Source organism: Haemaphysalis longicornis, unplaced genomic scaffold (assembly GCF_048455015.1).
Source record: "Haemaphysalis longicornis isolate Haplotype H1 unplaced genomic scaffold, Haemaphysalis longicornis Haplotype H1 scaffold_1, whole genome shotgun sequence".
Lineage (NCBI taxonomy): Eukaryota > Metazoa > Arthropoda > Arachnida > Ixodida > Ixodidae > Haemaphysalis > Haemaphysalis longicornis.
Window position 1 is genome coordinate 178,803,378 of NW_027526203.1, and position 72,089 is coordinate 178,875,466.

General features: G+C 47.6%; 1 long non-coding RNA gene and 1 pseudogene across 1 annotated transcript; one reads left to right on the plus strand and one right to left on the minus strand.

The window, feature by feature from the left end:
• Positions 1–29,182: 29,182 nt before the first annotated feature.
• LOC144155836 (uncharacterized) lies at positions 29,183–29,801 on the minus strand (annotated as a pseudogene).
• A 3,019-nt stretch (positions 29,802–32,820) lies between these two features.
• On the plus strand, positions 32,821–34,621 carry LOC144139774 (uncharacterized). Its single transcript, XR_013316302.1, has 2 exons — positions 32,821–33,094; positions 33,585–34,621. It is a non-coding gene; the product is annotated as an uncharacterized LOC144139774 (long non-coding RNA).
• The last annotated feature ends 37,468 nt before the right edge of the window (positions 34,622–72,089 follow it).

The window sequence follows — 72,089 nt, forward strand, 5'->3', positions numbered from 1 at the left end:
CACAGGAGAACAGAGTGCAAGAGAACACGCGGTAAACCATCTTTGTGAAATGTACCATGCTTACTGGATATATCTTCTTATAAAACATCATAACCTCCTTATCGTTAAAATAATTACCCATTTACCGTCGATGTCCCGCTTTAATATCTAATCTCGCTCTTTGCTCGGAGAATTGTGTTTCGAATAGATTTACCAGGTCGTCAAAACGGCCTTAAAACATGAGAGTGTGACCTTTTGTTTGGTGTCCTCCTGTCCGTGGTAAGTTCTGTGTTTCACAAATAGGGATTTGCTCAGCAGCATTGTCCGGGAACTCCGGGAAAGATTCTTATGATGTGTGGAGTCATTATTATTTTCAAATAAACTAGCGCACATAAGACGAGCATGTTATTTTGCAGGATTTTCTCTTATTGAGGTTGATCTTTGCCACAAAAAAACGACTTCTTGCAAAAAATAATCTGGACGCACCTAACCGAGTATCATAGAAACGCATTTTAAAACCTGCATATACAACACTTATTGTTTCTTGGTGTCGCAAAGTCTGGGGTGGGCTATGCACAAGCCCTTCAACATTGAGTGGCTAAATGAATATTTTACGGCCACTTTCTAGTACATTTACAAACTTCTGAGTCGTCAATGAACGTTTGCAGGACTGGAACCAGCGTATAGTGAGCCGCGCGGTCGCCTTACCGCGCTACTTATCCGCTTGTACGATATGCGCGTAGTTTTGACGTGATAGCATATTAATCCGGGTTGCATGCACGTCATTTACCCGACTGGAACAGTTCCAAATCCATTTATGCTTGGTGTTTAATGCTAAGAATGCTAGCACATTCACAACGCCGGCCGTGTGAGTGGGGCCATCCCGTTCTCTCCTCCCGTACACTCAATCAATCAATCAATCAATCAATCAATCAATCAATCAATCAATCAATCAATCAATCAATCAATCAATCAATCAATCAATCAATCAATCAATCAGTAAATCAATCAATCAATCACTCAAACAAACAAACAATCAATCAATCAATCAATCAATTCACCAATCAATCAATCAATTATTAATCAATTAATTATTAATAATTTAATTATTAATTAATAATTAAAGAGCTTTGTTTCCTTTGAAACGAAGGAGCACGAAACTAAAAGCTCGAGCATCTTGAGGAGGTCCCGACCCCGTTACAAGTTAGCAAACAGCAGCATGATGGTCAGACATGAACAATGAGTGCGAAATAAATTGACAAGTGTTACATAGCATTGCGTAATACAAAAGTTTGTAACATAACGATAAAACAGTGCAGAAAAGTTCATAGTCATACTCATGAAGTGACATGAACATTAAAAGCAACAATCTAAAAGAAAAACGAAAATCTCTCACCTCCCCTCGCGGGAACCCTTGTGTAGATGCGACGCATAGGGGGTTCACGTTGCAGCGTTGGACGGCGGAGGAACGGCGCTGGAACGATGGAGCGGAGCGGCGCAGGCACCGCGTTTTATAGCGCGCATAACGGTGAGGGGACGCGCCGGCGCCAGTGCGTCTGCCGCGGCTATGACGCAACACAATCCAACACAATCCACTTTAATCCAATCCAATCCAATCCAAGCCAAGCCAAGCCAAGCCAAGCCAAGCCAAGCCAATCCATTCCAGTCCAATCTAATGCCCCTCGCGAGAGAGTGTTCGCTATCGGAGAGGAGAGGGGGTGAGTGGCGGAGAGCGCAGCTCACGCGGCGAGGAGAATGGGGGAGGGGCGGACGCCGACAACAACGCCGACGCCGGATGCAGGGACAAGGCGAGTGAATGAGATGCAGTCGCATCTAATAAAGTTCGAGGCATGTGCTATTCCCAAGATGAAATGAGCTGTGCGAAGCGTTTGATGATATAGTTTGAATTATACGACGGATCGAAATCTTCTTGGTTTAATAAATTTAGCACGGAAGGTACTTTGTAAGACAGAGATTGTTCATCATAAGTTGTTCTAGGGGTGCGTACAGTCCAAATTTCTTTGTGCCTGGTTAGACGAACACTTGAGTTTCCTTTTAACTTAGCAAGTTTTATTATGAGTTCGGTACCATAGTTAACAAAAGCTTTGTAGCACAACATCAACCGATAATCGCACAAACAAAATACTGGAAGAATTTTGTGCAGTGGAAACAGATTTTTTGTAGAAGTATAATGCACGGCAGCAATATGACGTATGGCTCTTTTCTACAGTAAATACAGCTTCCGCAAATTAGTGACACCAGTATACAGTACACCACACTATGCTGCAGTACTGCAACAGAGATGACACTGATGCATTGTAGATCACGATTTTTCCTTTGTAGCAGAATGCGTGGCATACGTGCAAGGACACCAATTGCTGATGACAACTATGAATGCTAGTTATCAACATGTTCATTCCATGCAAGGTGCTTCGAGAAATGTACGCCAACAGTACTAACTGAATCCGCCATCTCTAACTGCTGAGAGGCTAGAAATGAATTCAGCTTCTTTTCCGGGGTGCTTCCTTTAGTCGTGTACAAAATAACCTGTGTTTTTAGATGCGAACGCATCTCATTCACCCGCCTTGTCCCTGCATCCATCCGGCGTTGTCGGCGTTGTCGGCGTCCACCCCTCCCCCATTCTCCTCGCCGCGCCAGCTGCGCTCTCCGCCGCTCACCCCCTCTCCTCTCCGATAGCGAACACTCTCTCGCGAGGGGCAGTGGATTGGATTGGATTGGATTGGATTGGCTTGGCTTGGCTTGGCTTGGCTTGGCTTGGATTGGATTGGATTGGATTGGATTGGATTGGATTGGCTTGGCTTGGCTTGGCTTGGCTTGGATTTGGATTGGATTGGATTAAAGTGGATTGTGTTGGATTGTGTTGCGTCATAGCCGCGGCAGACGCACTGGAGCCGGTGCATGTGCAGTACTCTCTCTCCCGCGGTCTCCTCTCCTTCGGGGGCGCTGCGAAGCGGTGTGCCGCTCTCCGGCGGCCTTTCGGTCGACGGTTGCTCTCCGCTTGCGCTTGAACCCCCCTCAGCGTGGCATCACACCAGGGTTCCCGCGAGAGGAGGTGGGCGTAATTTTTTTACGTAACCTGCGGTTGAGCCGCTGCGTCTTCCACTTACTAAGTATGGACTGCTTGGCCTCAATGAGGTGAGCCAGTCGGTTGTCGACCCCCCGGATCTCCGCCTCCAATTCTATTATTTTCGTTGCCTCCTTCACCCTCGCCTCGATTTTCGCAGTCCACTCCTCGATGTCCTCGATCTCGCTCTCGTCTTGCGATCGGTCGTGGAACGCCACCCAGTCCGTCCATCTAAATTCCTTCATTTTTTCGTCGTTCCCCGGTATTATGACCTCCACGATGGCGTGGTCGCTACCCAGATCGTCTCCCGTGTTGCACCAAGTAGTCGCGCCCTTCTCGTCGATCTTCACGAACGTTAGGGCCGGAGTCGTATCCCTGGACACCGAGTTGCCGAGTCTCGTCGGATGCGCTGGGTCCATTATCAGTGTAAAGTCGAGGTCCGTCGCGTCTTGGAACAGATCTCGCCCTTTGGCCGTGTGCTTGCTGTAGCCCCACGCCGAGTGCATTGCATTGTAGTCGCCGCACGCTAACAGCGTGTGGCTTCCTGCCGCGGTGCACGCCTTGCGCAGGAGCGTCTTGAACTTCTGCTTCCGTTGCGACGGGTTGCTATAGATGTTGAGCACGTACACACTACCCTTGCGTTTCTTCCCCGGGATTATCTCGACGAACGCGTTTTCTATGCTGCATGCCGCGATCTCGAGCTCCACGAGCGTGAGTCCCATCCGGACCTTCCTGCAGATCCCCCTGCTCCCGTTGTCCGCCACCGGGGCCTTCGCATAGACTCGGTATCCGGGGAGCGATGGAGCGTCGAGGAGCGTCTCCTGTAGCATTATGACGTCTGGTTTCCTCGTTGACTGTGCGATGTGCTGCTGAATCACAGCCCTCTTCCTCGCGAGCCCGCGGCAATTCCACTGACACACGGTAAGTCCCTCTACTGTTGCTGGGGCGGGCGTGATTGCATCAGCGTGAATTGCTGCGATGTTGAACAACAGCGCAAACGACAAAACAAAGGACGATAGCAAGAGGACACCCGAGGCGCTGACTTCCAACTGGAATTTATTTGCTCCAAAGGCCCGAAATATAAACAAAATTGAAGCGAACAAAATATGAAAAAACCACACGAAAAAAAATACGCGCCAATCCATCCTATGAATGTGGTTAAAAAGCAAAGCTGTAAACGGCACCCGCAACGATTACCCATGCAAAGTCACTTAAATTCACTCACTTCGCTCTAGAAATAGTGAAACCAGAGAGAAGGGAAATGCACTTAGCCACACCATTTATTACTTCAAAGAGACATTCTTGGTCAGGTTATCAACGCATGATGTATGAACGGTGTTTCGTTGAGTTGTATTGGTGTAGCACATAAGTGGAAACTCTGTTTTAATAAAATTAAAGGAAGCACAAACACGATGTTAGACGACCTTTTCCGTCTCTGGCAGTCACCTCGTATTCGGAGGTACCGGGATCGAATCCGCTTACCACCGGGCACCCACCGGTTTCTTTAATGGGTACAGGCGTCCCTGGTCGAGTGCGGACCCTTGAAAGGGGAATTCAAGTCTGTAAAGCTGCCTTTACCATTGCGAGGGGCCCCTCGCAAGGGTAAAGTGGACGGAGGCGACGAGATCGGCGGTGGTGACGGACGAGTAGCAGGAGGAGGAGGAGGAGGAGGAGGTAGAGAAGGTAGAAATACTTCTATTCAGATTTTTGAACGGCCCAGAGTGCGGCCCAGGGGACTGGTTGCTTCTTCACTGGAGCCCATATGCAGCCCGCACCGCTTGTGCTCTATCCACCAGCTGAACCTGGGTAGGCAGAGAGGGCCTGGATAGCAGCATCTCCCATTTCTCTTGTTGGGTAGTTAACGGATGGTGCTTAGAGGAAGAGGCTGCGCAAGGCTAAATTCGCACACCCCCTTATGCGGCGGAGTGTTCCTATTTCTGAGCAAAATTTACATTCAGTGTCGAAGCGATTCAGGTGCATTAAGTGAAGACGCGTCGGGTGTGCGAGGAAGACGGGTTGCATTAGCCGTAGGGTAGTTTGTTGTTCTCTGGAAAGGTCAGGGTAAGGCGAAGGTAGGGTCTGTCTCTGAAGGCGTTTATGCTGGGTTATCACCCTGAACGTGAGAAGCGGGTGGCTGTCCTCGTGCAGCTCCATAGCACGGGAGGTAAAAGTGCAGGCTTGTTTGTGGGCGTATTCGTTGCCATCCATGGAAGCGTGAGCGGATGTCCAGATGACCTGAATGGAACCGCTTGGGGAGTAGTTTTTTAGCAGATGCAGTGCAGGTCGGGGCACCCAACCGACTGGTAATTCCGGTAGGATTGTTGAGAATCGCTGACTCCCTTCCGAACCCCTGGCCAAGACGATGGCTGCCACTTCTGCGGCCGTCATGTCTTGGGTTTTGAGTGAGGCACACGGAAGGAGGTTGGTTCTGGAGGTAGCCACAATGACGGCGTATTACTGCCCTCGATGTTGGGAGGCGTCTGTGTAGATAACTGCATGCCCCCACCGAGGGTGGTGTTGAGCGCTTGAGCCCGTGCCTGTCGGCGATCCTAGTCGTGTGAGGGGTTCATATTTCTAAGCAAAGGGAGCATCTTTAGTTCTTGTTGCCAAGAGTCCGAGAGTACATCAAGCGTAGTGACATTCTGTGCTGTTCAGCCAATTTGTTAAAGAATGCGCCTACCCGCCGCAGTTCTGCCCAGTCGGAGCTTCTGGTTAGAAAGATGGCCCTCTATCAGCTCTTCCACCGTGTTGTGGAGCCCCGTGCTAAGCAGCCTGTCTGTATCCTTGCAGAGAATACAGGGGGTTGACGTAAGTGATTCTCGAGAGGACAAAAGCTTGCATTAATTTAAAGGTATCTGAATCTTTGAGGCCTCGCTTCTTGGTGGCAACTCGCCCGATTATGTGTATGATTTGATTGATGCTGTGTTTGAGGCGCTGCAAGGGTACGGCACTGTTGGTATTGGCCTGGCGATGTAGGCCCAGGATCTTGATGCTGGGCCTTGGAGTGATTGTATTCCTTGATGTGTCGTTTGGCGTGAGGGCGGACGACAAGGAGCTGTGATTTTTTACGTGAACACTGGAGGCCACACGCTTTAGCACATTTGCGTACTAGCAGTGAGATGCCATGCGTTGGTGTGAGCTTCCTTTAATTTTTGTAACTCTTAGCACATGCGCAAGGCGCGCACAGGGCCGCTAGACGGGCTGTGGCCGGACCGCACTGCGGAGCGAGAGGTCACGTGAAGCTATCACGTGGCATTCAGCGGGAATGCAGGGGGTAATTCCGTAGATGTGCTTGGTGTGTCCGCCATTTTTCTTCCATGTTCCCGCGTAGGCTCGTAGCTAAATCAGTAAGACAACGGGGTCTCGCTTTGGTAGTTTATTAGTTCCAGGTTCGATTCCTGGCAGTGCCAGTTAATTCTTTTATTCGTTCCCTAAAGTTTTCTGTTAGCACCAACGATCGCGAAAGAACCCTTGGGGGTGGAGGTAAAAAGCTTTGCTTTAAAGCAGGCATGCAAAAGCACAGAGCCAACCACACAGTTAACCATTATCGGCACGTGTCCTGTTAAGATAGTCTACCTCCTTCTTCGTGATTGCAATTGAGGCTATAGTGACGCAAAAGTCTCACCCAGGCGTTCAATCTGAGTGGCCTCTATAATTTCCCGAGTTAGCGTGTTTATGTTTCTGTCGATAACGCGGCAATCTTCAAACAGCGGCTCGCAGCCGCATGTGTCGCAGTGAGTAGCGAGATGACCAGCCACTTTACTTTTTAACATTATTATGCTGCTCCCGCAGGTGGTCATTGGGGCATCTTCCGGTTTGACCGATATACCTGTTTCCACAATTTAAAGGCAGGTCGTAAACGACGCCTTCAACGTAATCAACAAAGGGCGTTCTGTGTTTTATGTGACACGAGGATTTTACCCTCCGCAAACCGTGGTTCATGCTGCAGAGGACCGGCAGTTTCTTTGGGGCCGAAAAGCACACTTGTATGCCTGCTCTGTTAGCTATCCTTCTTAGGTTGTGCGACAAGCCATGAAGGTACGGGATCACAGCCACTTTTCCCTTAGGCCTTTGTTGTTGGCCTTGTGGTTGCGAGCCCCGCAACTCCTGCTTTTTGGCCTGAAGCGTACCTTCTACAACAGAGGCTAACCCGTTCCCAGGGTAGCCTGAACCTAAAAGGCGCGTCGTCTGCACTCTGAAGCTGGCTTCAGCATTTTGGCTACAAGATTTTCCAAGAGCATTTGAAAAACAGAGTCGGACAATGCCTCTCTCCACCACTTTTAAATGCGCTGACGAAATCGGCAGCAGCGCTTTGGAACCTCTCGGCTCGTACGCCCAGCATACATGACCAAGGGGAAAAACACAGCCTAAGATCTAGAAACCTGACTAATTGCAAACAGGTGTTTCATGCATGAGTGTCAAAGATTTTATGCGAGCTTGAAAAACCGACAAGACAATCTTCAAACAACGGCTGCGAGCCGCTGTTTGCAGATTGCCGTGTTATCGACAGAACCGCGGATACGCTAACTCGGGAAATTATAGAGGCCGCTGAGGTTGAACGCCTGGGTTACAAGGGGGTCAGTATAGCCTCGATTGCACTCACGAAGAAGGAAATAGACTATCTTAACCGGACACGTGCCGGTAATGGTTAACTGTGTCGTTGGCTCTATGCTTTTTCATGCCGGTTTTTTCATGTGTTTTTTCATGTTTTGTTTTCTTCAATTTGGTTTATATTTGGCGCCGTTCGAGAAAATAAAATCTAGTTGTAAGTCAGCGCTTCATGTGTCCTCTTTCTATCGTCATTTGTCTGGTTGTTTGCGCTGTGGTTCAACATGCATCACCAATTCACCCAAGTTTTCACTTTGCTAAGGTATAGAGGAAGATCAGGTGCCCACGACGTAGATTGAAAGCCTGAGAGGGAGTTTTTAGAAAAGTCGCAAACAGTACTTGTGCTCCTTTCAGGATAACGAGATCGCCAATAGTACGGCGAAGAAACGCCGGCAGCGCAGTAGCGGGCACTGTAACTTGCGTTTTTCTTTTTGTGCAACTACATCCTTGATTTCTTGACAGATCGCAAGGCTTTCATTCAGATTGGTGATTTTACATCAAGTCTCATATCTCTTTCGTCCAAGGGAACACCGCTAGGTGCGGTGCTATCACCATTTCTTTTCAATCTTGCCATAATAAACATTCAGAGAAAGCTCGAACAGGTCCCCCACCTGCAATTAAGTCTATACACGGACGATATTACCCTCTGGGTCGCAGGAGGTAATGATGCTCTCATTGAAGAAACCCTCCAACTTGGAGGCCAGACAGTCGTCGACGAAGCCAAACTTGCTGGACTGACCTGTTCACCTACCCAATCGAAACTACTTCTCATGTCACAAAAACGGAGCACTAAAACACCACCCAATATTAGAATCTCCATTGAAAATCACCCGATCCCAAAGGTACACACTCTAAAGATACTTGAACTGCTCATACTACAAATATTCCGACACAGACAGGAAATTCTCCATTCCACATACCACTCACACTCAACTCATAGTTCGGCCGCTACCCCGCAATATGCATTCAACATACAACGTGGGCCAAAGAGCACAGAGGGCAGGAGCACTGGAGAGGCGCCTTCCACTCCGCCCAGATATCCACTACGCGTACGCTGCTGATGAATACCGCCACCATGACGCATATGCGACAGCAGTGATCAATAGGCCCGACACCCCTCCCATAAACTCCCTCACGGTGAACACCCCTCTTCCCGGAGAGGCGCAGGAGGCGGCAATAGCGCCAGCGCTGTCACCAAGGCCGACCCCTGCGATTATAATCTCAAATTCTAAAACGGCAATTCGAAATTTAGCTCGTGGCCTTATTTCGCCACTCGTCCTCAAAATTCTGGCTCAAAAATCCCCAACCTGCCCGGTAGAACTAATTTAGACCCCTGCTCATGCCGGCCTCGGGGGAAATGAGGCAGCCTACGTCGTCGTTCGAGGACTTACAATCCGAGCGGGCGCCAGCCTCGTTCCCTACTATGGGGCCAGACCTGCCAAGAACAGACTGACAACTTACCACGACATTGTCTGTCATTACCGCCTCGCCCGCCGCAAATATCCCCCTGCCCATTCTCGGCTCACCCACTCGCAGGAACGCACATGGCGACTCCTCCAGACTCACACTCTGCCTTGCCGAGCGGTACTTCACCACATCCACCCCTACTTTACCCCTCCCCCTATTTTCCTGCCTGTGGCACATGCTCCACTCTACCCCACTCCATGTGGGGCTGCCCTAATGACCCTTTTCCTCTAACTTCCTCCGACGAACAGTGGGAGGGGGCGCTGGATAGCTCTGACCTAGGGACACAACTCTTCCTCGTGGACAGGGCTACGTTTGTGCCGCCAGGGTGGAGCCTGCGGCCACCCCGACTCCTTAACCCTACCGCAAATAATCTTTTTTTCTCTCTCTCTCTCTCTCTCTCTCTCTCTCTCTCTCTCTCTCTCTCTCTCTCTCTCTCTCTCTCTCTCTCTCTCTTTGCACTGTAATGCGATGCTAGAAATCGGTCGGGAATAGGTACTAGCGTACAACCGCTTTGTTTCACGAAGGTGCGTGCAGGCCATTGTACAACACGAACTAGCTCCATCCCGCAGAGACCATTCTTAGCTTGATCTCACGCAAAAATATAAAATAATTATACTAAAGGAACGTTAGCTATGCCCCATTTGAGTGACAATGCACCAGCTGTTGTGCATGGTGTTGTGAGGCAACACCATGAAGTAGAGGCGAAACAACATGGTGACAATAGAAATCACCTCCGGTTTCGAGGAGTGCAGCTGGGAGTGCTCTCAAACTCAAACTTCTTTGCTGGCGAGAAAGAAATGCATGTCTGAGCTATTTTATGGGGTGAACAAGAGTACGATGAAGGCCGCATCATAAATTTTTCATGAACACAGCTGATCATCACAAACTTGGCTACGCTGCTTTTCAAGGCAGTGCGGACAAGTTAGGTTTGGAGGGGAGGCCAGAGAAATCTCCCCCCCTGAAGGTTTCCAAAATGTACTACTGTGGCAGTGCTAGAAAAGAAAATCAAAAGCCGATATTATTACACTGAAGGGTGCACTGGCCGTAATTTAAAATAAACGGTGGACTGCTAATTAATTTAGGCAACCTGGTATTCTTTAACGCGCGACAAAATCTTAAGCACACGAGCGTTTTTTTTTTTAGTTTTGCCGCAGCTAAATACAGCCTCCGCAAACGCAAATCAAACACGGGACCTAATTCGTACAGCAGCAAATTCCCCTTGCGTCTACGCCATGACGGCACGTACAAGAAGTGAGTTACGAAGCTAAAAAATATAAATGAGGCCGTGCCGAAAAGGTCAACAACACATCCAAGAAAGAAAAATGAATAAGACAGTTACACATTCGCACACTATGAAACAGACGAAAGCAAGAGAAACCTTTTTTTTCTGTGTATATTTCTTCCATGCATGCTTTGAAGACTACTACTTTCATGAGAGCGTTTTCTCGTTTCAACGCGGCTTTGGGGCAAAGCTGGGCCTGAGTAATCATGTCAGTTTATTGTCCGATAAAGGATTTAAGGATCGTGACTCAATCGCATAGGAGGCTCACAGAGCTAACTTTGAGCCCCGTCTTACTTGCATATGAGGCGTCGCGTCGGCTTGGAGCTCTCGCGTGGACCGAGGTTGCGCAACCCGCTGAGTGAACGCCCTGTATAGTGGCCGTAAATACCCCCTGCTCATGCCGGACGAACGCTACGAAAAACCAATAATTCTTAATGTGGCGTGGAATCGGTAATCGTGCGTTTCACCCAGTAGGTGCACGCGGCTCGGAAAGTTCGTAGTCGGACCTGAGATGTATACGAATAGAACCCGCTTATGTAGCCGACCAGCCGAAGCACGTGATTTGCTCGCAAGCAGTATGCGTCGTCCGCTGTGCCCGCACAGGCCACTTCGGGGCTACGGCAAGCTCCGTGGATGACGGGGGACACATGCTCCACTGAAACCTGCATAATACTTGCTGCGGGGTACAAAACATTGCGAATACGGTATTACCGTAAAATTAGGGCTTTACCCAGCCTCCAGCCTCAAACGTCGTTGATTCTACCGAGAAATGCCAGCTACGCTACCCCGACCGTGCATTAAGTGGGTTTTTAACTCAATGTAAAGTAAATTACCTCGGCCGGTACCACTGGGGGATCGCAGGCTTGATCCAATAGTGCCATGAATCTAATGGCCAAACGGCAAATTGAATATGAACCACTGGTGAGTGGAGAGAAATGAAAGGGGAAAGCTACTCAGCGACCTACAGCCAGGAGTACGGGCCCGGGGAGACTCCCCCATCTCCCCTGGGAAGTATCAAGAGGGGTTGGGTTGTGAGGGAAAGGGAAAGAGGAGAATCGAAGGGGTTGCGGGAATTTCTTAGCGAATGGGGACAGCGAGTTTTCGATCTGATCTGATCTGATCTCATCCACGGATCTCTGACTCCTTTTCAGGCCTAATGTATCACCTCAGGGAGGGCATCAGACTGTGCCAATTTAGAAATTTTGCGGCCCCTGCAACGGGGTTGGCGCAGACCTACAGGTACTGCTTGCTGGTCTCCGACCGTAGGATACAAAGAAGATCTAACAAGAGGGGGGGGGGGGCAGAACTAGTCCTTCCCCCAGCACTGGGATCCTCAGCCCGTGCCTCCGGCTGGCCCCGACCAGCGGTACTAACGACTCGTCGAGGGAGTTTTCCACTAATCCGTGTACTTGGCTACTCCTGCCTTTCGCGGTCTCCGGGTAACGGTAGTTTGGCGAGCTCCGTATCTATGTAACGGATCACCTTTGTCTTTATACGACCTGTATTTGTGTCCTCCTCCAGCCAACTGTTTCGCTCACAGGAACAAGAGTCTTCAGGCTGCTTGCTAGAAAACCAGCAGAGGAGATCCTTACGAGCCGTTACTCAGCAAGGAGAGGTTCGCATGCCACTGTACTAATTCCCTCTTTCGTCGTTATCCCGAAAGACCTGCACCACGCTTTCAACCCCAACCACTGCTACCTCGAGTGTCAGTTCAAGGCCTGGCTACCATGATCCCCCTGTGTAGGAACTGATTCTCCGGACCAGGAACCTCCGCGTCGGCCGGCAGGCGCACGTTCCAAGGACAGTAGAGTTGCGGCTTCCTGGTATATTAGGAGGAATTTTTCACCACAGTTCGGTCTGATTACCATTCTAAGATCAAACCTCGCTAGCCACCCAGGCTGTCCGGGCCTGTGTCCGCATCACGCATCGTTTCTTAAGAGGAACTTATCCTCAAAGTTCCTGGGATCTGCTTCAAACTCCCCTGGGGCGTTGAGTACCCCCAGCGTTAAATACCTGGTCACCCACTCATCGGATAGCGTCCCACCCACCTAATTAATAAACTGGAACTGTGCTTACGTGACCCTCCGCCGTCTACCAACCCTTTAGGTGGACTTACAGCCATTCGGGCCGGTCACCAGGCATTTGTCTCGGCATTTACTTTTGAGGTGAAGATTTACTTGTGCACATACTGGACGACAGCGGTGGCGAGGCTTACGTTGCTTTGCGACAAACAGCGGCCTGTGTACGAATATATGTACTACTCTTTACTCCCCCTCGCACCCATATCCATTCCGTATATTGCGTATTCCTGGTTTTCTTTCCGGCTCACATGGCGGCGTATAGAACCTGCCACCTTATAAATCTCACGCAGCCACTCCAACTTCATCTCGTGTCAACACTAGAACTGCTGCTTGGCGTCTCAGAAGTCCTTTTGACTTCTGACACGCCAGGCATGCCACATACTTCCACCGCGTAGTATTGATCTCCCTGATAGGCTATCTTACTGACAGCACGTTTGCTGTAGAGGCTGTTGAGGTTCGGGCATATCCGCAGCAGTGACACACACTTGGAAATCCCAGTTCCGTTCGCCATTTGCTGTCATGTGCCCGTTTTGTAACACATTCTCCAGAAATTGACCCAGTTCATCTACTCAGTACTTGAACTGAACTTCGACCCGCACATGATGCAATATCTCCGAGCCGCAGGTCTTCATCCTGGGAGCCCCCGAAATTTTTCCGTGGTTGACGTGGGATCTCAAGCACGGGTCACTTCTAGCATTTCTCCAGGAACGGGCGGAGGGCTGTAGCTGAGACAACCATTACACCGTAGAAAAGACTATTCCAAGAAAGACGAAACGAACGAAAAAAGGGCGTGTTCTGTGTCTACATGGTGCATTTTGTTTCTTCCTTCGCCTTTTGCAGCAATCAGTCGCGAGTTTTCCAGATCAGTTTTCCCATAGTGTACCAAAATTTATTACATAGCTGTATCAAACTATATTTGAATTCTTAGTGGCTGCAGTTTTTAACCGCGGAACTCTTCTTGCTGGCCGTAATGTTTGCGGAGTCATAAAAGAACCGGGGTCATAGCTACTGCCACTGTTTACCGCGCATGTGAGAACGCACCTTACGAGGAGCGCCCGGTGTAGCCCAGGACTGCACGTGGCACTCGCAAAATCTAACCAGAAAACAGTTCACGTGCGTCCGTACCTCAAAGGGGAAGCACAACACAGCTATCTCCCGCTACAGACGCACCGTTCGTTAAACCCGTTGCCGCCGCTTCTAGCGCGTGCTGTTGAGTTCGACGTGAGCATAAATGCGTAAGCCTGCTGACAAAACGATCCGGGCCCGCCAGTCATGCATGAGGAAGATGACGACATAAATGGATATGACGATTACTACTACTACCACCGTGAAAAGCGTCGACGTAACTTGTAAATAAATAATTTAAATCCTAATGCAAAGCGTGGTAGTGTGCCCTTCAGTGCTTACATAGAAATAAATCCTCCAACTTCGATGTGGTGCAAGCTTTCGCAACTTAATGGAAGCTTCACCGTTTTTTTTTTTTTTCAAAACTTGGAAGCTTATACAGTGTGTGACTCGTTCCGTTCGCATGACATGTTTGCAAAAATCATTCCGCAGTGTATGGAAATTTACTCCACTGGCAACCACAAAAATATTTCTGCTGATTCCCCGCTGAAAAGTAGCATCAATTTTTTACTGGAGGCAGGGACAGAAATTAGAAATCAAAGCTCCTTTTATTAAGAGATTGTTAAGACGGGAAGCTTTCTCCTATGCTACCTGAGTCAAATTCACAGTTCAAAATCCAAACTTCTTCCACCGTGTCGGGATGCCGTAAGATCATTGGTGGATTTAGCATAAATGGAGCAAGTGGTATCAATGCCCATAATATAAACATCCCGTTGGTGAAAGCTCCTATCACGCAAATAACTTTAAAAAAAGGTGAAGGAAATATTTTCAGGTGTCAGCGGCGTTCCCCTCGTATCTCCGTTAAGAACAGCTATTTCTGTTGCGCATTCTTCTCGCCGATTAAAATCTTTTACCTTAATGAGGAGCATTTTTTTCCGAGTGCCCCCCAGCCATGAATATTCAACGGTCTGCATTTGCACCAAAACGCAGCATTTGCGGAATTGACGAATTCAATAGCTACAATAGCGTAAATGGGCGTATTTGATCGGACATAATTTCTAAAAACCCAAAAAAGTAGAAAATTAGAAAAAAAAAACATTTACAAAAATCAACTGGCGAAATCAGAAATATGCATCCTAAAGTCTTCTAAAAAACTGTGACTAAGATGGGAAATCCCGAAAAGAACGTTGGAAATGCGATTAAGAAAACGAAAATGGCCGCACCGTATCACGCTCTGACAGTGTAACGCCCTCAGTTTCCACGAAAAGGCATAGGTGGCGGATGTAGTACATTTAATTGTTATGATAGCCTAAACGGAGATTATTGGTTGAATACAACATCGAAAAAGCAAAAGTAACATTAAAAAAATTACACCATCTTCCCGTGCGGAACCCTGATGAGGATGCGAAGCATCGTGGGGATTCCGTGTGGTTCCATTGTGTTGCCGTTATGTTGAGTGATCTGGTGTTTAGTAGCGCCAGAGGGAATTCCGCGTCCGGGTCCACACCGGTGGCAAAGGCATGCAAGTACTGTTGTGTTACAGTGAGTAGGCGGTGGTTCTCGAGGCGCCGAAACTCGTCCATCATGTTCTTGTCGATGTTGTCGTCTCTGTGGTAGAATCGGTAGTCTTCGTCCGCATTGGTGAGGTAAAGGGGGTTGACATTGGTGCACCGGCGAGAGCAACGTACACGCCCTCCTCTTCGCAGCTTTGTCTTCTTCTCCTTCTTCTTCTTCAGCGGTTCCCCTACGGGAGGATGACGACGGTGGTTGAACGCGAAGCTATCTCGTGATGGATTCTTTGCGGCAGGAGGCCCTAGGGGTCTCCTGCCGCAATCATCATCAGAGGCGCTGCGGACGGGGCACGGACGCGAGACATCCCCCTGAGCAAGAGATGCTTCGCATCTAAAATTCAAAAATGAACTGACAAAATGTTTCTGGTGACATCTACGTTTGGGTCTTAAGGTGCAAAACGCGATAGTGTTGCTTCGACTCCCAGGCAGCATTTTCGAATCCAGTTCCTGTATTTAAAATCTATGCTTCATGAGCAGTGAAAGTAAGCCAAGAGGGAAAGACTAGCAGGGAAGGTTTTTCATTGCTGTGGCCCAGGAGAGACAAAGGCTCTCTGCGCTCCTGTGGCTTAGGATGCGGTCGTGAAAGGTTGCGGCGGGGTGTTGCTCAGTTTGAGCGTGAAGGTGTCAGTGTCAGTGTTCAAAAGTGTTTATTCTATGATCTCTGAGCCGGACTGAACATCTTTGCTTTTTGCGAAGAGAGACAGTGTGTGAAGATCTTTGTTACTGAATGAATAGTTGGTGTTTAGGGGAAATGGGGTAAAGAGATAGTAGAGAGCCCATGGATGGAACCTGAAGTCTAGGGCGCCGGATGCAGCAGCTATTTGGCTTGCCTTCTCATCAGCTCGCGCTTATCTTGGGGTAACAAGCTGGTCAAAGCTGTCTCCCATGTCTCGAGAAAAGTAGAATATGTAATTTTTGAGTCGTTCTCCCGAGTCGTTCTCCCGAACGGAAAAAATGTGTTCCTAGCCGTAGGAGGAGGAGACGTTCTTAGAGTTTTTGTTTTGTGGAGTGCGGTAGTCGTGCCCGCAAGGAGCATGGTATGTGAGTTTGCGTGCCTCTTGGTTTGTGCGCGTTCTCAATCAGACCCTTGTGTCCGGGTGTCCAGGCTACGTTATTGCTTTCTGAATTGTGGAAGGGACTAGCCTGCCAAAGCGTTTATGTATTCTGCCTGCAGAAAACAGTCTAGGGTCCTTTGAGCGTCTGGAATGATGTTTACGGTTCTATTCGATACTTGGGCTTGTCGAATTGCCAAGAGAATGTCTCCAACTCCCGTTTCTTTGTTGCGGTGTGTAGAAGGGCCATGCAGTCACAAACATTGCCTAACTAGTCAAATACGACAATACTGCCATGTACTTTCGTACATGCCGGAGTCTGGGCATACTGTGGTCTCATGAGTTTGGAACTTCTTTCAGATGGACTTGATCCTGCCATATCGCCTGTTATTGTGTAGGTTTCGACCCATGTTTTTGGTAGAGGAGAGTTGTTATGCGGAGTCACTGGATCGGTGACATGTATATCATGGCGCGCAGTTTCGTTTCAGAGGAGTAGCCTGCCTTCGATACGACAGCCCGTCACGATTTTGTTTTCCCAGCCCCTTCATTGTTTCTAGGAGTGTCGTTTCTCTGATATCTTCAAAAGCGCTATGAAGACACAATTCGAGGGCCTATTCATCGCCGTCCTTATCAAGATCATATTTATATAGGTCGGCTGCAGGACGAAGGCCTCTCTTATTGACCTTCACAGCCCTCGTTCTGCGCTGCTGGAGTCCACTCTTTGCCTCCGAATGTTGTTATTTCATCCCTCCATTAAAGTAATGAATGACCTTCCCCTTCGTCTAGACCCGTCTCTGGCCGTCCATTTTGTTACCCTGCTGGTCCACAGGTTCTCAGCTCATCTCACGGTCAAAATTGCAAGAGGACTGGCTTGTATGCTGTATTTGCTGTATGCTGTATGCTGTAAGGTGTTTCTTTGGTTTTCTTTAGTGCGCGAACAGTGAACGTGAATATTGTAACAGTGGCAAAAGCGGCACCAGCAAGCTGAAGCCAAAAATCCGGAAATCCGCTAGGGCCGTTGCTGCTGTATACTACAGGACACGTAGTATAGTGAATACAGTGTCTGCCTCCCAGCTGGCATTCGTGGGTTCGAATCCCGGCGTAGGACAAGTTTTTTTGCTTATGCACGAAATGCATGTAAGGTTAGTTTTAAAGGAGTCTTGTGGTCAGCATAATTTGAATGGATGTATTACGCTAAGATTTCATACATGTTTCAATTCCCTCACATCAATACGCTTTCAGGCAAAGCCAACTTTATCTGCGTCTTTTTAAAGCGCAAGGTGCCAAATACAGGGAGGTGTGTGTTCGTAGCTGTGCGTTTATTTCTTGTTTGAGTGCGTGTTTATAGCGGACCAGAGGCCCCAAATGCGTTTGAATCGCGGAGCGTTCCAAAACACCTGCTTTAGCCTGGCAGTTTAAGGAAACAAGCAGCGGTGTAACGCGTGGGAGACTGTTCGAATGCATTTGTAAGCGTAATGCGAAAGGGGATCTCGAAGCGAATTTCTAGAACTCGGGGCGGAAGAAAGGTGTCCCATATAAAAGATGATTTAGAATTTGAGAAAAAATAACAAACAGAAATAGATAAAAAATGAACAGCAAATCAATGCAAAGCTTAAAAAACTTCGGTAAGGCGTGGTGCAGCTGAGCCCAAGAACGCGGGTTGGATTCGGAGTCGTGGAGGCCGTTTTCCTGATGGAAGCAGAAAACTGCACGCGCGTGGGTCGAGATCTCGGTGCACGTTAAATATCTCCAGGTGGTCGAAATTATTCCGGAGCCTTCCACCATGGCGCGCCTCGCAGCGCGGGGGTATCTTCTGGACGTAAATTGCCGAACATGTCTTTTTGCATCTTCCGGTGGAAAGGCGCTTTGATGTGATGACGCCAGTGGCGGGTACTTCTGGCGACCATGCCTATCGAGTATGCTATTGCCGACAAAGCATTGAACTTACTTGAACGGGCAGCCGCGGAGCCTGATAAAAAATCGCGCAAATCCACCCTGTGAATGTGGTTTGAAAGCAAAGCTGTAAACGGCACCCAAAACGATTACCCATGCGACTTCACTTAAATTCACTCACGTCGCTCTACATTACGGAAACCAGAGAGAAGAGAAATGCACTTAATCACACCCTTTATTAGTTCAAAGAGATATTCTTGGTAAGGTGAAATCATTGCATGATGCATGAACGGGGGTTTGTTGAGTTGTATTGGTGAAGGGCATGACTGGAAACTTTTTTTTATGAAATCAAAGGCAGCTCAAACCAGGTGTTAGACGATCTCACTTCTCCGTCGCTGCCGCCGGAGGCGGAGGCGACGAGTTCGGCTGCAGAACGAAGGAGGTGGAGGAGGACGAGAAGGAGAAAATACTTATATTCGCATTTCGGAATGGGCGAGAGCGCTGCCCAGGGGAGTGGTTCCTTTTTCACAGGAGCCCATATGCAGTCCGCGCCGCCTGTGCTCTGCCCACCAGCTGAAGCTGGGTAGGCAGAGAGGGGCTGGGCAGCAGCATCTGCCATTGCTCTTGTTAGGTAGTTTATGGAAAGAGAGGAGGGTTCTTAGGGCTAAAGTTGCACACCCCGATTATGTAGCGGAGTGTTTATTCTTCAGAGAAAATTTTACATTCAGCGTTGTAGTGATTCTTGTGAATTAAGCGAAGACGCGTCGGGTGTGGGAAGGAGCTGAATTGTATAAGCCGTAGGGCAGTCTGTTGTTCCCTGCAAAGGTCAGGGTAAGGTGAAGGAGGTTGGGAGGCGTCTGTATAGATAACTGTATGATCCCCACCGAGGGTGGTGTTGATTGCGTGAGCCCGTGTTTGTCGGCGACCCTCGTCGTGTGAGGGGTTCATATTTCTAAGCAAAGGGAGCATCTTTAGTTCTTGTCGCCAAGAGTCCGGCGGTTCATCAAGCGGAGTGAAATTATGTGCTGCCCGGCCAATATAGTGAAGGATGCGGCGACCCGACGCAGTTATGCTTAGTCGTAACTTCTGGTTAGAAAGATTGCCCTCTATCAGCTCTTCCACTGTATTGCGGAGCCCCGTGCTAAGCAGGCTCTCTGTGGACGCACTCATGGGAAGACGAACGGCCTGCTCAACCGCCTTTCTAATCATTATATAAAGCATCTTTACGTCCTCCTCGCCGAGAATAAGACAAGGTTTGACGTAAGTGATTCTCGAGAGGATAAAAGCTTGAATTTAATCGAAAGGTATCGGACTCCTTGAGGCCTCGCTTCTTGGTGGCAACTCGCCTGATAATGTGCATGATTTGATTGATGCTGTGTTTGAGGCGCTGCAAGGATACGCCACGCTTGGTGTTGGCCTGGAGATGTAGGTACAGGATCTTGATGCTGGTGCTTGGAGTAATGGCACGGCCCTCAAAGGGTATTCTAATGTGTTCCTTGGTTTGTCGTTTGGCGCGAGGGCGTACGACAAGGAGCTGCGATTTTTTACGTGAACAGTGGAGGCCTCAGGCTTAGAAACATTGGCGTACTAGAAGAGAGATGCCATGCGTTCGCGTGAGCTTCCATTAATTTTTGAAACTCCTAGCACACGCGCAATCCGCGTGCAGGGCCGCTAGACGTGCCGTGGGTGGAGCGCACAGCAGCGCGAGGTGTCGCGAGAAGCTATCACGTTGCATTCACCGAGAATGCAGGGGGTAAACCCGTTGGTGTGCTTGGTGAGTGCTCTTCCTTTCTTCCCCCGTCTCTGCGTAGGCTCGTAGCTAAATCGGTAAGACAACGGGCTCTCGCTTTGCTATACCAGTAGCTCCAGGTTCGATTCCTGGCGGTGCCAGTGAATTCTTTCATTTGTTGGTGGGAGTTTTCTGGTGACACCAACGGTCGCGAAAGAACCCTTGGGGGGTAGAGGTAGAAACCTTTGCTTTAATTCTTTTTTTTCGTCTCCGCTGTGGTCTCATTTTCCTCCTTTCCGCACTTCAGTTGCCCATTCGCCATATTCCAGATTCAGGCAAGCCCTCTATTCTTCCTGCCTCCATCGTAGCGTCCGCGTGGCAGCGGTGACGTATTTCCGCGGGCGCTTGATGAGCATGGCTGATAGCGGACGGCTGGCAGCCACCATAGAGTTTCTTATTAAGTATACTAGAAAGGAAACTGCGCCTTGTACGCCATGTCGTAGTGGGGTTCATGGGAAGACCCCCCTTTTTGTCTTGGGCTTGGCATGGCAATTGGATTCTTAAGCGGTTTTTAGGATTTGCTTTCTTCACTTTGCATTAACACGTTTACAAGCTACAACGTAGCCGAAATCCTCTCTCTACTGTGATAGCTGTATTCGGTGAAACAGCAGGCAATGTGTGATCGCACCTGACGTTGCTCGTGCCGCATTCGAAGGACGCATGACTGAGCTGGTAATATGCCGCCGCGAAATTTGTAGCCGACGAAAAGAAGAAACAAAACGTACTTCGACGAAGGCAAGATACGGCAGATACGGGCGCTTGTATGCGTCCTATCTTGTCATCGTGCACGACTGTTTAACGCCGAGTTTTGTTTTTTCTTGTTAATCTAGTTGGCGGTCGGTGCACCGGTTCACCACGAAGGCAACGTTTTAATAGGCACGCTCAAAAAACTTTCCAAACTCTTCAAGCAACTTATTATTTGCAATAATGGTAAAATTAATAAAATCAGTCTCTAATGAGTTTACCCCCCACCCCACCCCCAAATATAAACCTTGTTCGTAACTACAAGCTTGGCCTGCGGAATAGCCATCACAGCCGTTCCGGCAAAAATACGCTTTGCTTCTTTTTCCCTTAGTTTTAAAACAGCCTGTTTTTATTTTCCACTTACATAATTGCACACTGTTCTTCGCGTTTTTGTGGCACTTTGTTTAAATTTGCGGTCACTCACACGTTTCAATCCAAGGCAATGATGAAACTAAGGCGAGCGCGATGTATAATGGCGGCCCATGACGACACAGACGGCCTTGATGTGAGCCGCATAGACGCTTGCGCCGGACTGCTGTCTAGTGTATACTGTAAGAAACTCTATGGCAGCCACAGGGTAATCGAAAAATGAACCTAGTAACGCTATCGCGTGAAAACAAAAAAAAAATGGCGGAGCTTGCTGCATTGCTGGAGAAACAGCCGACCGGGCGGCACCTCTCCCTTCGCTGGACCTCACATGGGTTTCCGTTCTTACCACTGAAAGTTCTCCATTACTGGCAGGCCCGGATCGTTTTGTCCGCAGGCTTTCCCAAAGTTTCCCAAAGTGGACCGCGTCAGCACGGGCTAGCACGCGCGGCAACCGTCTGCGCGATATCGACGTCTGTGCTCCCCACTCCAGCCGCGAACGCACGTGAACTGACGAGAAGAACAGCATCCGAGAGATCACGCCACGAGCGCTGGGCAGAGTGTTTTCGAAAGTCGAGCTGGCCAACGCCGGGCGTTCCTCACGAGGCACACGCGCACGTGCACTCGCTGCTTTTTGTGTTTTTTGTGAGCTACTCACGTGGTGCAAGCTCACGCGCAATCTTTGACGATGCAGGACGCTCCTCACGAGGCACACGTGCGCTGGGCTGGGCTGAGTTTTAAATGCAGAGCATTTCAGTAACTCACGATGTCACCCGCGTTGACGTCCGTATGCGTAGTCCGCACCCCTCCCTCTACACTATATAAAAAAAATACTATCAGGCGCCTGGTTTCGATCCCTCGACCCTGCGGGCGGAACGCAATGTACATGGTGATCTACCCACTGCGCCACAAAGCCGACACAGAATGGGAGGCTACGAACGCGCCTTATATCCTTGACTCATTCAAACTACGTCAAGAAGCTGCTGATACAACGCATTCACTACAACCAACTCCCCAAACACTAAACGTTAACGCAATACACCCACCCCCTATGCGACGCATTTACTCGAGTCCCCCTCGCGGGGAGATGGGCCCAATTTGTTTAGTAGCGCTCTACGGCGGAACTAAAAGCTTAAATAGCTTTGCTGTTAAAATATGCACCTTAAACATCTCCTCCAAAAGACGGAGATTAGAGTTAAAAAGCCCGTAAAACGACGTTAGAAATCGAAATAAAAAATAGCGAAAATGGCCAAACGTATAATGCCATGCATTTCCAGAGAATATCATATCAAGCAGATTTATTACATTAACCGTTGTAATAGCTAAAATGCAGGTAATTGGTGGAACATAATTTCGAACACCCCGAAATACGGAAATTATAGTAAACATAAAAGTATTACAGAAATGAACTGAAGAAATAAAAACACGCATCTTAAATATTTCCTCTAAAAAACGATCATTAAACTAAGATATGCCGGACAAAGAAATATAAGCTGAGAAGTACTTCACTGAAACCAAACCTCCACTACACCTGGGGAAAAATACAGAGTTGGCAAAGTAAAGCACTTTTTACCCGTTATAATACCGTAATTGTGCATAACTGGCAAAAAAAGAAACAAAAATACAAGCAATGGAATTACTCAACAACTTTGGCTACTCGTAACTAAATTTGGCTCCAGGGAACTAACAATGTAGACAAGCGGCTTAAGAACGCCTCGCATTACTAGACAATTCTCGGAATTTCTGCAGATTTTCTGCTGCTTTTTGCGACACTGCATGGTTACAACAATTCAGAGGAACTTATCAGATTTTGCAAAGCTTTGCCACCAAATACCATTGTTATGCTGTTACACAATGATCGTGAAAATCTCTTTTGTTTTATCAGCGGCGTATGTTCGAAGTGGGGACGTGCAGGGTGCCGGGGAGAGAGAGAGAGAGCTCTTTATTAGATGAAAGCAGAGAGGTTTGCCGGCATGTTCCCGCCTGCATGCTACTCTGCGGGGATGGGGAGAAGGGAGTAAAGGCCCTAAAAGAAGTAGGGCAGAAGAAAGAGAGGAAAAGAAGAGATTAAAAGAAAAAGTGAAAACGAAGCTTTGCGTGGTGACTTAAAAGTACACACGATCTTACACGTAAAGTTCTAAATTGTCTCTGCGAGGCCGATTCCGTGTAAATAGTCAAATAAAGCAACCAACACTTTTCTCTGGGACGATGGAGAGGGCCAGGGTCCAAGGAGACCTTTCAAAGATATAGATGCGTTGTTGAGACACTCAATCTTTTCTGCGAGGTGAGTTTATTCTTGGATGTATGCCGGACACTCTGGAAGGACGTGCTCTACTGTTTCGGGCAATCCACAATTATCGCAATAGGGGTTTGCAGTTAGACCGAGGCGATGGCGGTAAGAGTTCATGAGCACTGCGTTGAGACGCAACCGGTGGTAAAGGGTTTCAAGCTTACGTGGAATCCGCTCTGGTAGCCTCATTCTGAGTCCAGGGTCTATATGGTGCAGGAAAGGGTGCCGAGTTTCAGGACAAGACCAGAGGCGGTTTCGCTCCGCTAAGGCAAGCTCCTTCGCTAGCGCCGCGGCCTCGTGTTTTGTGAAAAAAATCTTTCTTACATTTCGCAGCTGTAGGCCTCTGCGAGCTGCCTCATCCGCTTTCTCGTTGCCGAGAATGCCGCAATGTGCAGGCATCCATTGTAGGGTCACTCGGTGACCGGCGACTTAGGCGAGATGGTGCAGGTACGTGACGTCACGGGATACATGCTCGTGAAGGCTGAAACAGCTGGCACGCCGTAAGGTTTGCAACGCCGCCTTCGAGTCCGTGAATATAGCCCATTCGGCTGGTGGCTGACGAAGAATGTAGCGCAGGGCTTGTTTAAGTGCATGGAGCTCGTCAGACGTGGATGAGGTTGTTCGTTCCAGGCGGTAGGACAAGGCTTTGCCGGTCGACGAAATGAAGACGCCAGAAGAACTACCGTGAGGCGTAGTTGAGCCGTCAGTAAAAATGTGGGCCATATGTGAATATCGTGCATTGATGTGGGCAAGCGCGAGTTGTAGGAGGCAAAATTGTGGCAGCGTTTTCTTGGAGTTAAGACCAGGTATGCTAATGTTTATGCAAAGGGGTGTGAGAGTCCAGGGAGGGAAATCAGACGGCATGGTTTGTCGTGCTTGAGGGAATACAGAAATGTTTATAGAGTTTATCGCTTCTGCGAAGCTGGAATTTTCGTTGCGCTGTACATTACGGGCCAAGACATTGCTTTGTGAGTGCAACTGATGCCTCAGGTATATTCGAACTGTTTCCTGCAGCCGGAGAACATCCAAGGGCAAGCAACCAGCCTCCGCAACTGTACCAGTGCACGAAGTGCCCTTAGGCAGACCAAGACAGGCGCGCAGACAATTATTTCTTGCTCCGTCAAGCTGCTTTTTGCTTGAAGTCGACAGCCGCTGTAAAACTGGTAGGCTGTAACGTAGCAAGCCATCGACATAAGCCTTGCAGAGCAGCACCATCGATCGACAGTCACTGCCCCAGCGACTGCCGGCAAGGTACCCAATAACTTGCGACACTGCAGAAACTCGAGTACGTAGTCTGTGGACCTCAGGGGCCCACGAGAGGTTCCTGTCCAGAGTTATCCCGAGGTATCTTTGGGTGCGCACATAATGCAGTCGATGACCCCCAAGGATTAACGGAAATGGAGTCATCCGCTTGAGGGTGAATGCCATGGCTACGCTTTTTTCAGGCGATAGACGGAGACCCTTGGGCGCAAGGTAGTCAGGTATATTTTTTAGAGCTTTCTGTAGCCTCTTTTGTGTGTGGCGACGAGACCTTGCTGCACTCCAAATGAAAATGTCATCGGCGTAAATTGTTAATTTCACGCCAGGAGGCAGGGCACGCTTTAAGTTGATTAGCACAATGTTGAACAGCAGAGGGCTCAAAACTGCTCCTTGCGGTACTCCTTTCTCGATAATGTGACACGAAGTAGGGCCTTCCGGTGTACTCATAAAAAGTTGTCGTCGTTCCAGGTAGCTTGATACCCATGCATATAGTCTCCCACCGAAACCAATACCAGCAAGGGACTCAAGAATGGCTGTATGAAAAACCGAATCAAATGCCGCCTTTATGTCTAAAAAGACCACAGTTGGTATGTGCCCGCGGTGTAATTCTTGTTCTAGTGACGCCACAAGAGCAAGCATGCTATCGATGGCAGATCGGTTTTGACGGAAGCCATTCATCTCAGGCGGATAAAGCTTCCTGCTTTCGATGTACCAGTTCATTCTTTTAAAGATCATTTTTTCCATAAGTTTTCCTATACAGCTTAGTAGGGCTATGGGACGAAAAGATTCGTATCGAGTTGGTTGTTTTCCGGGTTTTAAGATGGCTGTAATTTTGGCTGTTTTCCATTCTGCAGGTACAGTACCACGCAGCCAGGTTTCGTTGTAATATTGCAGAAGGCGTAAGCGCGAGTGATGAGAGAGGTGGGAAACTGCTTCATATGTTATGCCATCGTAACCTGGAGAGGACCGTTTTTTCACGTTTGAGATGGCCGCGTTCAACTCGCCTATCGAAAATGGAAGGTTCAGGGCGGGCAGAGAGGTTGGTGGCGCTGCGTCAGGAACACGCTGCGGAGACCCTTGAGGCGTAGAAATCGTAGACGGGAGCCTACAATACCCTTCAGCCGCTTCTTTCTCGGAAATTCCCTCGTGTAATGACAACGCCCTGAAGGGATGTAGCTGCTGGCTGTCTTTCCGCATGCCCTTTAGGACCCGCCATATCCGGGAGAGAGGCTGGTGCACATCTAATTTAGTGCAGAAATCGCGCCACCGTTGTCGACTTAACTTTTCCAAGTAGCGTCTCACAAGTCTTTGAGCTTTGCGAGCCTGCCTCAGATCCTCTAATTTTTTTGTACGTCGAGCCTTCCGCTTCGCGCGCCTACGGATAGCACGCAGCCGTTCGTATTCTTCTTCTTTTTTGACATCTAAGCGCCTCCTCACGACGCTCGAGGACTCTTTCAGACAACTAGCCATAGTTGGTATTAGGTCCTTGTCGGAAGTTGCGGCGGTGATCTCCTCGTCGACGCGGTTTTTGAAAACTTCCCAGTCTGTGCGCGTGAATTTTATTTCACGTCTAGATACAATCAATCAATCAATCAAGAGCTTTATTATCACAAGACAGGAAAAAGGTTTACAGACTATTTGGACCGATAGCCAGGAGGCTAGTTTCCGGTCCAATACAAAAATACACATACAAATGAGTCGCAGGTATCCACCAAGTTTCGAAGATAAAGAAAATGAACAAAACAGGCAAAGAATAAATGAAACACAAAACAGTATAAACATCCACCATAATCACAATCGCATCATTAAACTACATTCTGTTTATCCAAATAAAACATCTTGCAAGACAATTTGAAGTTCCTCGCAGTTTTCACTTGAATAGGTACATCGTTCCACACTTTGGCACCGTAGAATTCAATAAGCCTTTCGCCATAAACGTTATGACACATTGGCAAGTTGAAGTTGGCGTTGGATGCTTGCCTAGTGCTCCGAACAGGGATAGAAAAACGTGCTAAGGGTACAGGAAAGTTATGGTTTATAATTGTGTTTAGTAAAAGAGATATTTTTTATTCCCGAATAGTTGAAAAGAAAGTACACGAAATTCCTTAAAAATTGTATTGACAGGACGGTTGAATGCAGAAAATGATATTATTCTTAGTGCTCGTCGTTGTAATCGATATAACGGCGTAAAATATGTTTCATAGGTAAGCCCCCAGGCTTCCGTACAATAAATAATGTGGCACTGAAATAAAGTGAAGTATAAAGATCGTAACATACTACATGGGAAGAAAGACCGCGCTTTGGTTAACGTGAAACAACTAAACGCAAGTTTTTTACACACCTTTTGTATTTGTTCTTTCCAATGTAGGTGTGAATCAAAGACAACACCCAGATATTTGAAGGAAGTTACATTCTCAATTGGTTTGTCGTTTATATACACACTAAAAGAACTATTATCAATTACTTTTCTCCTCGAGTGAAAGATGACACACTTAGTTTTGTCGGTGTTTATGGTTAACTTACTTTTCAAAAACCATGAGTAGATACTGTCCATTTCAGCTAGTATGGTATCTTGCATTTCAGATAGAGAATCACCGCAAAATATAATTGCGGTGTCATCCGCATACATTAGTATTTTGGAGTTCTGTATTGCGAGTGGGAGATCATTTACATACAAGGAAAATAAAATAGGACCTAAAACTGATCCTTGCGGAACACCACATGTTAAGTCACTGTATGAAGAATGGTGATTATCGATTACCACTTTCTGTTTTCTAGATGAAAGATAGCTCGCAGAGAATTTAAGGGAGTTGCCAATTATACCATATTTTTCCAGTTTATTTATTAGAATTGAATGATTAACCGAGTCAAAAGCTTTCTTAATGTCCAGAAACACTCCTATTGCCAACTGATTTTTGTGAAGAGCGCTGTTTATAACTTGAGCAAGTGTTACAACGGCCGAGGACGTAGTCCTGTTGGGAACAAACCCATGCTGCTGCGGGCAAATTACGTGATTTTCCTGGAGATATTTTTTAAGCTGTATAGATATTAATTTCTCGAAAATGGTAATAATTACGCTTAACACAGATATTGGTCTGTAACTATTTGGATTGTTCGGATCTCCAGTCTTATAAACTGGAACAACTCGTGCAATTTTAAGTACATTTGGATAAGAACCGGAGTTAATTGCATGATTAATTATATGATGAAGGGGAACCGACAGAATGTCAATGTTTTGTTTCACTACTTTCGCTTGTATTGCGTCATAACCGACAGCTTTATTCTCCGATAGCTGGTTTACGATATTTATTATATCTCCCTGCGTTAGTGTATTAATATTGAAAACATTATTGGTCATTGGAAAATCTTCAGCTTCGTCTGCGATAGGTCCGTTGCTAGCAATTTTACCTATGTTGGTGAAATAGGTATTGAAATAATTACAGACATCAGTAGAGGGGTTGTCGGGTACAACAGTATCTTTCCGGCTCGTTCCGATAACATCATTTACAATGCTCCAGACCTTCCTATTATCACCCCCTAGACGAGCGATAAGATCTGTGTAATATTCTTTTTTTGACTTCCTCATCATTGCGACCGACTTATTCCGGTAATACTTAAATTGACTATGGTAGTAGTCATTTGTTTTATTATTCTTCCATCTTCGGTAATATGAATCCTTTTTTTTGAGCACGTCAAGTATAGCAGTACTCAACCAAGGACAAATTGCTTGTTGGTAATTATGTCGGGAACACTGACGCGTTGATTGTTCAATTGCCCTTGTAATGCTTTGCACAAAGGTTTCACATTCTATCTGTACGTCCTCATCATACATGTCTTCAAAAGAGACAGAATTCAGTAACGTTCTTACGAGATCATAATCTACTCGAGTTTTCCGTTTCACGGGAACATCAGACACGGAATTCTGGTATTTGGGGGGCAAAAACACAAACGTTGGGCAGTGGTCAGCGATAGCAACATCCCATACACCAGCAGATACATTCATATCAATGTTGCATAGTATGTGATCAATTAAAGTGGCCGAGTTATTGGTTATTCGTGTAGGTTCTGCGATAACATTTTGGACGTGAAATGAAGGTAGCAAATATGTATAATCGGGGCAATCATCCTTTGACAAATCAATATTAAAATCACCACAAATAATTAAAGAATCATTCGATGTTGTAGTACATAACAAAATACTTTCCATGGCCGAAATGAAATCGCTTTTGCTTGAGTTTGGAGGACGGTAGATAACACCGACAGTGATACCGCCTTTGATGCGAACAAACAGGGATTCAATTGCGTCTTTAGTAAACGTGCATTCGTTGAGATAGTAGCTATCTACATTCCGTCTTAGAAACAGCGCTACGCCCCCTCCACGTGCCGAACATTTTCTAGGTTGGGAATGCATATAGTAACCGGGAATTTCTGCTGTCTCGCCCTCTCTAAGCCAAGTTTCCGTAACCGCGATTATATCGAAGCTGAACGTAAATTTAGACACATAAGCAATCAACGTGTCCAAATTCTTTCGTATGCTACGTACGTTATAGTGCAAAACGGTCAGATAACCATGCTCAAGTCGCATATGTTCAATTTGAGCTGTGGTGTAAGCCATATTCCGACTTTCACTTCGTATCAGTTGAATGGTTCTTATACCACTTGAGCAAGATCATCCATGCATGAAATGTGAACAGCCCTGGAGTTATCCGTTCTGCGCATCAGGATTTTTCCATCTGCCACCCACGTGAACTTCCAATTTTTATCGCGTTTCGCCTTCAGAGCACACCCTAGAAGAACCTTTTTTTGCAGGACAGAGATGCTCATTTATATATATTGGTTCTGTTCCAGGGAGACCGAAGTTGGATGTGTTCAACCGTAATTTTTTTGCTTCCTTTAGTATTTTGTCCCTTGCTGTACGTGATGTAAATTTGACAATGATGTTGGATTTAGTTTTATCTTTGGTAGGCACACGATGAACAACATCAATATCCGATTCTTTGACCGGAACCTTGAGACAGGCGGAGATGGCTGTAGTTGTGGCCAGAAGATCCTCATTCTGAACTTCCAGTATTCCCTTTATCTCCAGGTTTTCCCGGCGGCTGTATTGCTGCAGATCAATGAGCTCCTTCTTCGTTTCGTTCAGCTCTTTCATGAGGCGGCTGGTTTCTATCCTCACCGCCTGCTGTTCTGCCCTAGCATCAGCAAGTTCTTTCCTGACGTCTGTAATTTCGGTTTTGAATTCCTCAAACATCTTGTTGATGAAATCCATGCCTTTTTGCACAGCGCCAAGTTCAGTTTCAAAAACCTTAGTAAGATCTTCTTTTAATTCGCCCTGACCTTTTTGAAACTTCTCAGCCATGTCCGCGAGTGCCTTACAAAGCTCTTTAATCGTGGAGGGTTGTCTGTCGCCCATTTCTAGCACACACTTGGAGCAGTCCAGTAGCCAATGTATAACTTAATGGCTGCGATAGCCTTTGCACGTACCTGCGAAAAAAATGCAGTGGTTTTAGTAGCGATTCCGCCCAGCGGCTGCCTGGACTGCTCCGATGTGATGGCCCTTCCTGGTCAGCAAGCCCTTATGTAGCCGTTCATGCCGTGACGTCCGTGTCTCTCTGGCTGCGCAGGCGCTGTCGTCGCTCGGATGCCGATTTCTCTGCCGCCGGCACGTTTGTGATGCTACGATGAAGGGGCCATGACTGTTCAAAGGCTGTGCCGCTGAAGATTCCGGCTGCGAAAAAAATGCAGTGGTTTTAGTAGCGATTCCGCCCAGCGGCTGCCTGGACTGCTCCGATGTGATACGGGAGCTGCAGCTGGCTCACGTTTTGAGGTGTATTATGCGAACGAAAGGTTACGTACGAGGTCACACCAAATAACGAGTACGGGTAATTTGTCATTCCTTTTGCAGGTCATGCACCAATTTTGCTCTGCTTCTGTGCTCAGTGCGACTATAAGCCATTATGCAATGCCCCCGATGTAAGACAAAAATAAAAAGAAATTTGCGCCAATCCACCCTGGTAATGTAGTCGGCAAGCAAAGCTCTAAATGGCACCCACAACGATTACCCATGCGACGTCCCTTAAATTCAGCCCCGTCGCTGTACAAATAGTGAAACCCGAGAGAAGTGAAATGCACTTAACCACACCCTTTATTACTTCAAAGAGATATTCTTGGTAAGGTTAAATCCATGATGATGCATAAACGGTGGTTGGATAAGTCCTATTGGTGTAGCACATGAGTGGAAACTTTTTTTTATAAAATTAAAGGAAGCTGAACCCCGATGTTAGACGATCTCACTACTCCATCTCTGCCACCGCGGACGGAGGCAACGAGATCGGCAGCCGAGACGGTGGAGGGGGACGGGAAGAAGAAGAAGAAGAAGAAGAAGAAGAAGAAGAAGAAGAAGAAGAAGAAGAAGAAGAAGAAGAAGAAGAAGAAGAAGAAGAAGAAGAAGAAGAAGAAGAAGAAGGAGGAGGGGGAGGAGGCGGAGGAGGACGAGAAGGAGGAAAGGAGGAGAGGTAGGAAGTACTTCTATTCAGATTTCTGAACGGCCCAGAGTGCGGCCCAGAGGAGTGGTTCTTTCTTCACTGGAGCCCATATGCAGTCCACGCCGCCTTTGCTCTGTCCACAAACTGAAGCTGGGTAGGCAGACTGGGTTGGACAGCAGCATCTCCCATTTCTCTTGTTCGGTAGTTGACGGAAAGAGAGGAGGGTGCTCAGGGCCAAAGTCGCACACCGCGATTATGTGGCGGAGTGTTCCTATTTGTGAGCAATATTTCCATTCAACGTCGTAGTGATTCGGGTGCATTAAGTGAATACGCGTCGGGTGTCGCAAGGAGCCGGATTGTACATGCCGTAGGGTAGTTTGTTTTTCTCTGGAAAGGTCAGGGTAAGGCGAAGGTGGGGTCTGTCTCTGAAGGCGATAATGCTGGGTTATGTCCCTGAACGAGACAAGCGGGTAACTGTCCACGTGCAGCTCCAGAGCACGGGGGGTAAAAGCACAGGCTTGTTGGTGGGCGTATTTGTTGCCCTCCATGGAAGCGTGGCGGGTGTCCAGATGAGCTGAATGGAACCGTTTGTGGAGTAGGTTTTTAACACGTGCACTGCACGTCGGGACACCCAACCCGACTGGCAATTCTGGTAGGCTTGTTAGGAATCGGTTACTACGTCCCGAACCTCTGGTTGAGTGAGAGCAAAGGCGATGGCTGCCTCTTCTGCTGCCATCATGTCTTGGGTCTTGAGTGAGGCACACGCAAGGAGTTTGGCTCTGGAGGTAGCCACGATGATGGCGTACTAATGCCCTCGATGTTTGAGGCGTCAGTGTAGATAACTGCATGATCCGCACACAGGGTGGGTGAAAAGGGGCCATACTTTTCCGGCAGCAATGTGGGAAACAGATGTCGGTAGATGAATTTATTCACAGGCGCATTGTAGAATGCTCGTGAACTGTGTGGTGTATATTTACACAAAAATAAATTGCTTGCGAACTTTCTCGCAAAAAAAAGAGCAAGGAATATCGGAAGAAAATATAACAGGCAAGGGGTAAGGTAAACTCGTGATATGAATGACACAAAAGTGGCCAACTGAAAATAAGGAACAAAAAAGCGATGAAAAAATTTAGAGACGAACCGAAACCATACATATGTACACTGTGTTGTGAGGGCCCAAAAAACAAAGGAGGTAGCTTTCTAACAAACGAAAAAACATCTTACACTCTCGACACTGAAATAACACCAAATTTTAAACAAAAACAAACCTCGCCTGTGAACATGGTGAGTGCACACTGACATGCAGCTAGCTATAACCTCAATATAGCTGCACTGCATGGACAAACTACCATGCCAAACAAATACAGTAGAAAACAACAACGGCGCCTAATAAACAAATACTGTGCTCCTTACCCCATGTGCTCTTCTCACGCAAGACGGTTCGCACTGATGAGAACTCACAAGAAAATTCGCCACCGTGATTTCATGGGCTCGATGGCACAGCTTAGCGGCTTAACAAAGTTATTTCATCTATAGCGCTTACATATGTTCGCTTTCCTTAGCCTGTTCTTTGAAAAATTATGTTCACAACTGCTCGGCACATTTACATCGAAAATTCGAGAGTGTTCGCAGAGCACCGTTTCTTTTATGTCACTGCCCCTTTCATAAAAAAAAATTAAAAAAAACGCGTGGCGCCTTCTAAACCATTCAAGCAATTCTGAGGGAATGCTTTACGGTTCCTTTCATTTGCAAGAGACCGTAAAGGAACCGTTAAGCAGACCTGCCCTTCAGGGGAGGAATTAACCGACCGTTTCGGCGGGTGAGGATGAGCGCTAGGCGGATGTGACGTCACGTTTGTTCCCAGCGCTCCCGCGCGGTATGTTTATATTTTTCCGAGTGCTGCCTACACGGCGTGCGCGCCGTAGAGACTCAAGTAGCCGCGTTGGACTTTTGCTGTCAACGCAAGTGTGAATGGTTGTCGCCCTGTCAATCGTCGTTCAACAGCTCCAGCGTCTTCTGGCTCTACGGCTGTGCAATCAGCCGTGGGCGTTCAACTGTCCACCATCGGCCGACTCAGGTGAGCGCTCCTTTTTGGCGGGTTTGCAATCAGTTCGCATATCTCCTACTGAAAAGCTCAATTGCTTTCTGCTCGCTGCAGTTATATTAGCGACGTTTACGAAATTCTTAACGGCGCGTTCTCACCGTCTTGCGTCATTGTCACTGTTTATGCTGCTCTGTTCGCCTCTGTCGGCGATCGCGAGCTGTTGACGGTTTGTTGCACGGCGCAGAAACTCGCTCGCATGCAAACCCGTCTCGCCCATGGCGTTTCTTTGTCTCTTCTTTAATGTGGCGTCATTAAAATCACTTGTTAGCCTCGAGGCTTTTTCTAGACAACGTGCCTTGTGCTAACCGTGTTGTAACGAAAATGAACTTGCAGTACGATCTATTGGTGAAGTTAGGAGCGTGACAGGACGCTGTTGGGAAGGTTTTCGTGTGTGCGTGTGGTTCGTGAGGGCGTTGTAACCAACGGTGTTTCATTCCTCATGTTCCATTTCTTTCTCTTGCAGCATCTTTTGACTGCAGTCGCGGTGCCCCTAGCCTGCCTGCAGCACTTATCCTGCCATTCCAGTGGGAACTAATGTTCGCAGGCCACTTGTCACAACCTAACGGGTTCCCGCACTTGCCTGGCTTGTAATTTATGGTATACTTTAGATCCACCATTGCGTTCTCACTCTGTGCGTACATTTAAAGCGAGTGTTTACACTAACGTGGCAGTAGATAGCCATGAAGACAGCAGCGTGTGTACTGGAAATGCCTGCCAGTGAAAACAAAACCAAACGATCTACGGATCTATGCCAGCTTGACCGTTACAAGTCTTTCTGCGAGTATCAAAGCAATGAACAGCTGGGGATATCTCGTGTGCAGAATTGTGTTCTTCCTTCTATTTGTTATCTATTTGCTGGTATAAATTTAAGAATTGATAGTATGAGTAAGGTAGACAGAGAAAAAAGTGATTGCGTTGCTCTTGGAAATACTTTACACGAAATAAAACTGCTTCCTGCGAGTTCGCACTGCTTAGTGCAGTAAAAAAGGTTCTGTATAACAAATAATTTGATGCACCTAAACCCATCTGTGATGAAGGTACGTTGTGCATGGATTATTTAAGGGCAAGTTATTAACTCTGGTAAAGCAAGAAAGTGACCTCTTTGTTGTGCAGAAAACTAGTTTAGTAGTAATTTTGGCTTTTGTCTGGACATTGTCAACAGGAATAGTAGCCTTGGCGCACGACTTTGTGGACACTTTCCTGTCACCTTCCTTCAATGCCAACACAGCGGCGGTGAAGACGCCTCGGCAATCGAAATCACATGATGTCAGGCAGTTACTGCTGGATCATTCATTCTACCATGAGGGCATCCTCTACAAGCCGTGAGGCCTTGCTCTGTTTTCTGCTGGGGCTCTTTTCGTTGCCAAGTGCCATGGTCTTTTTGGGTAAAGCTCCCCAAAACAAAGTGGTCTTGTCCCTGTTGGAATTGTCATGTTATCCGTATAAAATTCAGAACACTGATGCTTCTGCTGCAAATACAAGAAGTGCTGCAGATTTGCACATGTGGGAGCTCGGTTTTTATCTACGTGTGTGAAAGATGTGTCGCATGATACAGGGCGGAGATGCCATGGTGCTATAAAATATGTTAGAGAACTTTGGATTGTATCTAAAAAGGAGACAGCAAGCTCTGACGCTTCCTCTCTAACTCTAAGAGAAGGGCGCAGAGAACGATGTTTGATTTTAAAGGAGTTCAGTCATCGATGTGTCATGAAAAACTGATTTAAAAGGATGGCGAGGCATGGATGAAATTTTAAAAGCATAAAGGAGATCTGTGTATGCTCGCTGGCGTTGTAGGTTCCATTTATTGCACTCCACATACATGCTTTCAACTGGACTAGTCCGGAAGGCACCACATGCCAAACGGAGCCCTAGATGAGGCACAGGGTCCAGCATTCTGAGGAATGTTTTAGTAGCTGACCCATAGACAACGCTACCGTAGTCCAATCGTACAATGCACCTTTTGTGTCATCATATATGGAGCCTCAATTTTTTGCTGCAGTGTAAACCATGCCAATGCATGTTTGTAAATGTCCATTCCACCAACAAATTCACGGCATGCCTTGACAGTAAGCGCAGTTTTGTGCATCTAGATAATCACCTGTACCTATTTATCACAGGCCTGCAACTTGCACATGGTCGGATTTAAGCACCCTAAATGTAGCAACTGTAGCCGACCATAACACATAATCTTGAAAACGCTACCTTATCAACGCGAAAGCAATATGTGGCCCATTGACTAAGCAGCCACTATCCACTGTCTGTGCTAGCACAACAGCTCCTAGATTGGCCGGCAGTGCAAAGAGTGAATTGAGTTCAAAACAACTTTGGGAAGAGTTGAAACCGCATGGGAACCAAACCCAGGACGTCCCTAGTGCAAATCCAGCATTACATCCTTGACACCACTATAGCTCAGTGGCTCTAGCTGACTAAAGGTGGACCCAGGGAGCGCATTGTGACCTTAAACTGAAAAAACGTCCAGAGGTACAAGCAACCCGAGATACTACGAGTTTGAAATTTCTTGGCAATTCATTAGGTCACACGCTCAAGCTACAACACATAGCCATAACATCCCCACTCAGGTGAATTGGCCAGTCACGATGATAGCTGCTGTCAGAAGCTCACGGCTGTTTCACCAATCCCCGTTTGTCTTAAAACAATGCTGCTTAAATTACACACTGGCCAACTGCACCTCGTCGAGTATATTTTACGCTCCTGGCATTCTGCATTGCCCTTGTTTAGTGTTAAAGAACTATGTATTTGATCACATGTGAAGACTGCCATTTCTGTTGGAGAGCATTTCGTGCTTTCAACCTGAATGGGTTGACTCTCATCAATTCAACACTGACTGCGCACTTTGATTGTGGTGTAATAAACAGAAAACCTGGATAGAGCCAAAATACTGAAGAGTAAATTATGCTTGGCTATATACATTGCACAGCGTAGCTGTAAACGTCAAAATTCGACTTTTTAGGTTTCACGTGGCAAAGCTCGGCATAGCTTGGGCCAACTATGAGGTGTACTGCAGTGGAGGGCTATAGGTTAAGTCAGGCCACCTATGAATCTTTTGACATGCTTCGAAAACTTGGCACACAGGCATTTTTTTGTTCTACCTAAACCAATGCTTTGGACTGGCCAAAATGTTTTGTACGGGTGAAACTGCACTATGCAACTGCAAATAAGAATTGAACCAACTTACTGTTGTGTCCCTTCGAGAATCCAGTGCTTGCCTAATATCGAAAATTGCATCCAGGATTCCAGCAATTGATTCAAGAAATGTACTTGTATGTCCAAGGAACGAGCTCGAATAAAAAGTTACCCTTCTTTATATGCATGACTTGCATATTTATTTATTTGAAAATTTTTAGCACGAAAACAACAAAACACAAACAGGCAGTGCTGTCACTTTTCGTGCTCTCTCTCTCTCTCTCCCGTGCTTTGTTGTTTTTGCACTGTTTATTATTTTTAAAAATACGCCAAATTTGCCATTTTAGTTGGTTTTGTTTGTTTTGATGTTATGCTGTGTTGCCAAGGAAACTGTAAATGTCACCTCCAAGAAAAAAAAAAAGAATACGTACCTAGCATTTGTAAGTGTATGCTTCTTGATGGATAGGAACTCTTACTATGTGAAAGTGAAGCCAAGAAAATTAAAACACCAAAGTCGTCACAAACACTGAAGAATGTTTATTGACATGGCATCACATCACTTGCTGGACATGCAACAAGGCCCCATAACGCTGCTCACGCAAGAGTGCAAAGCATGCTTTGTGGCTAATACCACTTGATAAAAATACAAACAGGCACTTATCTGCCCCAAGGTGACCCTGAATGCAAATGTGACGTGCACAACTGGAAATCAACAAAAGAGTTTGGGTCAGTTTGTGGGATAAGTGAAAAGTGTGGACAAAAGTCGAGAGCACCTTTATGTGTTAGATGACGAGACTGCTAGCACAAGACAGGAAGGACCAAAGGGTGCTTGCTCAGTATTGTATGGCTCTAAATAGGTGCAGATTGCTACTCACTGGACCAAAAGTCCTGGAAGACCCCTGATTTTAAAGCAAAACTTTTTATGTCTCACCAGTGGAATATGCCATGCCAAAAAGGCATTGCAGAAAAGCCAACTTTCTCTGACAATGATAGTGATCGTGGGTGAAGAAGTGCAGAAAATAAAACGCTTCCTGTAGTCAGAAACGAATCAGGACCCTCGCGGTGTGAGGGTCCTGATTCGTTTCTGCGGTGTGAGGGTCCTGAAATTAGACAAAAATAGTGTACCTCGCAATCTAACGACGACGGCAGTTGAATGCGAAGCTTTCGTCATGCAAAATCAAGCGGCGAAGTTTCAAAGCCACTGCGAACAAAAGTCCGTGACGCCATTACAACATGGTCGAAGCAGTTTTAATTTGGATAGCGGTGCATCAACATGCAAAATTAGACAAAAATAGTGTACCTCGCAATCTAACGACGACGGCAGTTGAATGCGAAGCTTTCGTCATGCAAAATCAAGCGGCGAAGTTTCAAAGCCACTGCGAACAAAAGTCCAAACTGCGTGCAAGTCAAAGTGATAGCTCAACGAGTCAATGTTTAAGCTCAGATGACAATAAAGCAAGGAATCCCTCACGAGAAAACTGAGTTAACCATTGTTGTCGTAAGACAAAGGGGTGCATGTTTTTTTACTTGTAATTATGTCAATTAATGAACACATGAAAGAACAAGTAACGGAGAGCAAGGAGCAATGATGAAACTGACAACAGCCACAGATTTGCACATGCCTATTGCAGAGAAGGAAATCTGGAGAGGCACTGTCTGGACAGGAAAGGGAGCAGTAGAGGAGCACAGCAGTTGCGTCTGAACCTTCCCACACAGCCGAACAGGGAGGGAGAATGAGGCAAATGGACGAAATTAAGGGTTGGGAGTCTTAGTAGCCACTGTACTTTCCTGTCAACCAGGCGTGTGGCTGGATGGAATAGATGAACAGCAACGTGGGAGCTAGAGGACTGCTTGCTGGCGACACTACTACCACCCAGTAGTCTGTACTCCACAGTGCACAGTAGGAGGAACCAAACTGGAAGTGGGGCTGCAAATCGGCAGGATGTTACAAATGGAAAAAGTGCTGCGTGGCTGTCACAAGTCAAGGTCAATCACCCTTAAGGGGAGGTGCCAAAACACCTTAAAGAGAAGATGAAGACATGACATTTGGATCTAGTGGCTAAAAATGAACCATTCATGTAGCGCCCCACCGTAAAAGGGGATTGACCTTCACTCATTTCCTGAAATAAAGTTTAAAAGAGGTTCATCCCGGGCAGTTGCCACCAGCACCCTACAGTAGTATAGTGGAAACACACCTCAATCTTTGCTTTTAGGAGGTCTTTTACCGAGCTGTCTACCAAAAATCAAATTATTTTTTTTAAGGGGGCACACTGGTCTTAAACCAAAAAAACATGGGTTTTAAAGTTAGGACGATAAAAATCGAGAGATAGGTGTAATTTTTCATTGAAACTGTAGATATGAAATTTCTTTCTGTGTAAAACAACTATATTCGAACTTATTTGGATTTTTATGTTTGATTTTTTGACAGCCTTTGTAAGGAAGGAAGGACGGAATAAAAGTAAAGGAAAGGCAGGAATGTCAACCAGGCTGTGGCCTAGCTTGCTTTCCTACACGTGGGGAAGGGGAACAATGGGAAAAAAGATGAAAAGCAGTACAAAAAGAAGGTAAAGAGAGAGCGTGTAAAAAAACTGCTGGAGGGATGCAGCTGAACAATGTACCGGTGAACTGTGCACAAATCAAGGACTGACTGCCATAAGACTAACATTATCATAATATATGGTCTGTAGCAGAAGTAACAGCTGTTTGGAGTTTGGGCCTGGACGGCAACACCAGTTTTTCTGGTTCCCACCTTCTAGGCCCAAACTTCAAATGGTTGTAACCTCTGCTACAGAATGATAATGTTAGTATTATTGCACTCCTTGACTTGTGCACAGTTCACTGGTACTTTGTTCAGCAGCGTCCCTCCAGCAGTTTTTTTTTATAAAGGCTGTCGTAAAATCAAACATAAAAATCCAAATAAATTTGAATATAATCGCATTACACAGAAACAAATTTGATAGCTATATTCAGAATGAAAAACTACATGTCCCCCAAAATTTAATGTCATACCTGTAAAAATAATGTTTTTGATCAAAGACCGATGTGCCTCCTTAACTCGAAGCTTTCACTCTTGCAACTTGAGTCAAAGTCTGAAATCTAAACTGCTTCGACCGTGTCAGAATGGCGCAGTCTGACAGACAATGGTTTCATAATGCAAGGGATGCTGGTTCCATTACGACCACGGGAAGCGTTTCTTATTGAGGTGCTTGATGTGCTTTTGCTTATCACCCTGATCGCTTTGTGAAACCCACTAGAAAAAAATGTACAATTTCTACTACAAAACTCATCTAGGACAAACGGGGTAACACCTAAGACGGAGCAAGCTTCTGCGATGAAAATGTTTGACAACAATTCCGAAGGACAAATTTTTCTTATTTCCTTACTTCCAAGTTTCCCACAAAGGTGTGCAGTTTTCCTTTGTTACTGTACGGCTGCACTTCAGAAGGATGTCGAACTTTTCGCTCACAGAAGGCATGCATCTCCGTTCAGCTTGGACCCCTGCAACAATTGGCAGCTAAGTGTGCCTATCAACTACCGTGATAAAATTCTTGGTACTTGCATGAAGAGTACACACGTAACGAAAGACACGAAAGGTACGAACTGGCGAAAGGTTTACCATGTTTCTTGTAGGCAGTTTCTCGTACTCCGAATTACTTGGTATATTAAACCATTTTTGCCGCATAAAGCTGCTCAACTTTACATGCTTCGTTGTGGTGGGAAGAAGCTTTATTCTGTGTTAATTGGTATATTAAACCATTTTTGCCGCATAAAGCTGCTCAACTTTACATGCTTCGTTGTGGTGGGAAGAAGCTTTATTCTGTGTTAATTATTTTGAAGTGCAGCATAGTCCTTTTGTTTTCTGTCAACCTCATCTGCACTGAATTTCAATTAAAAAATGAGTGCCCTTCCACTGTGTGAATGATGACCTGCAAAGCTGGATGCAGTCCACGGAGTGCACGAAACAAAACACGTTTGTCGTAATTTGCGATGGAGCATCCTTCCTAGCCAATTAGCTGAATGAACCTCTGAAGGATCCAAGCTTTGTTCTTGCAGATAAACATGGTCCTGCCTGTGTCCCTCCCGCGTCGTAACCATCTTACTCTTTGTGTAACGCCGGGTTCAGACTGTTGCCACAACTGTCGTAATAACTTTAAAGAATGACGTCATTTCACGTCTCAGCCAAACGAACTGCGTGACATGCCATTTTTTTCGTCCATAGATCACGATGCGGCTTTTGCGTCGGTAGTCTGAACATAGCTTAACATACAAACCCAATCCGCTGTACCACTAAGGGCTCCGGACAGTTCCCATTGGGCCGTTTAACGTCCGCGTTTAAACCTCACACCAGCACAACGGACATTCCATCCATCAGGGCGGGCAAGAAACCCATGGCTGCGCGTGCCCGCCCCCCCCTCCTCCCTCCCACTATTCTTCACTACAAACCTGCGCACGCGTAAACCGGCAGCCAGACATGTGCACGTGCTTAAAAGTGACAGACACCGTCGAAAATATCCCCTGATAGCCCTCTGAAGTGATATTGGCTCACGCTGGCATTCCAAGCGGGCAAGCTGTTGTTCATCCGGAAGGGATTTGTCGCTACTCGAAGAGGTGAACTTGGTGCGGTAACGGCGCCGCCAGCAGCTTTCTGTTGTTTTTGTGCCCATTGGCGCTTGTGATCGGGCCAACACTTCAATTCTTGCTCTTCGTCCTCCAAACAAACGGCATGCATCCGTCACATAACGATTTAAAACCTTAAAGCCCTTGAGCTCTATTCTCCAGGACAAAGATGTGGCTGTACGTTTTCCTTCCCGCTCGTATGGATCTTCCTGTGTGTGTAAGATGTATGTGTAACACATCAACCCCCACCACCCGAACCGCTGGATTAAGGAGGACAGCCAACTAACTGCATTGAGCCATGTAATTTTGACATCTAAATCTCGCACCAGCGCCACCGGCATTTCAGTAGCAGCGGCAAGAAGCCTAGCTGTGCATGCACACCCCCCCTTTTTTTACCCGCAAACTGTGCACGCATAAACCGGCCACCGATGATGGCGCATACTTAGGCGTGAAAGACACCAGCGAAAATGTCGCTCGGAAGGCCTTCCAAGCTCAAAAAGAAATATGGGCTCAAGCCGGCATTCCCACTGGGGAAGTTTCTCTTCTACCGGCAGGGATTCGCAGCTATTTGGCGAAGTGAATTTGAGCGTCAACAGTGACGGTGAGTTTCGGTCGTTTTAGGGGGCTGCCCTTTGGTAACCGCTACCTGGGCTTCGCGAGAGCGGCGTATGTTTTTGTCCACGTATCCTAGTGAGCGAACACAGCAGGGACGAAAGGAAGAAAACGGAGAGGAGTGTCTGGCGAAGGCTGAAGGGGAGTACGACACGTGCGGCTATGGCATCACCTCTTTCACTGCCTTTCCCTCGCACGTCTTATGCACCGCCACCAAGGAGTGCCCTCCCCCTGACACTTTCCCCAGACGCTGTTCCATTCTCCGCTAATCCAAACCATGTGACGTTTGCGCGGGTGGTTATGCAGCAACATGCTCGCTGCTCAATTGTGCGGGGCTAATCCGAACCATGTGACTATTGCGCGGGAGGTTTGAAAATGATTTGCAACATGCTGGCCGGCGGCGGCGGCGTACTACGAGGTAGCAGCAGAGTAACCCACGCCGCCGTATGTTCACTGATAACGCGAACACTTCCTGAGACTCAGCAGAAATGCGCCATGACCGAAAAGACTGCAGCTCGTGCTGCGCACATATTTCATATTGGGGAGTGTAGTAATCATGAGTGCATTTTTACGCCAGTCCCTGCTTCTGTTTATTTTTCGCAATCATCTGATAACCGCACTACCGCTGTTAGCTGCCGACTGTGTAACTTGCCAAAGGGGCATCGGCAGAGGCGAGGGGGAAAATAGTTGTGAAAGAGGGGTGAGCGGTGGTGAGGAACCCCGGAGCAGCGCCGAGTAAATCGATGACACCGGAATGAAAACTGGGGGGGTTAGACATATACTGCTTTGCAGTAAAAAGTTCCCAGTTTTCAATGTGTGGATTCGAGCTTGTGGATACTCCATGATCAAAACCTATAAGTGTGAAAAAGTATTGATGTAACCTATTATAAATTTTGGACGATGCTATATGTACTACGTAGTGAAGTCCCACAGTCCCACCAGATTTTGCTATACCCAACACCAATATAGCATTATCTAGGTGCAGTCAGAAACACTTTTTTATATGTGTTCACGTACTTTTAAGCATTCGGAGGGTCAACATGGCTGCTTGTCACTGCTTCTGACTGATCATCCATGGGCTGATCCCACCAATCTGGCTGCCACAAATCACAATAATAACGTGGAAGTCTTCAATTGTGGGCTGGACTGACACACAAAATCCGCGCCAGGGCTGTCAAGCTGGCGGGGCAACTTTATGATCGCGGCGTCAACCCACCACAGTGGTTCGAACACTTGCCCAGTATGAATGTAGCTATTTCTGGCATCGTTGGTTTGGTCCATAATGCTTGCTTTACTGATGTTTAAGTACAACACCTGTGTCGACTGGCAAGCTTATATTTCCTCAACAGCTTCTCTAGCTCGCCCAGACTTTCTCGATACACAACTCTGAGCTGACGTGCGAGCATGTCTGTACGTCGTGTGGAGACCATGCAACTGAACGGTGCGAATGCAGATTTGATGCTTTCAGAGCATTTCACTACTTCCTTCGATCAACAAGAGAGAAACTGTCAGTAATGCTCGGAGAAAGACTGAGCGAGTCAGGAATGTTGCTTAGACATTTCCTAGTACCATATAAATAGTGTACTTAATCTTCCTCAGAGCCAAAACATCATTTTAGGTTGTGGTGAAACAGACCATTCTTTCTTTTTGAAGCACTCCTTTGTTTATGTATTGAAAACCAATTTGCCCAGAGGCACACTTCATAAGTTATTTGTGTATATGGCTAATGTTTTACATTTTAACATTTATATGTTCTCATTGTGTAGTATGATACTAATCTTGAGCATATCATTTTCGAAACAGAGGTGGTTTTCTTTAGGTGGCAGTTCCTTTTCTCTACAAAAAAAAATAGCGCTTACTGTAAAAAGGGTTCAAACAATAAAAAAGGAAATCTGTTTTAAATAAGGACGAGAAAGGTTCACGTCAATTTATATGGCTGAGAAAAAGATTATGGCGGTCACTAGACGTGCTGTGGTTCCCGTAGGGCTAACAAGTGATTTGCAAAAAACTGGACAACACTTCCCATGGTGCGGTCACATGCTGTTCTGCACAGATGGCATCTGGCCCCATTTTGTCTGACTGGCAATGAAAACTGCCTGCTTCAAAATAACAAAGACATTTTTTGGCCACATTTATATTCAGGCAGAAAGTGTTGTGCAAACCATTGCACATAATATTGCCTGGTATGAAAAATGTGCTCAATAAGTTTCGCAGGAAAGCTGGTTTCGAGAATTGAATCGTGCCATAGGACGAAACAAAATTAACTAATAATTATAATTAAAAACAACACAACAGAAGTCCTGAGTTTTGCCATGGATATTTTTGTGCTCTTTCTGTATCACGTTTACAACCAGTATTGCCGTGCTGTTAATTACATTGTACCTTTGGTCTCATAGGTCACCCAGAAAGGACAACACCAACTGAAGCCGAGGAAGTAGTGTAAAAAAAATTCACTTTATATTGTAAAACAATAACAGTATTGATGTATTCTTGAATGCGTAAGAAACAACAGCCTCCCTTGGACCTTTTGGATGCAGACCTATTTTTAATTACCAGCAAACATTCTTTTTATTTTACGGTGAAGGGGTGGGGCTGCTTCTTTTCCTTCAGCTTGTTAAGTTGGCCGTTTTTCATATATGACCAGGTATTTAAGCATTCAGAAGTAGACGCATCATGATCAGGTATAGCTTGAGTCCAACTGATTAGGCGTGTTCTGATTTTTGTCATGCTAAGCGTCACACTCCGAATGCTCCCCATGAGCACAAACGAGTTGCAGTGAATGACTGAAGATAGCACGTAATTTTTTTATCAACATGTAACCGCCTAAGAGTTCACATGGCATAAAATTAGTAGCGGTTGCCCAGCAGTTGGGCAACACGCCACTATTTAAACTAAATGCAGATGCTACTCGACAGTTTTCCTCCAGCTTAGCGACTGCCTTTTCCATGTATTTTCTAGTTCATAAATATACCATACAATGCTTGGATGCAGCAGCTCTCATAAACTACAAAATGACAAGAATAAGATGGGCATTGCTTCCACAGATGATCTTTTTGTATCATTCATGACATGAAATCTCGAACTGAGTCTTTGGATCTTGGTAACAAACTGTTTCAAAGCACAATGCAAACCGTGATGAAGAAACAGCATTACATCAGGTGCATAGCCTGGGACACTGTGCAGCTGAAAAAAATATCTATAAGTCTTCCTGCTTCATTTTCCTGTGTCTACAATACAAAGCGCGTTTATTAACAATAAAAGCAGGGTGGTAGGAGGGTGTAAAACGTTTAATGATCGCATTGAAAAATAATGTGCCTTAAAGGAGCCATGAAGAGAAAACACAAGTTTGGTTCATTCAAAAGATTGTCTCGTTAAAATCATACTGACACCACTTTTACCGTAAACTTTGCTCAAATAAGCTACATAATTAGGAAAAAAGAGAATGGCCATGTGACCCACTAGCTCATTTTTCGCAACAGAACCTATGAAGTCATACCAGACAGCCCTGCGATTGGCGGAGAGCGGCAAAGGCAAACGCAAATTAGGCAGAGCTTATAAGCTTGCAGAACGAGCTATTTGCGCTTAAATTGAGGGCACATTCTTTTTAAAGCACTAAGAATGGTGGGACAAACACTGGAGGTTACGAAAGCACACGTAAACATAGAAGTACCGATGCGTACTGCTGTTGCACTATGCTTGGTCTAGCTGCACAGGACTGCGGGCCTTTGGGGTTGTTTCAGATGACATTGGCCGATTGACGCAAGTGATGATGTCTTGCATGACCGTATTTGTCGAGGGAGCACCATGTTTCACGAAACGATTGTCTCCATGAACAAAACAAGCCAGGTACAAATACGTTCACAAAAAAACCAAGGGCAGAAAATGGCTTGCCGCGGTGTGGTGGTGTCATCTAGGTTCACTAACGGTAAACAAGGCCCTGTGATGTCATTGCAGACCACGAAAACGCATTTAGTGGGGAAATCAAAATTTTAACTTGCATTAACTAATTTCTCAGTGAATAAAGCACCGTTTGCATGCGGACAAGCGCTGGGGGCCCTATAAACACGAAATCTTTCGAATAACACAAACTTGTGTTTTGTCTCCATGGCTCGTTTAAGCTTTTTTTTTAAATGCTATGGATGAGCTGCTTCACATAAAAGGCGTATTTTACAACATTCTTAGCCTTGTATGGCTTTCTCGCACAGCTTAGACGTCGTGTAAAAAAGCCAACTTGGTCTAGCAGCTCAAGGCAAGGTAGGCGCACCTTCTCCCGTTTGCACTCAAGAGTTTGCATGAGCAGGCATTAATTGACTGCTGCATAATCGAGTAAAACTGAAGGCACTTCGCACTATGAGGCACAGGGCAGCGTAGTAGACCTCTCACTCGAGGATCTTCAGCGTAAACCAAGACATCGCGTACAAAAGGTAATTTTTTTGGCTTTGTAAATTCAATGCAGCCTCGGCAGCCAGGAATCGAACCCCAGACATTGTACATCCCTGCAGCCACAGGAGACCTTGAGAGATCTGAGCAATCTGGCACCTCAGAAATCTCATGAAGATGAATAAAGCTACCGTGTGATATTATTTAGAAGGTTTACAAAACCCAAGGATAGACAGCATAGGGGCACTAGATACATACTTGCTTACACAAAACTCAAAAGTAAAAAAAAAATGACGTGGGCAGCCAAGGCACGGTAAATCTACGGTGTTGACCAACACCATGTATTGTGTCCTGGCCGACCACGTAATTTCTGTGCCTGCCTCCACTGGAATGTGAAAGGCGCCGTAAACAGCCCTGTGGTCAGCCATAACCCATTACACATCCAAGACTACAGTGCAAACTTTGTCGTGACGGAAACCACGTACGATGCCGTTTGCACGAAGGCCACGCCAGCCTGCCTCATAGATTGCGCGATATCGATAGTGCATATAACAATTTCTGGTGGGACTTCACTAGGTGGTACATATAGCATCGTCCATACATTTTCAACAGTAAAAAAAATAAAGGTAGTAAATAAGCAGTGCATAAGCTATCTATCCCTACCTCTTCATTGTTTCACTACTTACTGAAAAACTTGTGCTTGAAAATGTCAGGCTGGAATGGATACGTAGACCAGGGTGGTATTGACATTGGCCTAAATAACTGAGTTTGATTTCCAGTACACACGCTGCTGTCTTCATTGCTATCAACTACCGTGTTACTGTAAACCCTCACTTGAAATGTACGCAGAGTGAGAACGCAATGGTGGATCTAAAGTATACCATCAATTACAAGCCATGCAAGTGCGGGAACCCGTTAGGTTGTGACAAGTGGCCTGCGAACATTAGTTCCCACTGGAATGGCAGGATGAGTGCTGCAGGCAGGCTAGGGGTACCGTGACTGCAGTCAAGAGATGCTGCAAGAGAAAGAAATGGAACATGAGGAATGAAACACCGTTCAGGCAGCAGTAAATAAACAGTCTAGGATGAGTAAAAAAAGGTCAAACGACAGGGAAGACCACACAAGCAGTGCTCTTGCCCGCCCTGCGTTATCCGGGTCGTTCCCGCTGAATTTCCATTGGTTATTGAACGCCGACTGGCCTCACTATTAAAGATGAAAACACATAACGAAGTCAGCATCCCTTGGCAGGCACTCCTGGCAAGCAAAAGTGCTGGATGCAGTAACGAGTGCAACAGGCTAAAGCAGTGTGTTACAACGCCCTCACGAACCACACGCACACACGAAAACCTTCCCAACAGCGTCCTGTCACGCTCCTAACTTCACCAATAGATCGTACTGCAAGTTCATTTTCGTTACAACACGGTTAGCACAAGGCACGTTGTCTAGAAAAAGCCTCGAGGCTAACAAGTGATTTTAATGACGCCACATTAAAGAAGAGACAAAGAAACGCCATGGGCGAGACGGGTTTGCATGCGAGCGAGTTTCTGCGCCGTGCAACAAACCGTCAACAGCTCGCGATCGCCGACAGAGGCGAACAGAGCAGCATAAACAGTGACAATGACGCAAGACGGTGAGAACGCGCCGTTAAGAATTTCGTAAACGTCGCTAATATAACTGCAGCGAGCAGAAAGCAATTGAGCTTTTCAGTAGGAGATATGCGAACTGATTGCAAACCCGCCAAAAAGGAGCGCTCACCTGAGTCGGCCGATGGTGGACAGTTGAACGCCCACGGCTGATTGCACAGCCGTAGAGCCAGAAGACGCTGGAGCTGTTGAACGACGATTGACAGGGCGACAACCATCCACACTCGCGTTGACAGCAAAAGTCCAACGCGGCTACTTGAATCTCTACGGCGCGCACGCCGTGTAGGCAGCACTCGGAAAAATGTAAACATACCGCGCGGGAGCGCTGGGAACAAACGTGACGTCACATCCGCCTAGCGCTCCTCCTCACCCGCCGAAATGGTCGGTTAATTCCTCCCCTGAAGGGCAGGTGTTAAGCAGGACCGCGCAGAAGTAAACGGAGCACGGGAGCGGTGGCCGAACTGCATCGCTGCGCCGCGTGTGGGCGCCTACGCGGGGACCAAGGTGCGCCGGTCTCAAAGTGTGTTCGCAGCACTGCCCCTGCCGCCCTATCTGATATGTTTAATCGCCGCTCTGCTGGCGTGCCATACTGGGCGTGGCTGTTTTCAAAAGGCAGCGCTGGGCTGTAGAGGGGCGCTGGTTGTAGTGCCGCTTGCAGGCATCAGCGGCGACCAAATCTGCCGCTGTTGAGCTGTACGAAGCTGCGCTCGCTTGGTAACGTGCCTTTTTGCCCGCTGTAACGGGCGGCGTAAAATTGAAGGCCGCTGCGGTTTTCCACAGCATGTCTTTGCGATATAATTTATTCTAATCCGACAACAAAATTGCCTTGGACAGTATAGAAAGCACATTCACAGAAATTTTTGTTAGTCGGAAAAAAATATCGCTTCCAACATTGTTTCTTTTTTTTTTAATTTTGGGTTTCTCCCAAGCTACTACTTCCGCTCAGTTCAGGTCTGTTCTGAAGAAAGGAAAATACGAAATGCCTATGCTAGCAAACTTTTTTACACCTTTAAAGAAATAAAGGAACGTTATGTCATAGAAATATTGGTGCCGTGTGACGCCATCTTGGGGCAATCTTTTTACACAGTTAGAGAAATAAAGGAACGTTATTTCATCGAAGTATTGGTGCCGTTTTATTAAGAACAAAGAGCTCTACAAATTGAGAGAGAAACATTTTCTGGTAAATTTGGTACATTTTTCTTTTTTTTTCATGACACCAAATGATTAAAACCGACGTTGTTATTTTTAATGAGCACCTTCTATTAGTTAAGAAGATGTTACAGCTTTTAAACCCTTTGGCGCTGTTACGTCGATGGTAATTAGAAAATATTAATTAGCTGATGCTACGACACTCGCTGTTAGAAAAATTCGGTGCCCTTCCACTTCGTGACGAAGGGTAAGCAACGGAGCTATTGTGCGTAATGTTAGAGTCGTCTTAGAGGCTACCTTTAACAATTTTTTTCTGGGTAGTTCCGATAAAACAACAGTTCCAAACTCCTTCCGTAGATGGCCATTTATTGACAGCAGACAGTAAACTGTATCGTTTACAACTTCAACCTTAACTCAATAACACCAAATTTGCTGCCGTTTTCTGTCATCATACTCCCCCGAGGCGCCCTGCCACGGTGCTCTATCGACCCACGGTCGACTGTTCTCATACGAAGAAGTCATGGAGCATCACTGCCTCGCCCGCCGCCGCTATCCCCATTGACCACCGACCAACACCGGCATGGGTGCTAACAAGGCAGCGAACGCACATGCTCGAGCGCTTACTTTCCGGGAGCATCCCGAGAACAACAACACCGAGCCTCTCCCCACTTTCAGGGAAATTACCCTTCATTACAGCATCCTCCGCCGTACTCGCCCACTCCCGCACCCGCACCTATCCCCCGAAGCTGCCCACATGTGGCGGATACTTCAAGCACACACCTTCCCTCATCGTATTCGACTTCTGCATAGTAGTCGAGCACAGCAATTCCACACACCTCACTTCCTCAAGTGCGGTCAGCTGTATACTCTATATCACTCTCTTTGCGAAGGTCCTGCTGATCCATACTCCCCACTCTCCTCCTCATCCCTCTGGGAGCAGGCCCTGGACCGCTCCGAGGAGTCCAGCCAAGTGCTGGTCACCTCCCGAGCTCCGGCGGTCGCGGCGGACCTCTGGTCATCCGCCTCCCCCCCCCCCTTCTTCGCCCTCCCTCGCTAACCCTGTTTTCTAACTAAAGTTTTGTTCTCTCTCTTGACCACGCATCCCTTACCAACGCTCAGGAGCGCCTTTGGGGACCCCTGCAGGCGAACTCCCGCGTCAGTCGTTCCCTCCCCCCACAAGATCCATCTCTCAGTTCCCTTGCCCAACTGTCCCCGCTGTGACTCACTCACAACATGTGACGTGTTTTTTAAACCCATTTGCCTCAAATCTTCACCATCGAGCCGTGGGAGGACGCGATGGGCAGCTCGCAACCGGGGGTGCAGCTACTTATGGTTGACCGAGCCGCCAGCATCGCCGCCATCATTCGGACGGCGGCCACCTCGCGTTCCTAAGCCAAGTTGCTCGGAAAATAAAGTTACAGTAAGTCCTCGTTATAACGAAACCACTTTACTCGAAATATCGCTTTCTTCGAAATTTCTTCTGGTCCCAACCCAAACGCATGCATTTTTGGCCGCATTACTCGAAGCGCGCGAACAGGTTGACCGGATTATAGGGAAGTGGAGAGTGGAGGCGTCGCCGAGAAGCAGCGATTCAGCTGCCAGTCGGGCTGTCATCATTGCGTCGCAAGTTGGTGTATTTTCCGGCGATTTTCGCAAGCCATTCATATTCGATTCACGCTATCCGACTGTAAACATACGGCCCAATTCCTTGGTATGTTCACTTAATTTTGCTCCTAGACATTGGTCAATGGCGTGGTCGCGACGTTGTGCGAACACCGACACTCAAACAGTAGAAGTGCCGTCGACAACACGGCGCCGAAAAACTCTTGTTTTGAAGCTTCAAGGCTGCACATCTCGGCAACAAATTGCCCAGTGACGCGAAGAATCGGAAAGTGCTTTTCCTAATTAACAATTGCCCCGTCCACGGGAAGATCGACAACCTCACGGAGCTCGCTTTACTGCAACCGATGGATCAGGGCATGACTGAAACCACCCGGAAGCTGTACCGCAAGGCTCTTTTGCAGCGCATGATCACGGCGTATGACGCCAGTAAGAAGTACAACATGGATTTGCTCGGTGCGAGCCATTTCATCAACTTTTCGTTGAAGGAACTCGCACCATCAAAGGTCGCCAACTGCTTTGCGCACGCCGGCTTCTTCCGCACCGCTGTCAGCGACCCTGACGATGACCAGCCTGACGATGACCGGACTTGCAACGATCTTAACGAGGGTGTTCATTAAATTGCTGGCCAAGAGGTAGAAGGTGACTTCGAGACGTTTGCGTTGGCGGGCGCTGCGGCTCCTGTGGTCACGCCAGCGACGGATGCGAAGACAACTGACACTTGTTGGGGGCCCCGACGAGGACGAAGAGCCGGTGGACGAACAGTCACGTAAAGTGGCAATTATAGGGCATAACTGGGAGTGCCTACGCCGGCTGCGAAATAAAGATTAATACATTGGCGGTGACCACAGCCTCATGCAATGCTTGGCCAACACGGAGCAGGGGTTGCTCAGGCCCGGCAATAACTTGAAACAGCCAAAACTCACCGCCGTTTCTCACCTGATTAAAAATTTTGCTTCACTGAATACGGATCCTCCGCTAGGGGGCCGAACGGAGTAGGTGCGCTGCGCATGGGCTCCGCAAATAGCTCTTTCCTAGTGGAATATTTCTACGTCAACCTCATTAATTTTATTACTGGTGCGTCGCTGATGTACTCCGCTGCCCACCTGACCGCCTTCTGGAACTCTTGGACCATTTCCTTGGACCCTAGCACGTCCGAAGTTTGCACAGTCCAGCGGTTCGGCTAACCCTAACATCGAACGCCGATCGGCACCCCGCTGGCGCCGGCGGTCACGTCGGCGCAGCGGCCCCTTCGCTACAAGCCTGCCACGTGGCACCAGTTCCAACAGCGACGCCTAAGGCCCAGGCCTCAACGTTGGGAAGATGGAACCCGTCGTGGTTCAAGGTGAGGACATATCTCCTGACATGGTCACACCCGAGCGGGGATGGCTAGAATGCTACCGCCAACGTGGCGCTCGCACTCTGAAGGAGCATCAGAGCGCTCAACCCAGGCCCCCAACAATCATGCAGGATAAGTTCTTGCGACAGCCTCGCAAGCCAATCCGACCACCTCAGTTACCTCAGTTGATGTTACAAAGGCCGGCATGGCCGAACTCCGAGACGCCATACTTCGAGCTGCTGTTCTCCAAACTAACGAAGCCAGAGAAGACATAATGCGCACAAATCCAGAAAAGAATATCGTAGTAGTGAGCACGCCGAGTCTTGTGCGAGCAGAGAAATACAATGCTATTGCTTCTCTCCCCCTCCATGACCGAGAATACCCGACCACCTCTTATGCGGCCAGCCCTGAAGGTACATCCAAAGGGGTCATTCATGGAATCCCCGCCTACGACTCCCCCGAAGACATCACAGCAAGCATCATACACTCGGGCAACCCGACAGCGCTACAGGCGCGCCGCATGGGTCGCACCAACACCGTCCTTATTGTATTTGAAGGCTTTCGGGTGCCACACTACCTCTACTACCGAGGAGCAGAGTACCGCTGCCACATCCATCGAAGAAATACGGAAGCCTGTCTATCGTGTGGGGTTCTCGGTCACCGCGCCGATGTATGTCCCAATCCTGACCCTTCTCGCTGCCAACAGTGCGGTGTCCAAGCCTCTCCAAGTGACCAACACTCATGCGAACCCACGTGCGTGGTGTGTGGAGGACGCCACGTAATGGGGGATAAACTGTGTAAGCAACGTTTCCAGCCGCCAATACACCGTTCACATCCACGCACTTCCTGCACACAGCGGCAAGTTGGTGCCGTTTCCACTGACGCATCCCAGCAATGGGCCCCAGAAGTCTGCGAAAAACTTGCCATCCCTCAAAAAACGACAGCAGCCACTCAACACGAAGCCCCGTCCACAGCACGTCTCCCGCCGAACACTTCAACGTACGAGCACAGGGCTGGTGACTCACGTGAAAAACCTCCTCAGCGCACTTCGGGTCATCACCCCAGGGTAAGCTGGTCAGTTGTGGCCTCCCGCTCTCCTCAAACTAACGAAATAGCACACCTTAAGCAATTACTGGATATGGTCCTAGCTGAAAACGAAACCCTAAAAACTGAACTCAAAACTCTCGAGGCATCCATCAACAGCCTTACTCCTCCCTCGACCTCCACCACGCGGGACGACGCGATGGATACCGAATACCCATCTACACCGAAATCAGAACCCAAATCCCTCAGGCCCTCGACTAACACGATTCATCCCTCTCCAATTCCCCCTCCTCCTCCTCCTTCCGCAGCCTCCACCTCGCGCGACAATGCAATCGATACCGAATCCCACCCTGCCAAGCGCCGCGCGCCCCTCTCTTCCAAACCGACACCCGAATACATCACTAAAGAGGAGATTGAATCACAAATGAGAGAACTCCGTGCCAATCTAGCCGAAGCGGTAGCTAAACAATTAGAACCTTTTGCCGAACTGGTAGCGACACTCCGCTCTCAGATAACAGACTTCAATTCTCGAATGACTGTATTTGAAGCCAACTGTGCACGACCATTCGCATTATCCAAAAAATCTTCCAAACCCTACGACCGACCCAAAACCCCCGCCACTTCTGATCATGGAGGTACAGAACATTATTATCTGGCAGTGGAATAGCCGGGGATATCGCCGCAAACGTGGCAATCTCCAGCACCACATAGACTCTAAAGCATTAGGCCCACCCCCAGATGTCATTTGCCTGCAGGAGACGGGCTGCGTAGCAAAATTATCCGGATACAAATCATTTCCAAACAGTGACCCCCGACCTCGTGAAACGACCATCCTCGTCCATCGTAACCTCCCTGTAATACAACACGAGCTTGCCCTTCCTACGCACGTCGACCATGTTTTCATCGAGCTCATTCCTCGATCCAGTAAACGACAGCAGAGTGTGTTCATATTAAACATATATAGCAGCCCCCGACTACAGCACCGTTTCCACTTACTCTTTAAACAAGCGGTCACTCTGGCAGGCAGACATCCCCTCGTAGTAGCAGGAGACTTTAACGCCCACCACCCCGCCTGGGGCTACCCAAGAGAAAATGTCAAAGGGCGCCGTCTCTGGTTAGACTGCCAACAGGAAGGTCTCACCTTACTCACAGACCCCGCATACCCAACTCGCTTAGGAAATTGTGTTTGCAAGGACACCTCTCCCGACCTCACCTACACAAAAAACGCACGTCCCTCTCCCATCTGGTCTAACACGCAAGCCGACCTAGGCAGCGACCATAAAATTATTAAAATTGAAATTGGCCTACCATCTATACGACCCAATCAAAATAAACAGGCCCGAATAATAAACTGGGACACATTCAGGGCACATAAAACCGGACATCAAACCCCCACTGCACCCGTTACCATCGCCAACCTCGCAACGTGGGAAGAAGCTCTACACGAACGCCTACGCAACTATACACAAACAGTAGACATCATAGTAGATTCCCCAGAACCTGACTCCAAACTCGCCCACATGTGGCAAGCAAAGGCTAGTCTCCAGAAACGCCTCTCTAAACAGCGGCACAATCGAACCCTTCGAAGGAGAATAGCTGCCCTCGACCGCGACATTGAAAAATACACCCTCCAGCTACTCACTCATAACTGGCATTCCGCATGCGAGGCTTTCAACTCGCACTTCAATCTTCACCCACACGTGGAACATACTCAAACACCTGATTGACCCCTCTTCCACACGCACCACACAACGCCAACTCGTATCCCACATCATACATCAATTCACTGGTACTGACACCGAACTCCTCGATTATATTCAGAATAAATACGCTCCTGCTTGCCCCACCCTAACTCATCCAAGTTACTGTGGGGATCCCAACCCAGAGCTAGACGCACCCATAACGGAGGCGGAGATGCGCGCCGCCATCCAACACCTTAAAACCAAATCGTCTCCGGGCCCCGACAAAATAACTAACAAGCTACTTCGAAACCTCGACGACTCTACCATCGCCGACCTGACTCCGCTTTTCAATGAATGCTGGGAGAAAGGGGAACTCCCACCTGAATAGAAGACAGCCAAAACCGTTCTTATTCCCAAACCGGGGAAGCAGCCGCACGTCGATCACCTCCGACCTATATCATTAACATCGTGCCTAGGCAAGCTCTTAGAGCACGTCGTTCTCACCCGGCTCAACAGTCACATCGAAAAGCACCACCTGCTCCCTCACTCCATGCTGGGGTTCCGACCCCAGCTGTCTACTGAGGACGTCATGCTACCACTAAAACACCACATAGTAGATGCTCGATTCAGTTCCACACATAACACCAAGGCGATCTTGGCCCTCGATTTAACCCGAGCGTTCGACTCCGTTAGCCACTCGGCAATCCTGGAAGGAGTAGCCGCGGCTGGAGTCGGTGCGCGAGCATACAACTACATTTGTAATTTTCTGTTGGGTCGAACAGCCACACTCACCCTTGGACAATTGACTACAACCCCCATCCCCCTCGGTAGCAAAAGTACCCCCCAAGGATCGGTCCTTTCCCCCTTTCTTTTTAATATGGCCCTACGAGGTCTACCCCCGGTCCTCGACGCCATCCCCGACCTACACCACAGCATATACGCCGACGACATCACGTTGTGGGTTACTAGAGGATCTGATGGTCATATCCAAGATACCCTCCAAACGGCAACTGATGTCGTCGAAGCGTATGCTGCCTCTCGTGGTCTGTCCTGCTCCCCAACAAAATCAGAGCTTCTTCTATACAGACCTAAAAGACAAGGAAAACAACCGCCTTCCCCACTCCCCTTGATCCAAATCACTACCTCTAACGGCAAACCCATCCCAATAGTTGACTGCATCAAGATTCTGGGTATCCGTATACAGGCAAACGGACATAATTTAGATACCCTCCGTGCCCTAGAAAAAGGGGTTTACCAAACTACACGACTCATCTCCCGCATAGCTACAAAACATCGAGGAGAGAAAGAAAACAATCTAATACGTCTCGTACAAGCCTTCGTCATCAGTCGCATAGCATACGTCACTCCCTTCCTAAACCTCAAAGTCAGCGAAACGCACAAAATTGAAGCTATGATACGTAAATCATACAAACAGGCTCTAGGTCTCCCCGTTACACTCTCAGCAGACAAACTACTCGCGCTCGGTCTTAACAATACACTAGCCGAAATTATCGAAGCCCAACGGGTCTCGCAACTTGAGCGACTCACGAGGAGTGACACTGGACGCCACATTCTGCAGAGTCTTGGCCTCAGTCACCCCACTATTTCTGACACCCACGTCGACATTCCCCCAGTCATTGGAGACCAATTGGTAATACACCCCCTCCCTAAACACATGCACCCGGTTCATAACGAGGAAAGGCGCCGAGCGAGAGCACAGGCTTTACACAAGCAACACTCCTCCAAACCACAAGTAGCCTACGTGGACGCTGCAGAATACCCAGGACGCGAAGCCATGGCAGCGGTCGTAGTTGATTCATCTCACCTAACACTGGCCGCCCTCTCCTTCCCTACTCAATTTCCAACCGTAGGCGAAGAAATGGCTATCGCTCTTGCCATTATTTCTAGCCCTAAGATTACTACTATAATAAGCGACTCCAAATCGACCATTACCAATTACTCCAATGGGCGAGTTGACCCCCGAACTTTACGCCTTCTCCTGCAGGCACGGAAATTCCCGAAACGAAAAATATATATTAAATGCAGAGCATTTCAGTAACTCACGATGTCACCCGCATTGACGTCCGTCGTAGTCCGCACCGTCGTTGTCCGCACCCCTCCCCGTACACTATATAAAAAAAATACTATCCGGCGCCTGGTTTCGATCCCTCGACCCTGCGGGCGGAACGCAACGTACATGGTGCTCTACCCACTGCGCCACAAAGCCGACACAGAATGGGAGGCTACGAACGCGCCTTATATCCTTGACTCATTCAAACTACGTCAAGAAGCTGCTGATACAACGCATTCACTACCACCAACTCCCCAAACACTAAACGTTAACGCAATACACCCACCCCCTATGCGACGCATTTACTCGAGTCCCCCTCGCGGGGAGATGGGACCGCCAAAAACAACGCGTTCTGGACTGCGCAGTAAGGTGCCGGCACGTGCGAGAACCGCTCGCGCTGTTCGTTCCAGGCAGGGGGCGCGCGAGCACTGCGAAGGCGGGAAATTTGAACTGCTTTGGACAAACCTCCGTTCAATTCATCAAGAGAGAAGTGAGACAGGGAGGCGAAGAGCGTGATGGGTAGTAGCAGTAAGCGGATAACGGTGCCACAGGCCGTTAAGGCGAATCACTGCTCTGCATTTACGACAGCTTTCACGTTGAGTGGAACGGCTTTAATTTTTGTTTGGGCACCGGGCCACTCCGACCTCCCAGAAAATGAATTGGCGCACGAGGTTGCTCGAGAACTGGGAATCCGAGAGCCCAGTGACGCTGCAGAATCTCCTCAACCCTTCTCCCATAGGGACCGCCTCTTTACCTACCGATCGGTACTCGATCACTACCGACTGTCCAGAGCTCGCTTCCCACCGCCCGTCCCCTCCCTCTCCCGCCGCCACGCTGTTGTATGGCGCCAACTTCAAACATCCACATTTCCCACCCCTGCCCTCTTATCACTCTACTATCCCGAATTGCATTCTAACCGATGCCCTATTTGCAATCAATACGCAGACCTACCACATGTGATTTGGTCCTGTGAAGAAAAATCCCTTCAAACTCTTAAAAAGCACCCCATTTTTTTACAAATTACGAACGAGGAGCAGTGGGAGGCCGCGCTGCTCAGCACAGACCCTATGACCCAGGTCTCACTAGCCCAGGTGGCCGAATACGCCGCAGAGATCTACATGAATCCTGCCGTCGTCGGAAGGACACTAAAGTCGACCTGAAAACGGTCCCACCCGTGGCAACAATAAAGTTTAATCTGATCTGATCTTCACTGAATACATTGGGTTTCGATTCCTCGCAGTATTTTGTGGCGCAATTGAAGATCAACTGCTTTAGCTTTCCTGTAGTAGTTGCTTATATCGAAATACCGCTTATAACGAAATTCTTCGCCATCCCGCTGACTTCGCTATAACAAGGGATTACTGTATTTCTTTCTGGCTTTGCTTCACGGCGCAAAAGGCAATGTGAGAAAGTCAGCCTACAAAACCCAAGCTTAAACCGATCTTTTGAAAGTCGCTTCACCTCTAAGGAGACATTTTCTTTTATGGGAAATATAAGTCGTCTTCTATTATATATGAAGGCCGTAGGACTACTTTTATGTTTTTATGCATTTTTCTACGCAGGGATCCGCTTTTTTCGGGGCGGAAAAACCTGGTGCTGTAGGATCGTGACGCGATACCGCACCCGACTGTCGTAAAGCCCAGCCCTGCAACCGCTCCGCTGTTAAAATACCTCGCCTTGCTCAGTAGCAGCGCGAAAGTTATTTCAATTAGACCCACATTTTTGAGGGTACCTGCACAAAAATGGACAACGTCTTAAGTCTGGATGGTTCCGGATAACTTTGATTTGGATATTTACGTAAAGCCACATTATAAAGCTTACCATTGCGTTCTCGTAACTGATTTTCAGGGCTTTATTTTCCTTTTTATTATTTGTATTTGGGGGGTTCTTTATATATTTTTCCTCTTAAGATTTTTGATTTTTGATTTTTGCGCACCGTCAGGAGTTCGCGGTGGTAATTGTTGTTTTACCGGAACTATTGGGAAACAATTAGCCGCTAAGAATTACACACCAGAGTTCCACTGGTCATCCTTCTGAACAGAATGGAAGGGCCCTGAATTTTTTTAACGACGCGTGTCGAAGCATCACGTAATTATTATTTTATTTATCTTACCATCTACATAACAGCGCCAAAGGGTTTAATTCAAAGCTGCAACATTTTCTTAAATATTATAAGGCGCTCGTTAAAAATAACAACGTCGGTTTTAATGCGACAACAAAATATGTGCACTATGAGGCTTGCTGTAATAGATGATAACGATTCTATCTATTCTTTACGGCGCTGTTGAACACAGAAAGTTTACAACGCATGGTCATTTCGTATTTTCCTTTCTTCAGAACACACCTGAACTGAGTGGAAGTAGTAGCTTGGGAGAAACCCAAAATTTAAAAAAAAAGCAATGTTGGAAGCGATATTTTTTTCCGAGTAACAACAATTTCTGGGAATGTGCTTTCTATACTGTCCAAGGCAATTTTGTTGTCGGATTAGAATATATTATATCGCAAAGACATGCTCTGGAAAATCGCAGCGGCCTTCAATTTTACGCCGCCCGTTACAGCGAGCAACAAGGCACGTTATCGAGCGAGCGCAGCTTCGTACAACTCAACAGCGGCAGATTTGGTCGCCGCTGATGCCTGCAAACGGCAATGCAACCAGCGCCCCTCTACCGCCCAGCGCTGCCTTTTGAAAACCGTCACGCCCAGTATGACACGCCAGCAGAGCGGCGATTAACCATATCAGATAGGGCGGCAGGGGCAGTGCTGCGAACACACTTTGAGATCGGCGCACCTTGGTCCCCGCGTCGGCGCCCACACGCGGCGCAGCGATGCAGTTCGGCCACCGCTCCCGTGCTCCCTTTACTTCTGCGCGGTCCTGTACATTCCATTACCATCCTATTGGTGTTTGCCGGGTATGTGATGCCTGGTGGAACTTATTATTCATGTAGGTGTTACGAGGAGAATGAAGGTGCTCGCTCTTCTTGCAAAGGAATGGCTCTTGTGTTCAGCACCTCTAGAGATCGTTGTACCATCGTGGGGTATCATTTCGGCTGGCGTACCCGCAAATTTTCCCGCCATATTTTTGCGGCGCTACCATCGTTGCCAGACTAGGAATGCCCTCCCCGCTAAAAGAGCGGCTGCAGGTGGTCGCCAGTTTATGTGCTTTAGCGTCTCTCTCATGATATAGGTGTTGATTATGAGGGTATTTTTGCCAGGTTAATTTGGAAACTGGGTGAAAATCCGCAGACCACGTGGTGCAAATCTGTGCCCGTGATACGGGACGTATTCTGCACGCACGGGCGCCTTGTGCAGGCATCGCATTAAATGACCATAGTTTCACGTGATTACTTGCTTTATTTCAACGTGTGGAGTATGATGAGTGCGAGATCCACAATAAAATATCGTAGGCCGTAAGAATGAGTTTTTTATGTAGTTGTTCTTGTCTAAAACGCATGCAGAAGAAAATTTTTTGTATATAAGCATTCTACGCCCGTACAGCAGCCAAGGTAAATATAAATGGTAGCGAAGGTTCGGGCAAAAAGCGGTTCAGAACCTATTGCCAGCGACATCAGCATGGGGGCTTATGGGAGTGGCGATTGAAGCGCGACTAGGTGAGGAGGGAACAAACACTAGTAACAAAAAACCAAGTTTTGTTCAACAATAAAACAACAATTATATTTTACGAACTATATTTATTTCTGAATCACATTTATTTAGGCACAGTGTATAAATAATTTATGAAAATGCCGTTCATTCTCAAAAACCTTTTTTTGTAGCGCCCTCTGAAGAATGGCACATGTTATTGCTTTGTGATGCAGTCCATGTAGTGATCGGAAAGGCGCTCCTAAAGTTCGTCTGCTAGGAAACGCCCCTCGCGTGTTTTGGTGGTGCGCATTTGCATTCGTTTTTCCTTGTTAATTTGGTGTGCACTTAATTTTTGCTGTGCGTGGAGTTGCGAGGTGCGTTGTATCGTCGGTGAACACGTGTAGTACCGTGCCCGGCAGGCACGGTGAACTACGGGACGATGCTGCCAACGGTTGGAGCGGAGCGCTTTCGTCGGTACCTACAGAAACGATGTGCTGTACAAGTTGCAACAGCAACTCCCGTACACCTGGCGTTTTACTGCACCATTACCTCTCATTTCCACAGGTAACGCGAAACTATTGTACTGTTAATATGTGCACGGGGGTTGTGTAAGGGGACGTGGTGGTGCTTCGAAAAAAAAATGGGTCTAAAGCTTTGTTATGTCGCAGTTATCTCTTGATTTCACCTCCGGCTGGCTCAGAGCAAGTTGTGTCAATTACTCTAGGACTTCTCGGCGTAGTACCACTCGAATTTAAACGAGTCGCTTTAATTGTCTATCTCAGTGTCTTCTCTATTGCATTACAACGCTTTTGTGCTCGTTATTTGCTTCCCGCAATTGTATGCGCAAGCATTATTTCCATCGCAGTACTGTGTTGTGCTGCTCCGTGCTGCGCTGCTGCCAGATCTTTCCTGCTATGTGCTTTTACATACTGCCGTCGCTTTCGTTTGCATTGATCCATTTTTCCTCTTTTTACTTATCTGTTGCGACACTTGCCTAATAATGCAACCAGGAAATTGCAGGCGTGAATGCTGAGTGAACTTCTGTAGAAACCCTTGTTTACTTGATAAGACGCCGGGACAGCTGCAGTGTGCTCGCTGCACTTTCGTGAATCGGCATTCCTGCGGCCCGGTTTTCTACGTCAAGATGCAGTGCCTAGTTCTTCTCTCTTGTTTCGAAGTAGTTCTGGCTAAAGTAAATTTTTCGGCGCGTAAGGAAAATCATAATGCATGTAGTGCCCACGAACATTTTGTACTTATTGTATACGTGCTCATTTTGTGCAGTGTGGTAAATTTGTTTTATGTTCATCGTGGAATAAAATTCAAATGTCTTGATTATAGCATGACGATGCGTTATTTCTTCTCTTAGAACAGAAGTACACAAACTGAGCAAGCATTATATAACCTTGATCTATACTTAAGGCACGCACGCCTACCTGCGTATGTGCGACGCAATTAAACCCAGCAGTGGCGTTGGTAAAATTGGTATCGGGGTAAGGAGTGGGCACGTTTTTTATATAAAAGGGGGGCCGAGGAGAGTGGTCAAGTGTCATTTTGGGCTCTGTATCCCAAGGCAGAAAAAAAATTCCGGTCGGGGAGGGGGGGCAGGGGGTACGTGCCCGGTTCCCGGTTCGCCACCAACTGCAATCAAAATAAAAAAACTGATTGCTTTTATACAGCAGTGGAAGGCATGAATACAGAATAAAGGTTCAGAGAAGACGCAAGATGCTTTTATAAACACCGAGGCGAATCATACGACAGTATGCTAAAGTGCGTTTCTCTAGTCACACGTATAAGCTGGCGTTGACTTGAAGCACACACGCCAAGGGCTCGCCAACTTGCGTCGGATGGCAATGACATGAGCCCTCAGGGATCAGAGTCCTGCTAAGGCTATTTTGAAATCAAATTTTCCCGCTAATGCCACCAAAATGACGTCACTTTCTGACCGGATCTTGCGTCACATCCTGTTTATTTTTTGTTCCGCCGGAAGTGTTCCCTCCTCACACAGATGGCGCTAAGCCCCATGAGCAGCTTAAGAGCCGCCATTTTCTGAACGTATGGGCTTCTATGGAAGCTTCGCTACCAGTTATATTTACCTTGCAGCAGCTTTCAGTGTAAGGCCGATGAAGCTCATTCTGTGCAGTCTACAATGAATTCATGCACTTAGGCTATGTGTAGCGCAGGTCTTATCTTGAAAAAACGACAGGCTATGAATTATGCCTACAAGAAGCGTTATATCGCTAGCAAAAATTTCAGCAAATACTAACCCTCTATAAACACACAGACATCACGCACCAGAACAGCGCTGTTAACCGCGAAATTTACACGAACATGGCAGGATTAGCCCGCACGCAAAGCGGAATCATTCAGCCATCGGTATTTGTTAAGCCATTCCAGTTAAAATTTCCGCTTATGTTTTGTAGCGTAAGCTACACTGGCCGAGGTTGAGCAGTTTCGCGTAGACCTTGAAGGGCCGCGCTGCGCAAGCGCGAGGAGCATTGGATTGGATTGGATTGAATTAGATTGGATTAAACTGGATTGTATTCAATCGAATTGGAAATCTAATCCAATTGGAGTACGGATGTCCGGTGAATGGGGTCTGCACATTCGCCGGTCTGCGCATTCCAGAGGAGTGACGTCACAGCCGCCGCAGACGCACTGGCGCTGGCGCGTGCCAAGCTGTACGCCTCCGCTGCGCAGTAGCCAAGTCTGACGCTGCGCCGTAGCCTCTTGATAGCCGTTTCGCGTGGCTCCTGGAGAGCCGTGCTGCGCATTCGCGAGGAGCAGTGCCTCGACTGGACTGGACTAGATTGGAGTGGAGTGGATTGGATTTGATTGGAAATCGTTTAAGCAGCAGTAAGCATGATAATCAACTAATCCTAGACAACCAGGAAGCCTAAGAATAAGCAGCTGAACCTTAGCTCAGGCTACGTATATGCTGTCATAGCCGAGCTAAGCCACTGCTAATTTTTCGGTCTGAACGCAGTCCATCTCATGGATTCTATCACGACTCCGGGCGTATATGAGAACCTGGTGTTTTGTAACATAGTGAATCTGGTTATTTCGGCACAGCCCAAATGTCGAGTCTGCTGTAATGAGCTCCCCTATTGTGTTCTGAAATAGTTGCATTATGATCTGTCAAGTATTCAATGCTTCATGCATAAATGCCCTATAGTCTGTCTGAAGGCGTGAACTATCCAGTAACTTTTCTCTGGTGGCTACCCCCTTTAAGGTAGAGAAAGTCACGGCAATGTTAACCATTCAATGCTGTATCGGGCTATAAATCAGCAAGAAAAAACAATAACGCAAAGACGGCGGTGTCTGACCATACTCTTGCAATTAGGCATGTTCGGTACAAGTTGAGCAAAATATTGCTGTGTTTGAAATTTTGTCGTGAGATCTGAGGAAGGAGTTGCAGTGAGGTCCTACCATTTTGATTTCACACTTTCATGAAAGAACATACTTTTTAGCTGACTCGTGCGCTGCCATTGTTCAGCCGAGTACACACGGCGGCTTTTAAAGCTAAACGATAAAACAGCCTTTGCAGTGAATGAGCATGGGCGGCTCTCGAATGTATAGGGCGTACAGGAATTTTGTTATTTTTGTTAGAGACGCGGACGCGGGAAATGGAAATTATGTTGGAAAGCTCCTTGGTCCACCAGAGAACGGAACATTGGACAGTTGTGCAGAGCCAGCATCACCTTCGCGCGTGGTGCAATGCTTGAAACAAGTCAGCATTTTGTTTCCCGGAGTCCACCAAGAAAACATTCGTAATGACATGGCCCCGTATGCATAAATGTTACAGACTACCGTGTTTCAGCATGAAACGGACAGTAATGGCACAGTTACAGTATTGGCTTAGTTGACAGCCACCGTGATGTTCACCTTTCAGGCTATGACATGATACATTTGCTAAAAATTGCGAAGTTTTTGAGAGCGACAATTCCTCGGTCATATTGGCTATTAAGCAATGCTGACGATTGCTCAAAATTACCTTCATGCGAAATTTTAGAATGTAAACGTAACAGTTGCGGATCCACGCAGAATCACATTAGGGCGCACCCGTATGGGAAACAAGAAGGGCAGGGCTGCGGAGGTGTGCTGGTGCTCTTGATAGGGCCTGTGGTCTGTAGCCTGTTTGTCGAATTACAAAAGTTTGTTGTCATGCCAGACCGATTGAGCATTGAAAGAACGATACGTCTGCGCTCACAGAACTTCAAAGAAGGCCAGGAAGCTCTAAAGGAAAATTCTACCACAGCGGCACGTTCGTTTCTGCGCCATAATCACGAATGTCCTTCACTTGCGCACGCTGTATGATGATTTAAAAGTTGGGTGTAGAAGTGGATGCACGCGTTGGTATGAAACGCGGTGACAAAAGTCTCGATAACGGGCACACCATGTGACAGCGGCTATTTCACATGGAGTTGTGTCTCTGTAAAAGCAAACTCCTGAAACTGCAGCGACGACCAATATATTTTTACCACTTCATGTACCGATACTAACGCTGTCCGGATACACTCTGAGTATCCCTCTCCAAATTTGTGCATAATAAAATATTTAGGAATTTATAGTTGTTAAATTTACGTTTTCAATATCCTCCTCCTCACCCATCCCCTCAGCACACAGGCGGCTCGCATTTGCGTCGACTGCAGACCAACACTTTCTACAACACCACGATACTAAACTACATCTATCCCTCCACTTACCCCTACAACTGCCCTTCTTGCTCTGTCGCAAACACTACCTACCACCAGGTCTGGGAATGACCCTACGCCCCAAACCCCTTCCCTTCCCCATCCCCTGAGCAGTGGGAGCGCGAGCTGGCCAGCTCACGGTGCGAGGACCAAGAACGCCTCATCACTCGCGCCCAAGCAGCTGCGCTAACTCGCGGCTATCTGGACTAAGAAAGCCACCCACTTTTATGCTCAATAAACGTTTTCCAATCGAATCCCCCATTCAAAGTCACCTGTCCGCTTCACCGTGGGCACTTCTTTCAATGACTAATTCAAACGCAACTATTTAATTCAAAATAAAACGAGATGCACATTTTTTAGCTCACAGACACAAAGGTACTGTGACGTCATGAATATATTAGGAAGTGATAAACTGATCTACACCGCACAGCTTAAGGCACAATGCAACCTCCATCGTCAAAATACATCAGCGATCATTCAACGAAAAATCAATGGAAGAAAAGGACTTACAACTTGAGGCCTCTTTTGTGTGTTGGCACTTGGAACATGAGCTTCTCAAAGGCAAGGGCACTTCTGTCCTTGCAGCATGTTGACGTTGTTGTGGCTCAAACCCCTGAATATACACTGCTCTGGGCAGCCGCCGCCGAGGTAAAAAGCCGCTGTGGACGCAATGGAGTAGCTTTAGTTGCGACCGAGGTTCAAGATCGCCATCGGTTCTTTGTTACTGTCACGACTGCCGTCTGCCTGTGGCAGGGCTATTGACCGCCGTGCCCTCACATTTAGGATAAAGTCTGGAACTGGCTCGGCGAGCCACAGCGCGCCCTTTTTGTCGACCCGCTGTTCTCCAATTTGCTATAGGTTAGGGAAAAATACCGCTGAAAAAATATGCCTCATCGCGGAGGTGAAAACGACTGTTGCAACACCGCTTTCAGAAGAAGGGGACACGCAGTGCGCGCAATCTGAGACCATATAATATCCTACATAAACAACACTCTCGTGGGCTCAATAGAAACGTGAAAAAGAAAGAAGGAAGGGGTGACGCGCTCAAGAGGGACATACTTTGCTGTGCGCCCTCAGTCACAAAGGCCTTCTGCCCACGCAGGGCATTCATTGAGGTAAATTACACAATTCGCCCAATACGTGGCCCCTTCATCGCCTTCTTCAGTTACCTTGCAGGAGTCCTGTATGACTGCCCACGGCCGCTCGATCTCCCCCTTTTAAAGCAAAGCTTTTTACCTCCACCCCCCAAGGGTTCTTTCGCGACCGTTGGTGTCACCAGAAAACCCCAGCGAACAAATAAAAGAATTTACTGGCATCGCCGGGAATCGAACCTGGAACTAATAGACTAACAAAGTGAGAGCCCGTTGTGTTACCGATTTAGCTACGAGCCCACGCGAAGGCGGGGAAGACAGGTGGTGTGCTCACCAAGCACATGTACGGGTTTACCCCCTGCGTTCTCGCTGAATGCCACGTGAAAGCGTCACGGGACCACTCACGCCCGTCTAGCGGCCCTGTGCTAACCTTGCTCATGTGCTAAGAGTTACAAAAATTAAAAGAAGCTCACACCAATACATGGCATCTCACTTCTAGTACGCCAATGTGCTGAAGCCTGTGGCCTCAAGTGTTCACGTAAAAAATCACAGCTCCTTGTCGTCCGCCCTCACGCCAAATCAAGGAATACATTCAAATACTCCTTGATGGCCAGGCCATCACTCCAACCCCCAGCATCAAAATACTGGGCCTACATCTCGAGGCTAACACCAAGAGTGGCGTCTCCTTGCAGCGCATTAAAAACAGCATTAATCAAATCATACACATGATCAGGCGAGTTTCCACCAGGAAGTGAGGCCTGAAGGAATCCAGTACCTTTCGATTAATTGAAGCTTTCGTCCTCTCGAGAGTCACTTACGTCAACCCTCTGTCTTCTTCTCGACAAGGAAGACATAGAGATGCTTTATATAATGATTAGAAAGGCGGTCGAGCAGGCCATTGGTCTTCTCATGAGTGCGTCCACCCAGAGGCTGCTTAGCACGGGGCTCCACAGCACGGTCGAAGAGCTGATAGAAGACTATCATTATAACTAGAATGTCCGACTCAGAACTGCGGTGGGTAACCGCATGCTTCACCAGATTGGCTGGGCAGCCCAGAATATCACTCCGCTTGACGTACTCCCAGACTCTTGGCAACTAAAACTAAAGATGCTCCCCTTGCTTAGAAATATGAACCCCTCACATGACGAGGGTCACCGAAAAGCACGGGCTCAAGCGCTAAACACCACCTTAGATGGGGATCATGCAGTTATCTACACAGAAGCCTCCAAACATCGAGGGCAGCAATATGCCATCATCGTGGCTACCTCCAGAACCAACCTCCTTGCGTGTACCTCACTTAGGACCCAAGAAATGACGGTAGAGAAGAGGCAGCCATCACCTTGGCTCTCACTCAACCAGGCGTTCGGAGGGTAGTCACCGATTCCCAGCAAGCCTACTGGAATTACCAGTCGGGTTAGGTGTCCTTACCTGCACTGCGCGTGATAAAAAACCACTCCCCAAACAGTTCCATTCAGCTCATCTGGACACCCCCTCACGCTTCAATGGAGGGCAACAAATACGACCACCCAACAAGCCTACGCTTTTACCTCCCGTGCTATGGAGCTGCACGAGGACAGTCACCCGCTTGTCACGTTCAGGGAGATAACCCAGGATTATCGCCTTCTGAGACAGACCGTACCCTCGCCTTACCTTGACCTTTCCAGAGAACAACAAACTACCCTACGGCTCATACAATCCGGGCTCCTTCCCACATCCTACGCGTCTTCACCTAATGCGTCCGAATCGCTACGACGCTGAGTGTAAATTTTGCTCAGAAATAGGAACACTCGGCCCCGTAATCGGGGTTTGCGACTTTAGCCCTGAGTACCCTCCTCTCTTTCCGTCAACTACCCAACAAGAGCAATGGGAGATGCTGCTGTCCAGGCTCTCTCTACCTACCCAGCTTCAGCGGGTGGACAGAACACAGGCCGCGCGGACTGCATATGGGCCCCTCAGACGAAGGAATCACTCCCCATGGAGGGCTGCACTCTGGGCGGTTCAGAAATATGAACAGAAGTATTTCTTCCTCCTCCTCCTTCTCTGCCGCAAATCTCGCCGTCTCCGCCCGCGGCGCAGAGACGGAGAAGACAGATCGTGTAACACCAGGTTGGAGCTTACTTTAATTTTTAAAAAAAGTTTCCACTCTTATACAACTCAACCAAACACCGTTCATGCATCATACATCGATTTAACCTTACCAAGAATATCTCTTTGGAGGAATAAATGGTGTGGTTAAGTGCATTTCACTTCTCTCTGGTTTTACTATTTGTAGAGCGATGTGAGTGAATTTAAGTGATGTCGCATGGGTAATTGTTATGGGTGCCGTTTACAGCTTTGCTTTCCAACCACATTCACGGGGTGGATTGGCGCGATATTTTCACCATGCCTGTCTGTCTTGGTCTGTCACTGATAAAACTTCCTTTGTCACGAAGCAAAATCCCTTGCGCCGCCGCAGGCTGATGCCGGCTTTGCGCGCTTATCTACTCGGATCACAGGCCCTGAAATTTTCTGACTGGGGCATCCCACCTCTATCCTCTCCACATTTAGGTATTGTTTTGACCCCGATGTTGGCACTCCGCATCGGTACGCACTTCTAAAATTGAGGACTGTACTGTAGAAGCGCCCGGACAGCGTGGCGGGATCCCAGCTGCTTATCCTTTTGTTTCCTATAATTTTCTGAAGTTTACAAGCACGTGATATTATTGGAAAGTAATCGTAGAAGTGAGCGCCTGAACAAAAAACGTGCACGCAAGTTTTTCTTCTCTAAATACTCCAGAAAGAAAAATATCAGTAAAATAATGGCTGCCCAAGCAGAAAATATCGTTTTTCTGTTAGCTATATGTCTACCCGACAATCAGTATGTTCTTACACTATTTCGGTCCGCCTCCGTCTTTATTTTTGGAAAAATGCAGCAAGTATGAAGCGAGCGACACGTTGAACGAGATCCCCAGTGCGCCACAGAACTAGCGCCCCGTCGCGGCTAAGATGTAAGCGAAACGGCCCTTGAAGCTTAACAGGCAAGCTGACAGACACACGTCGTAGAAGTGGGTGCAACGTTCACGACTCGCGAGCAGTGACGTAAGGCGAGATGTCCGCCGGCACGCGCCACATAGCGGATCAGTGCCTGAACTAAGCGTTCCTACCCTTCCCATTGAAAAGCGCGCGACGCGTCAGGCAATGTTAATACAGGCGGCGTTGGTCAATCGCGGTTCAGACTTGCAACGCATGTTGTGACGTTGTGTTCGTTCGAAACGCGTCTCTGGTTTGTTGTGAAGTTGAATAAAATGTATGCGTCAAACCCGGGCATTCGGCTCAGGGCGTTCTCTGCGATTGCACGAAAGAAGTGCCACGGGGCTTCAACGCTTTCTTTATGGAACGTACTCAGGTAAGAGAATATCCATGTCGTGTTATGGTCGTGTTGCATTCAATACGAACGGTTAAGCGTTTGTTTACACTTCTTTCGTTTGTCGTAAAATGTCCAAGCACTCCGGCACTCCACTCCGCTGGCAGATCAGCCGGCGAGCCGACGCTGAGCAGACGACTCATCTTTTTGCCGGAAGTGCGCGAAAAAGCCGCCCAATAGCAGGATGTCTAGCTCATGACGAACATATGGGAATCGATGATGTAGACATGTGAAGATGGCGGCGTCCAAAAACACGAAGGGAAGGGTGACAAAAAGCGACAAACTTTGCAACAAAAGTGTGAGCTTTCCGCTGCGCGTAAAAGAGTAATACTTGGCACAGATGACGTTGACGACCCAATATAACGATTGCGCTACTTCATTTAGTGTGCTCGAAACGCCTTTCAGGGCCCCTTTAACGTAACGCAAACTACTTAACGTCGTGCGCCCCCGGAAATGCTCTGCATTTGATCGTGCCCCTCGCGAGGGGGATGTTTCACTGCGTCGCCATGCGAACAGTTTGCCACGCTTTAGTTTCAGTTCCGTATCTCCCCGCCGCGGCCGTGGAGAGAAGGCGGCCGGCCGCGACTCTCGCCACCGCGGCACTGCGGTTGCGAGTTGCGCTACGAAAGCGAGCGTCGTCTGCTAGCGGGGAGCGGAACGCGTTCCGCTCGGCATCTTTTTAGTCATTCTTGTAGCCTGCGTTTCCAGCCCCGAACTTTGATATCAAGGATTTGTTAAATTTAGTGGCCGCGGTAATGTGCCGCCTAGCCTTAAATAGATTGTTCACTTCGGCGGCTGCTCTTCCGGACAGGTGCTTCTACTTTGATGAAGGCTATGCCTTGTTGCGTGCGTTGACGCTGCATATTTACTTATACCGATGCACTGACGTATAGGGCCTCCAGTTCCCTCCACATACAAACAAAACTTCCGAACTCGGGGGAGGTGGTGGCTAGTGGTAAGGGCGGCCGGCGGACTAAACGCTAGGCCGAGTGACTCTGCAGTAGTGCAGTAGCACAGCCAATTGCAAGTCATCTCCTCCTGACGTTACACGATAACGCCACAGAAAATGGGCGAGGGTGTAGAGAGTAGGACAGCGTTATCAAATTGATTGTTCTACTAAATAAATTCGCGTAAACGCGCTCAGAGTGGTCGAAACGTGGCCTGTGGACTCCGGATTACAATTTGCGCTAGTAATCCCGCAATGTTTACAAATCACTTCAGTGTCTCTTTAATAGGCGGCCGTATTAGCACGAGCACTCGGGGTATGCGATATTCTGTTCGTAGTCTTCTTCTACGTCGGGTGAACACGGCGCAGTGCGTCAACGCCGGCTTCTTCCTTCTGGTAGAATTCTGAGCTTGGCATTTTCTTGGTATTTTTTTCCGGCGCTCCTCCCGGGACACGCGCTCGCCATTGTTTTCGTATTTTTTCTGCGTATGGACGGTGCAACAAAGAGCTTACACAACTATGCTGTAAAACTTAGCGAGAACGGAAGAAGCTAGGTCGACCCCCATCTCCGCTGTTTCTCCAGCCTTGCACCACTAGTGCAAAACGCGCCAATATTTTGTAGCGGTGCGGTTCCATGCTGCCATTTGCGCAATACGCAAGAGAACTGATGGCTTTCACCGAAGCGACATCGTACTCACAAAACAAGAACCAACTATACGAGTGGCATTCTTTTATGTTTGTTTTTTGTTAGGCAGTTAGGCAGCTTTGCTATCGCTTCCTTGACTGAGCACGAGGTCGCGGGTTCGATTCCCGGCTGCGGCGGCCGCTTTTCTGATGGAGGCGAAAAGCAAAAACGCCCGTGTGTACGAGATTTCGGCGCACGTTAAAGATCCCCAAGTGGTCAAAATTAATCCGGAGCCCACCACTAGGGCGCCCCTCATCGCCTGCGTTGCGTCGGCGCGTTAAACCCTACAAACAATCAATCAATCGCTTCCTTGACACCCCCTCACGGACGCCCAGTTGGCCCGTTTTGCGTCTCACCACGGAAAAACCAACTTGAAGGGGAAAAAAGGCGGAGAGGCTATGGAAAAGAACCTCTTGCTCGACTTGTTCAGATTAGAACTTAGGTGCGCTGAGAGTTGTACTTTATCGCCGTGCAGGCGATCAACCGATTTGATCACGGCAGAAAGCAAGCATGGACTAACACTGCGCCGTGACGCTCACGGTGGGGCATTCTCGCCCTCTTAAAATTTATTAAGTTGTTGTTCATTACCGTGTTCCCGAAAAGCCCTGGTTGTAATTTGGCGCGCGAAAGAAGTTTTTTCCCACGGAACAAGCTTTTAAATATGATGTGGCTATGAAAACTGCGCCAACTTTGTAAATTAATTTGAAATATTTTGGAGAAGATGGAAAGGGTTGTGCAAAGTGTGTTTCCTTGTCTCTTCGGCAAATTCCAATTGAATGTCATTAAGAGGTATTTTACCCTCGTTTTTGGTGGCAGAATGAAGCTAAAAAGCTTCTTTTCCAACACTATAAAAATATATTCTGCAACATGGACGGAACCTAAATTTTTTTGAAGGGATGTACATTGGCTGAACAAATATTTTTGGCGAATTTAGGTGAAGCCGATTTAGAAAATAAAAGCTAAAATGTGCAAAATCGCAGTTTCGGCGTAAATTAAGACGCAAAATTTGCCTTGTGGCAATCCTAGTAAGACTACCTGAGATAGCTCCCTTGGTACACGCTTTGTGAATCTCCTCCCGCAAGAATTATGAAAATCCGTTCACTATCACCGAAACTACGCGCGATGAGAAATCGCGCATAATTGTTCCCTCTCAACTCAACAGCGGACAACGCGACGAAAGCTGCGCGCTCTCTTGCGGAGAGCGGGCCAGCTCGCGGCGTTCTCTTCGGCGGCCTTCGATATGTCACAGGCTGGAGAATTCTCCCCTTT